This window comes from Humulus lupulus, chromosome 4, assembly GCF_963169125.1.
Source record: "Humulus lupulus chromosome 4, drHumLupu1.1, whole genome shotgun sequence".
NCBI lineage: Eukaryota > Viridiplantae > Streptophyta > Magnoliopsida > Rosales > Cannabaceae > Humulus > Humulus lupulus.
Genome location: NC_084796.1, coordinates 212,163,211 through 212,235,299, shown reverse-complemented (window position 1 = coordinate 212,235,299; position 72,089 = coordinate 212,163,211). Strand labels below are relative to the sequence as shown.

General features: G+C 39.4%; 2 protein-coding genes across 2 annotated transcripts; one reads left to right on the top strand and one right to left on the bottom strand.

The window, feature by feature from the left end:
• The first annotated feature begins 45,959 nt into the window (after positions 1–45,959).
• Positions 45,960–46,760, top strand: LOC133832862 (uncharacterized). The gene has a single exon (XM_062263144.1). The coding sequence runs from the start codon at positions 45,960–45,962 to the stop codon at positions 46,758–46,760; it is 801 nt and encodes a 266-aa protein (XP_062119128.1).
• Positions 46,761–58,251: 11,491 nt separating this feature from the next.
• Positions 58,252–60,431, bottom strand: LOC133831179 (uncharacterized). Its single transcript, XM_062261383.1, has one exon. It carries the CDS (start codon positions 60,396–60,398, stop codon positions 58,590–58,592), a length of 1,809 nt encoding a protein of 602 aa, XP_062117367.1. The 5' UTR covers positions 60,399–60,431; the 3' UTR covers positions 58,252–58,589.
• Between the last annotated feature and the right edge of the window lie 11,658 nt (positions 60,432–72,089).

Sequence of the window (72,089 nt, the reverse complement as noted above, 5' to 3'; positions counted from 1 at the left end):
CCCTCTCGAGCATATGGTTACTCCTCGAGCTGACCAACGTCCTAACCTTCCTGGTGGTGCCTTTAGTGCCTAAACCTGTTTCTATGTCATAGTTGTCGCTACTCTCCCCCTTCATAACTACTTGAGGGACATTGCTAGATACTTCGACATTGCCCCTTTTCAAATATCTCCTAATGGATATTTAATGCTTTCAACATTACAAATTTTTTATCGCGACCAAGGGTGGACTGCTCCTACCTCTCATGAAGTCCATTACCTTTTTGACTTACAGTCGAACCCATGTCATCGGGGCACTGGATTCTTCTATTTCTGCCATAGGGACACGACCAGGGTGTTCCTAACGGAACCCACATTCAGGAGCAATTTTGGTGGCTATTTCAAGATATATTTTCTGACGGCTGACCTGGTCGCATATAACTTGGCCTTCTAGCGAGGAGGTAACGATAATCCTTAATTTTTCTCTTTGCACTCTTCGTTTACACTTGTGCTTAGTTTTATTTCTTTTACTGCACTTTAGGTCCATGGGAAAGATCTCTTCCTGTGTGTGATATAGTAAGGCGAGCAGCATCCTTAAACAATCTTTCTTTCGATCAGAAAAACTACAGGCTGCTCGTGACTAGGGACAATCTGAGGAGGGTTGGTCTGCTCAATGCCCACCAAAACAACAAGGGAGGCACTACTAAGGGTGAAGCTGGTGGAACATCTATCGATCTGGCAGTTGGCGAGGTGGTGGGGCTATCCAAACAACCCTAAGTGATCTATATCCCTTAAAGGGGGAAGGAAACAAGGGTTAGTATTAAGGAGCAGGAGGATGCTCCTCTCCCAGGGGTTCCAGCACATTCTACGGACAAAGGGAAGGGCAAGCAAGTGCTGAAGGAGGATGACAGTCCTCTCAATATGTCTTCCTTTTCTTATTTCATCGAGGAATTCCTCTGATATATGGGTTGTTTGCGAACTGCTTAATATTGTTGAATGTTGAAATAGGTTCTTTGTTTTCGCTCATTTTATATCTTCAATATTTTCTTTAATGTTCATCTTTTTTCTGCATCAATGTATAAATCATACATATTTAATCTCTACTCTTATCCTCTAGCCTCGACCAAAGGAGGAATGAAAAGAAAGGTGGCTCCTTAGGCCGACTCGAGCAAAGAGCCAGCCACCAAGCACCCAAGGAGAGACCTATCTGCTCTAGCCTCTCTGGCAGCACCCTCTCAATCTTTTTACATCCATACTTCCTCTGCTGGTCGGGAGTCTTCTGCTACCCAACCTACTCCTTCTCCTACTGACCGACCATCCATGCACTCAACTACAACTCAAACCAACCGAGCAAAAGGGAAATTAAATGTTGTTGTGGATGCCATCTTCTCCCGGGCCTAGATGCTTACCCAACACCTCGTATGTATTGAATCCTTCATAAACCATGAGCATTCATTCGTTGACTCGGGACTTGGTCGCACCATGTCTGAGCTCCTTTTGGTAAGTATCTATTTCAATTTTAAATTTTTTGTACAAGTTTCCTGCTCGAATCTAACTTCTATTGTTCTTGTAGGTTATGATAACTCTCGCCAATACCTAAGCTTAAGAACTCAAAGTTGTAGGGTCATTGAAGAGATCACGTGCAGCCGTAAAGAACTTCAAGGAATCAAACACTATAAACTAGAACATCAGCAAGGAGCTTCAGGATGATCTGAAGGACTAAATCATCGTGGTCGAAAACAAGAGCAAGGTGATTAAGGGGCTCGAAGAGATGAGGACCAAGCAAAAGCACCATATTGAGGAAATTGAACAAAAGAAGGAAAAACTCGAGGAGCGCGTGAAGCAGCTGGAGGTGGAGCAGCAGAAGCTGACAGATGAGAAAATACTACTTGAGGAGGAGCTAGCCAAGGAGAAGGATTCAAATTCCTCAGACCTAACAAGGTTCAGGAGTGTGATCTGCAATTATTTTTTCATGTTCTGGAATATCAATAAGGAGGTTGTGAATATGGAAAAATCGACACTACAAGCGACACCAGCTAAATTGTAAAGTCATGGCGTCAATTGTAATCGACGGGCAGCCCTCATTATGAAAAATGTTTTATAAGCACAAGGACCTTGTGGGAAAGTGTCTCCCCATGCAAGACCCAGCCCGTTGGGCTGGATCCCCAATAAAAAGGCCTCCCACGGGTTAAGGTCAATGTGCAAAGGCTCCTCGAAGGGCCGGTCCTACTATACAAGGCCCTCACTAAGCCATCCTTGCATTGAAGTCATTAGGCCAAGGGGTTCTGCTCACTATGCAAGGCTCTCGCTAGACCTTTCTTATCTCACTAACTTGAACATGTGCATTGAAGCCTTCAAATAAAGAGGATGCCTCGCTATGTGAGGCACTCTATGGACCTTTCATGTCTCACTATGTGAGACAATAGATTAGACTTGCACTCACGTTGAAGCACCCGAACGTATGTGCCCTGAAAGGCCACCCTCGCTATGTGAGGCCCTTGCCAGGCCTCCCACGCGCGCCTAGGAACCCAAGTAAGGATACCCCGAAAGGCCACCCTAGCTATGCAAGGCCATTTCTTGGCCTCCCACACACACCTAAACACCCGAGTAAGGGTACCCTAACAGGCCACCCTTGGTATGCGAGGCCTTTTGCTTGGCCTCCTGCGCACGCCTGAGCACCCAAGTAAGAGCGCGCCTAAACGCCCGAACAATTTCATCCTTGCTATGCCAGGCCCTTGCTTGGCCTCCCGTGCTCGACTAAGCACCCCATGCCTCGCTGAAGAGGCCTTACTTCCCTTCCTGAAGTAGGTGCCACCAATGAGGCACCCCTACACCTCAGCTTCTCTCGACGTATAGAGTCTGAAATCTCCTGAATGGGCGTACGAGGAGCACTAAGTGAGACCCAACAATTATTTGGTGTCAAGCCAAGTGTGATGAAGACAACTGAGTTTATCATTCATGTTACTGACAAGATTTCCTACACTTAGCATAATATGGAAGAGCTTGGAGCAAATACATGTCTTGGAAATGTGAGAATAACCATCAGGTACAAGGTATGTGTACGTGTACGGGTATGGGATGTACGACCATGAAGAGGACAAAGGTGTGACACTAACATCTGTATCAGATAAGTAGTGGTGGTACAAATTTTTACAAAGATTGGAGGCACTACCTGCATACCTCTAACCATGTACCAAGGCTGACACCACAACCTTCTGCTCCACTACGACCTGTGCAACTACCAAGAAAATGTACCTATGTACAATCTTGTCGCCTCGGACCACAATGTATTAGGAGCCATTAGAGCTTCATTATAAATAGATCTTCACCTCTTTAGCAAAGGTGTTGCAAAATTCATTGTATACTTAGGCTATTAAGCAATATACAAGTTCTTGCTCCATAGTTGTTCTGCATTTTTCTTCTTCAAGTTCTTTCTAAGTTCCTTCTAAATTATTTTCTTACTAAGCTTTGAGTTTTCTAACCTAACATCATTGACGAGTTCTTACCGTCAATAGAGGCCAACTTTGACTACCTGCCCGCCAACCTTCTGGACAAAGAGATTGCTAAATGCTTAGCTCGGGAGGAGGAAGAGTTAGTTGTTGCTTCCCTGGAAGTCTCCTTAAATCCTAATGGAGACCAAAGGCCAGAGCAAAGAGATTCATAGGTAGTCCAGCCTTGAGGGGCAGCGTCCTTGGAAGTAATATTTTTCTTTTTCTTTTACTGAACACCTAAACCGTCAGGTTCATGGTGAAAAAACATTGTCGCTGACCGAGCATCTTTTAATCTCGGATATTTTTCTAATAATCTTCTTGCATACAATATATTGCTCGTTAATTTTGACTAGATATAACAATTTAAATGCTATATTTGATTTCAAACGTTCTTGCTCGTGTAGAACAAACCAAGTTTTTAGTTTCCATGTTCTTTATGAACAAAGCACATCACTTTGTAAATTTTGAAAAATTTCTAAGTACTACTCAGTTGTGCTTTTTCCCTCATTTGCTTATGTACGATTATGTATACCCTATATGTGCCCCAGTGATTGAGGAGGTAAGTCATTAGTCACTTTCCAAATAACCAGTCCTAGCAAAGCTAACACAACTGCTGAAATTCATTTCATAAAGTAGTGAACTTGTATGTTGTTAAAGAATCTCCCATGTTAAGCAATACTTGTTATAATAACAAAGGTTGGAAATATTGAGTGTGTCTAGCACACTCCTTTGTAAATATCCCGTAATAACATGGACAAAACGTATCTATCGAATTAAAAATTCTATGAGTAATGAATGTTTTGAATAAAAACATCAAGAATTGAATTAATCAGAGGTTAGTGGTCGTATTTAAGGGAAAAATGTGTCTGATAACCAAATAACTAAAAATTGTCTAACCAAATCACCAATATGTGCCTTACAAAAAAATATATATAATGAAAGAGTGGGCAGCAATTGTCCTCTACAAGTAAAATAAATCTAGAACTATGCTTGTCAGAGTAAGTGGGCAAATTATGACTTTCGACCTGTGTTTATTGATAATATTTTTGCAAGTGTTCACCATTCCAGTATCTTGGGACTGGTTCACCAGTGTTTATTGATAATATCCTGGCTATAAAATGTCTAGGATTTGGTATGGTCATTCCCAATTGGGTCCCAAAACTCCTACTGCAGGGTCTTTACTATTTTGGAACACTTGTCGCAATACTAGATCTCCTGGGGAAAATTTTCTATCTCTAACACGAGAATTAAAGTATCTGACCAGTTTTTGCTAGTAAGCAGCCACTCGCAATTGTGATTTCTCCCTTTGTTCATCAAATAGGTCAAGGTTTTCATCTAACAATTGGTGGTTTTGTTCTTGTTCGTACGTACTCCTTCAATGTGATGGGGGGGGGGGGGGGGGTTAACTGTTGATGTATCATAGCTTCATATCCATAACCTAAGGAGAATGGAGTATGGCAAGTTTAGGTACGATCAATAGTACCATATGACAACAACACTTCTGGTAAAATTTCTGACCAATTTCCTTTAGCCTGCTCGAGTCATTTTTTCATTGTATCCCTCAAAGTTTTGTTGATAGCTTCTACTTGTCCATTTGCTTGAGGATGTGCCACTATTGAAAAGCTTTTAGTGATACCATGCCAAACACAAAATTCTATGAACATATCAGTGTCAAACTTGGTGTCGTTATCTAAAACTATTTTCTTTGGTAGCCCATATCTGCAAATGATATTTTTCGCTACAAAATTGAGCACCTTCTTTGAAGTAATGGTTGCCAATGGTTCTACTTTAATCCATTTAGTAAAATAATCCACTGCGACCACTAAAAATTTGACTCCACCTTTTCCTTTTGGTAGTTGCTTGATTAATTCAATGCCCCACACAGCAAAGGGCCATGAACTTTGCATCTGTTTAAGTTCATTGGGAGTCACTTGAGGTATTTTGGAGAATCTTTGACACTTGTCACTTTTTCGCACACACTCCATAGAATCTTCATTCATCGTTGGCAAAAGATACCCTTGTTGCAATATCTTCTTAGTTAGACTCTGCCCCCTGCATGATTGATACAAAACCCTTCAGCCACTTCAATCATTAACAGATCAACTTTTGCTCTAGTAACACAAGAAAGTAGAGGCATCGAGTATCCTCTTCTATACATCACTCCATCAACGATTACGTATCTAGTGGCTTGCCTTGAAATTTTTTTAGCTTCATTTTTGTCTTTAGGTAAAATTCCTTACTTTAAGTATGTTGCGATAAGAGTCATCTAGGAGGGGGTGTTATCGAGCAGTAGCATTTTTTTCTAATTCGTTTATACTTGGTTGGGCAAGGTGCTCGATAGGTATTATGTTCAGAGTATCGACATCATTGACACGTGCCAATTTTGCTAAGGCATCAGCGTTGGAATTCTGGTCACGGGGCCCCTTCTGTATGGTAAACTTTTTAAACTATGGTAAAAGATCTTTAGCTTTGCTAAGGTAGGAGGCCATTTTTATGCCTCGAGCCATGTATTCGCTCAATTCTTGATTCACGGCCAATTGTGAATCACTGTATATGTATACTGTTAGAGCTTTGACGTCCCTACCTAGTCGCAATCCTGCTAGGAGAGCCTCGTACTCACTACACCAAAATACCCCATTTATGTCAATGAAAGGAGTCAGTCAACACAGTTGACTGACGGTGTTGACTGAGAATTAGCATTTGTGGCTGTTGGGCATTGCAACAAATGAAAGGGTATTTGCGTCAGTTAGAACACTGACAATGTTAGTGGGGACCATTTGAGTCAGCGGGGCACTGACACTGTTAATGTCATCGTTCGTGTCAGTGCCCCACTGACTCAAATGTCCTGTTAGCGTCAGTGGGGCAATGACACTAACGTCTAAGTAAAATGCACGTTTTACTTGGACGTTAGCGCCAGTACCCCACTGACGCAAACGTCCCTTTAGCGTCAGTGGGGCACTGACACTAACGCCCTTACACATTTTAAAACCCTTTCGTCCCCTACAGAGAGCATTTACCCTAAAATTACAGAAGAAAAAAACTGTGTTTTCTCTCTAGAACCAGCGGCTTTTCTAAACATTTTGGTAAGTTTTCTTCATTTTTTTTTTCAATTTTAAGGTTAAAATGATGATTTATATATGTTTATGAACCTTATACATAGTTCTTTTTTAATTTTTTGTGTAGATTTTTTATTTTTGAAGACTATTGTTTAAAAATCCAAAAACTTAGATTTTTGGGGTTTTCTACTTCAAGAACTCACATTACTCAATTACCACAAGTATGTGCAATTTTATTATTTTTATGAATTAAATTAAATTTTTGTGATTTTTTTTACGAAATATCTATAGTTTGACATTGATATTATGTAATTGTTTTAGGTTTTAACTTTGCATTTTAATATTTTATTTTTTTAGAAATTTTTAATTATAATTTCTTTATTTTTTGTTAACTTTTTCAATTTTTTTATTGAAATTAATTATGGGTTTTATTATGTAATTGGCTAGATAGATTAGTTTATAGATTTTCTATAAGTTCCACTTTATTAATTATTTAGTTTTAATATTTTTAGTAAAATTTTCTTTATATTTTTTTAAAATTTCTTGTTTAATAGTTTGAATATGTAAATATATTAAATTGTTTGTTTTCTTTAAGTTCTATTTTATTATTTATTTAGTTGGAATATTTTTTGTATATTTTTCTTTATGTTTTGTTAACTTTTTTAAAAAAAATATATTTAATTTCAGGTTTAAGTATTTAAATGAGTATGTATAATTAAATTATGTTTAAGTTCCACTTTATTGTTTATTTAGTTAGAATAGTTTTAGTATATTTTTCTTTATATTTGAGAATTTTTTTCATTTATTTTTTGTTTATTGGTATATTTGAATAGGTTTTTTGTTGACGAATCTGTTGGTGAGATCAAGGTTTGGTGGATTTTATATTGGAGGTAAAAATACTTTTGACCTTAATATATAATTAAGATATTGAACTTAGTGGAATGTAGGAATTATAAAGTTGTGGAGATAGGTTCAGGGACTATGTGCTATGGTGATATAAGGCTGGAATTATGCATGTTTGATTGATTAATTGGTTTGTTGTGTTTATGTGATGAATATAGGTTCATTTAAATTTGGCAAATGTGATAGAAATAGAGGAAATGCTGCCCAATTTTTTTATAGATTTAGTAATATGAGAATTATGCATATTTGATTGATATATTGAATACATTTCTGTATATATATGTTGTATACACGTATGTTTAAAAATTTGGGAAATGTGATAGAAATAGGGGAAATGCTGCCCAAATTTTTTTGGACATATTGTTTCCTTTGTTTACTTGTCAATTAGGTAATTCATGAACCTAATTGTTAATGTTTGTTGCCTGGTTTTTTTTTCTTTTTTTTGTGTGATGTTTGAAATTGGGTAGAGACTGGATGCCAGTGGATAGGTTATCAGTGAAATATAGGAATGAAGTTTAGTTTTTCTTGCAATTTTGTGCAAGTAATACTCAATCTCCTAATAGTATTCCATGTCCTTGTGTTAAGTATGGTAACATTGTCAAGATGTCAATTGTTAAAATAAAAGATCACTTATTTAGGAACGGAATAGACAAAAGTTATAAAATGTGGTTTTTGCATGGAGAAAGAATGAAAGTCACTGATGAAGGACCATCTAAGAATAATAAGTATTTTGATGTGAATTATGAAGTTGATGATATTGCAGAATTGATTGATGATATTACAAAAACGTATTTTTGGTTGTAGCTTTCATTGGATGTTAGTATTGATTCAGCCACATAGTCATTCGGTGGCATTTTTGGATCCTGTAAATTCACATTTTCGTCTGGAAATCAAGGAGATAATTATCATGTAAGTTGTACATATTACTTATTCAATTTAGGATTTCATCCGGACTCACATCTGGATAAATATTCATATTTTGTGTAGGGTATTAGATCAATATGATACACATCGAAGATAAAAAAGATTCTATTAAACTAAAAGTTTTTGTTCCTAAACTAAGTAAATTATTATTTATCTTATTAAAGTTTTGGACATATTTTTATTATAATAATAACTTGCCAAATATGATACTTACATTTGCATAACTATGTTGTAATAGTGTTGAAACCAAACTGGGCCTACCGAGTGTGGCTACTACATTATGAAGTTTGCTAGAGTTTTGATTTCACAGCCTAGACCGAATACCTACTTGAAAAATGAGGTATTATTTTACTTTTTTTATTTTATTTAAACTAGTGCTTATGATTTTATTTGAATGAATTAATTATAACTTATTATTTTAAATAGTTCTTAAATAGTTTAAGAGTACAATACAATATACGGCTAGCGAAATCAACGAGATATGGGATGAGTGGACTGAAACAATTTTGGCGTATCTCAGTTAACAAATTAGCAAGTTTGGTGAGGAAACTTTAGTTTAAGTGTTTAATGCTTAGAATTTTAGAATGCAACAGTTATAACTATATACAATGATTAACTTTGAAATCTGAATTACTTTTGTAGGTTTTAATAACAAATGTTAACTATACAAATGTTTTATTGTTTTATGGTGTTTTTTATTTATGTTTACATTGCTGTTTTTCTATTTTTGATGTTGTTTTTCAATTCATGCTTCTGTTTTTCTATTTGTGCTGCTCTTTTTTTTATCAAATAGGCCAAAGGAATTGGCATAAACATTTGCAATTTTCCTGGTTAAAACATTATGTAGCAATTCCTAATTGATGCAAAAAATCACGTTTTTTTTTAACTTTTGTGGCAGTGGAGCACTAATGCAAACAAGCCTGGCATTCGCGTTAGTGGGACACTGATGCAAACCTGACATTTGTGTCAGTGGGGCACTGACGTGAATTCCAGACATTCGCATCAGTGGAGCACTGATGCAAACCTGTCATTTGTGTCTGTGCTCCACTGACGCAAATGCCTGGCATTCGCGTCAGTGCCCCACTGACACAAATGTCAGGTTTGCATCAATGCTCCACTGACGCAAATGTCAGGCTGGTTTGTGTCATGGGATTTCGTGTCACTTTTAAAGCTGACGCAAAAAGTCAGTTGTGGCAGTTGGGAACTGACTCAAATGGTCTTTTTTGTAGTAATGACTTTGCCTCATTATTTTGAAGCGTTGAAACCAAACCTAAGTGCACAATGAATACGATGCCTTTTAGGTGTAATGAGGATAAGTCCAGCTCTAGAGTTTTGTTCGTTTGAGGACCCATGTACAAACAACTTCCATATTGGAAAAATTTCTTCATCGTTCTCTGGCTCCTTTGTTTGCTCATTTTCTTCTAGTATTCTAGTGCATTCAACAATAAAATGTAATAAGGTCTGTCCTTTGATAACAGTTCTTTGATGGTATGAGATTCCGTACTACCCTAGCTCTGCTACCAACTTAAGTAGTTGATCAGATGCCTATGACTTTTGCAACACCTACCTGAGAGGTTGGTCGGTTAGTACTGTGGTAGGGTGAGCTTGAAAGTAAGGTCTTTCTTGCTGCTAGGAGAAAGTAGTAGGCTAATTTTTTGATCAAGGGGTATCGTGTTTCTGATTCAATCAACCTTTTGCTTATATAATATATTGGATGCTGGATTCTGTATGCTTCTCTGATAAGGGCTTCACTAACGACATGTTCCTTAACTGCTAGATATAGGTAAATTGTTTCCCCATAAATCATTTTTGACAAGATTGGTTGTTGTGCCAAATGATCTTTGAGTGCTTGGAAAGTCTCTGCACATTCTTTTTTCCACTCGAACTTGCTATTTCCCTTTAGTAGGTTGAAAAATGGCACACACTTGTCATTTGATTTTGAGACGAATATACTAAGAGCTGCAATCTGTGCCGTTAGGCTTTGTACTACTTTTATCTTGATCGAGAATTTCATGTCAATTAAAGCTTTTATTTTCTCTGGATTAGCTTCTATGCCTCTTGCATTGACAATAAAGTCAAGAAACTTGCCCGAGCCTACCCCAAATGAGCAATTTAAGGGATTAAGCTTCATATTGCAATGTTTGAGAATGGTGAAGCATCCTGCTAGATCCGCTACATGCCCCCAACCTTTTTTTGACTTTACCAACATGTCATCGACGTAGACTTCCAGGCCTATCTGTTCCTTGAACCTCATATTTACCAGTCGCTGGTATGTTGCGCCAGTATTTTTTAGTCGAAAAGGCATTACTTTGTAATAGTATAATCCTATGTCGATTCTGAAGCTGGTATGCTCCTCGTCGGGAGGGTGCATGCTGATTTGATTGTACCCCGAGTGTGCATCCATAAATGTAAGGATTTCATGTCAAGCGGTGGCAACGACCACCTAATCAATTCTTGGTAAAGGAAAATAATCTTTGGGACATGCCTTGTGTTAGGATTGATGCCCTAAAAGCATGTAAAGACGTTTTATTGGTTTTAAATAAAAGTACAATTTTATTATAGTTGAATGTTATAATTATTGTTTAAATTAATTATATGATAATATCAAGAAAATTCCTTATTCATTCATGAGAATGTGATCTTGTATTAGTACGAGAGAATTAAGATCATATATAATGAATAAAATAGTCAGTAGAATATTAAAGTATGGAATCTTTAATGAATGGTTACTAGAATGGTTCGCTAAGCATATGAGATGCGAGTAATCTAGATTCAGATTACTGATGTGGATAGACATCTTAGAAAAGGTGTTGTATATAATAGAGATTATATATGTAGCGTCCAAGAACTTTACTTACCTAGTTAGATAGTCGTAGTAGTAGTGATAGCTAGTAGTAGTTATAGTAAGTTTATGACTCTGGATTTTGGTTCAAGCCGGAATTTAGTTAGACACTCGTAGCAACACTTGTAGATTTTATAAGTTTAACCTATAGTTTAAGAATATTAATTATAACCTAAGGTTTGATTAATATGACTGATTATGAAGATGATATTTATTATATTGTAAGGTTTAGATAGACCCAATGTAATGACCCACTACTCTAGACTTTTTTTGGACCATTAACGAAACTATACATAAAACTTACATTTTTGCGAAAATACCATAATTTATCAGAAACTTGTAGAAACAAAGTTTACTTTCATAAAATAAGTAGGATATGGGTACCCATTGTCTTTAAAACAAAAATAACTTAAAAACTAAAAAGAGTTACATAGAAAATGCGGAAAATACATTTAAAACCATAAAAACATAAACAAGACTACATCCTCGAATCGAATAACGCTCGGCCCCTTGACTCCATTCACCATCGATACACATCCTCTAAGCGTCACGAATCTTACCGCCTCTAAAGCTTATTTTCCTGCACATAAAACAGAAAGCAATGAGCCTAATGCCCAGCAAGGAAAATCTAACACATAGTCATACACATAAATTTCATAATGAACGTAAAGACATATCATAACACATAATACACTTATTATAATGGCCATTATTACTTGGGGTCCCATAGACTAAACAAGCATATGCCCATGGAATTAGTGGGGTCCTACTAGCTAAGTAGGTCATATGCCCATAATCCATTTGGGGTCTTGTTAGTCATATGGGTCATATGCCCAAGCCTACAAACATACATACATATCATAACACATTAATAACATAAAACATATAGATAACATAAGCACATAACATATTGATTCTAGCCTATTTTCCTTACCAAAGTTACCGGGATATAATGGACTAAGTTGGGACTTTTTGGAACACTCCTAAAACCATAAGAAAGAGTGAGTCTAAAGAAAGGAGATGAAATGAAAGAGATGGAAAGACTAAACCATTTGAGAAACATGCTTACCGAACTTATGTGCTCAAGAACTTAGATTCCCTAACCAAAATGAAGATTAAGGTTAGAGATTGAGTAGAAGACTATGAGAAAGAAAATAACATAATACAGAAAGGAACTAGAGTTTTGGTTACCTCAAAGACTTGAAAGACCAATCTACACCTCCACCGAAATACTATAGAACTCACTTCCCAAAGTGTTTGATAAGCTTATGATGTTTAAGCTTATAGTTTTTCCCTAACCAGGTGTTTACACTCTCACACTCACTTAACACTAGCAGCTTCTGAACTTAGAGCAAAAGGTGAATAATGGCTGAGTACTAGGTCCTATTTATAGAGTTTGGAGATGAAAAGATCTTGATTTTACTTGAATAAAAATAATGGCTTTTTAGGTGAAAATCATTTGAATAATCGTTCAGCAGAGGCTGAAGACTCGTTCAAAAGATGCTGGACTGTTGGAGGAGTTTGAATGGCTGAAAGGAAATGAATTCAAAAGAGTTTGAATTTATGCTGAAGGAGGCGATATATCGCCCCCTGTAGGCGATATATCGCCTGGGCCAGTATGCCCGAGGCGACTGTGCATCGTTTCGTGTTTTCCGTATCTACGTGTTGCGATATATCGCCCCCTATAGCTGCAATATATCGGCACACGCTGAATATTTAAACACGAAATTACACATTTTTAGCTAAGTTTGAATGGAGTAAACAGCCTTGACTAAGCCCTCAACGTACTCAAAGCTGCTGACTGACCCTATAACATTCAAACTTTACTCCTTATTAGATTTAATCCCCAAAAATACTTAATCCTTAATCACCATTCATAACATGTGTTTAAAATCCTATTGGTTGATGTCTAAACCTTATAATATAATAAATATAATCCTTAATATCAGTCACTTTAATCAAACCTTAGGTTATACTTAATATTTTTAAACTATAGATTAAACTTAGAAAATCTATAAGTACTACTATGAGTGTCCAAATAATTCCCGATCTGAACCAAAAATCCATAGTAACAAAGATAATGCTATAAATACTATCATACTACTATCTATCTTAGCTAAGTAAAGTTCTTGGACTCTACACCCAATAAGATAATGACATTTTTCATGTGCATGTTTAATGAGAAATTAAGTATTTTTTAGGAATAGTTTATTAAGAGTGATATTTGAAAATCCCAGAGTCTACCAGCAGCTTTGAAATCTTTATAGGACTCAGTCAAAGTTGTTTACTCAATTCAAATTAGGCTGAAAAAGTGTAATAACGTGTATAATATTTGAGCGTATGCCGATATATCGCAGCTTTAGGGGGCGATATATCGCCACACGGGGATACGAAAAACACGTAACTTCGCACGACCACTTCGATGAGCCTCGGGAATATCAGCCCAGGTGATATATCGACTCTAGGGCATGAATTTTGAATAATTTTGAAACCGAGCTCATTTTAATCCTTAACCTCTTGATAAGTCCAGAATCTTTTTGACCGAATCTTAAGCCTCTACTGAAAAAATATTCAAATGATTTTCAATTAAAAGTCATTATTTTTATTCAAGCTAAATGAAGATCTTTTCTTTCTTGAACTCTATAATTAGGACCTAGTACCCCAGCCATTTCTTTCATTCTTCAAGCTGAGTTCAGAGCCTTCAAGTTGTTAGCTTACTTTAGAGTGTTAAACACTTGGGTTGGGGTTATAAGCTTTATCATCTTAAGCCTATTAAATACTTGGGAAGTAAGGTTCATAGTGTGTATTTCGATTTCGAGGTGTAGTTCGGTCATAGTGCATTCAAGGTATTCCTATTTCTAGTTCCTTTGTGTATTGTTTCATTAGTTTTTATAATTTTTCTCCACTCAATTCCTAACTTGCTGTTTTCTTTTGTGGTTAGGCATCTAAGTTCTTTGAACTTGAGGTTCTTGTCAGTAAGTACCTTCTCGGTGGTTTAGTTCATTCCTTTTCATTTCTTTCTTTTAGAATACTCACCTTTCTATTAATGGTTTTTAGGAGTTTTCCAAAATCCCGTCCTTGTTCTCACATCCCGGTTTTTGGCAAGGAAAATAGGATAGTATTATATGCTTATGTGATTATGCTATAGTATTTTTTTATATGTTACGATTATGCTGTAGTATGTTTTTATATGTTATGTATGTTTTAGGGCTTATAGTTGCTTAAATAGCAAACCCCAATACTTTTATGTTTTGGGGCTTATAGTTGCTTAGCTAGCAAACCTCATTGTAGTATGAGGCTTATAGTTGCTTAGTTAGCAAACCCCAATAGTTACTATGTACATGGGTTAGAATTATGATATATGTTTATAGAATATGTTATATGTTTATAGCTTATGTTTATGTATATGTTTCATGCTTGTAGTAGATTTTCCTTGCTGGGCATTAGGCTCATTCCTTTGTTTTCTCTGTGCAGGAAAATAGTATGGCGGCAGGAAGATTCTTGGCAGCTTGGGATTGTGTATTGAGGGAGTATGAAATTGGTGGACTGCGCGAACGATTCGAGGATGAAGTTGTTTAAGTCTTTTAATTATGATTTCTATGTATTTCCGCACTTAATTTTGTAACTAATTTATTTAAGATTTAAGTTATGTTATGTTTTATTTTCAAAACAATGGGATCCCATATTCTACCCCGAATTTTATGTATTTTAACCTTGGTTTTATAGTTTTTTAATAAAGTTATGACTATTTTGTATGTAAATTTTTCTTAAGAATAGTGTTTATGTATAAGTAGTTTTAATGGTCCAAAGTCTAGAATAAGTTGGGTCATTACAGTTGGTATCAGTGCCATGGTTCATTCGCATGAAGTTCTCATCGATACACGCATTCAAAGCTCCGAATCCGACCGCCAAGTAAGTGTTTAAGTTATAGTTATTATGTTTATATGTATAGCTAACGATTTTAGCGTTTATGTTTCAGTTAAAAATGAATGAAGCATTAAATTATGAGGATATCCGAGCCATTAAGGCTTTAAAAAGAATTAGAGAACAACAAAACACTGTAGGAGTGCTGAAGAGAATCACTCGGAGGCTACTTTTTTTCCACAGGGAGATAGGTCACCTCCAAGAATCTAAGCAGATCATGATGAGATCAACAGAGCAATACGTTTTAGTAATTAGACTATTTAGAGATTATCCTACTGTGATTGCAGCCTTAGAAGAAATTTGGGAGACAATAGATGATGAAGATGAATTGCCGGTAGCTCTGAGATATTATTTTCTCATACTTAGGTTCACTTCAAAAATGGAATTTCAGTTTACAAATGAGCAAAAACATAGAATTTTTACGAATCTTCCTCGAGGGCATTTTGAGGCACAAGACAATGATGACTATGAAGAGATAGAAGACGATATGCTAGATGAAGGATCAGATGCAGAAGATCCCGATTTTTAGAATATACTAGTTTCAATATATATTTTCATTTATTATTTGTTTTCTTGTATGATTGTAAATAAGTGAAAAGGTTTTTCCAAATTAATATCATGGTTATTTTGTTATCATGTATGAGTTTGATTTTTTTTTTGCAATCATAACAAATAATGACTAAGTTTAGTGAGGGTGTATACAAATCAATGTACCAAGTTTCTATATTGAGAGTTAGGGGGCCATAGTAGTGGGAACGATTTTACTGATCCTAGCCCTCCCTCAATATGGTTAACTTTGGAACAAAGAAGAGTTTCGAGCCTGAGAATTAAGTCATATAGGATGATTAGAAACAAACTTAGAAAATAATAAAGATGGCTTATTTTTATAAGTATAGAAACCCACTCTAATAATAAAGAAGACTTATATAATTTTCATAAGAAGTCATAATTAATAGGTTCGAGTTATGTTTGTTTAGATTAAGTTTTTTCCTTAGAGCGTATTAGGGTAAAGTTCTGACATGTTTCTCTCAACTGTTAGAACTTTTCTGCAATGTTTCTTTGAAGGTCTGCTTGCACCAATGGAAATGCCTCCAACGCTTCTCGGGTGAACAATGAAGCCCTTCCAGTTCGCAGAAGGGGAGTGGGTGCTGCTGCCAACCGCAATGCGCCGCCGACACCGCCAGTGGACAACACTGCGGAAATCGCCAAACTGTGACAACAAGTCGAGGAACTATTGCAGCAACAATGACAACAGGCTCAGCCTCAGACTCAGACTCAGCCTCCACCTCTGCCACATCCACAGCCGCAACAAATGGCCTCAGCACCCCAAGAAGTTGGTCCATATGGGGGATGGCCAGTGGCGAACTATGGGCCATATCCAGTCCAGCACATGGAGCCAGTTTATGAGCGGTTTCGTAAGCAACACGCTCTGAACTTTGAAGGGACTATAGACCACTTTGAGGCAGAAGAGTGGCTCAGGAATGTGGAGCCAATCCTGACACACATGAATCTAGGCCACGCGGACTGAGTATCCTGCGTTTCGTCTCTCCTCAAGAAAGATGCCAGGATATGGTGGGACTTAGTCTAGCAGACGCATGATGTTGCCACCATGACTTGGACTTGATTTGTGGAGTTGTTCCACAAAAAGTACTATAATTCGGCTGTACTTGCCTCAAGAGTCGAGGAGTTCACCGGCCTGAAGCAAGGGATTTATCAGTGGCAGAATATGCTCAGCAGTTCGACCGATTAGCTAAATATGCACCGAAAATTGTTCCAAATGACTATCTGAGGGTTTCTAAGTTTGTTAGAGGACTTTGACCAAAGATCGAGCTAGGGGTTAAGCTAGAAAACCCAAGAAATACTACATATGCCGACGTTCTAGAGATAGCAATAGAAGTAGAAAGGTTGCAGGCTAATGTTAGTAAAGAAGAAGCCAGTAAGCCTGAGCCTAGACAGCAGAGTCAACCTCAGACTAGTCGGAACAACAACCATGACAACAACAGCAATCCGTCCAGCAACAATAATAACAACTCTCAAAAAAGAAGGCAACCTGAAAATAAGCAGTCCGACAACAATAAACGGGCACAGACAAACAATGGAAGCAGCAGGTCGGGTTATGTAGAGTACCCGCAGTGTACTAAGTGCCAGAAGAAACATCCTGGTGAATGTTGGGCAAACACCAAGGGATGTTACAATTGCGGTCAAGAAGGACACCGGAAGAAAGAATGTCCTCAACTCAAGCCAGAAGTGAAAAAGGAAGATAAGATGGTTCCTGCCAGGTTATTTGTCTTAACCCAAGGAGAGGCTGATGCTAGCAATAAGGTGGTCACAGGTCAGGTTTCTATCCTCAATAATATATGTTATGTATTATTTGATTCGGGAGCCACTCATTCATATATCTCGTTAGGAATGATAGAAAAACTAGACAAACCTTGTGAAAGATTTAGAACTAGGTTTGTAACCGAGTTGCCTTCGGGCAAAGTAGCTCTATCATCACGGATAGTATGAGGCATACCGATCCAGATTGAGGATGTACAATTAGAAGGAGGCCTGATAGAACTAGAGATCAAGGATTTTGACGTGATACTAGGAATGGATTGGCTAGCACGGCATGGTGCAACCATCGATTGCCAACGCAAGAAAGTGACGTTCGAGATTCCTGACGGCCAGAGACTATGCTTCATGGGACAAGTTTCAGGATTACGAACACCGCTAATATCATCTCTCAAAGCTCAAAGGATGATAGAAAAAGGATGTCAAGCGTTCTTAGCCAGCATCATAGAGGTAGTAAAGGAAACACAACTTAAAGTTAGAGACGTTCGCATTGTACGAGAATTCCCAGAAGTATGTCCCGATACTTACCAGGGTTGTCGTCGACTCGAGAAATTGACTTCATGATAGAATTAGTACCAAGCACTGAGCCTATCTCCAAGGCACCATACCGGATGGAACCTACAGAAATCAAGGAGTTAAAGACGCAGCTACAAGAACTCCTAGATTTTGGTTTCATTAGACCGAGCCATTCACCATGGGGAGCACCGGTTCTATTTGTGAAGAAAAAGAACGGAAGTATGCGGATGTGCATAGACTACCATGAGTTGAATAAGGTAACGATTAAGAATAAGTACCCACTGCCTCGGATTGACGACTTGTTTGATCAACTCCGAGGTGCGATCGTATTTTCAAAAATTGATTTACGGTCTGGGTACCATCAGCTCAAGGTCCAGGGAGAAGATATTCCTAAGACAACTTTTAGAACTCGTTATGGGCATTATGAGTTCTTAGTTATGTCTTTCGGTCTTACCAACGCTCCAGCTGCGTTTATGGACTTGATGAATAGGGTCTTCAAGGACTACTTAGATAAATTTGTCATAGTGTTCATCAACGACATCTTAGTATACTCCAAGGACGAATTCGAGCACGAGGAACATTTGAGGTTAGTCCTATTGTGACTAAATGAGCATCAACTCTACGCCAAGTTCAAGAAATGTGAGTTCTGGCTTTTGCAAGTGGCGTTCCTCAGGCACATTATATCCAAGGACGGAGTTGCAGTAGACCCATCCAAGGTAGAGGTTGTGAAGGATTAGCCAAGACCAAAGAACGCATCAGAAGTAAGGAGCTTTATGGGATTAGCAGGTTATTATAGGAGGTTTGTAGAGGGCTTTCTAAGATAGCCACTCCGCTCACCAACCTGACCCGGAAATAGCAAAGATTCCACTAGACTGATAAATGTGAAGAAAGCTTCCAGTTGCTTAAGGATAAGCTTTGCTCAGCACCAGTACTCTGTGTATCGACACCCAATGACAAGTTTGTAGTCTACTGTGATGCGTCGAAGCAAGGGTTGGGTTGCCTACTGATGCAGAATGACAAGGTTATAGCCTACGCCTTAAGGCACCTGAAGGAGTACGAGCAACGCTACCCAACTCACGATATGGAGTTAGCAGCGGTGGTCTTTGCATTGAAAATCTGGCGCCATTATCTTTACGGAGAACGGTGCTAGATTTATACGGACCACAAAAGTTTAAAGTACTTGTTCACTCAGAAGGAGCTCAACATGAAGCAGCACAGGTGGTTAGAGTTAGTAAAGGATTACGACTGCAAAATCCTATACCACCCGGGAAAGGCAAACGTAGTTGCCGATGCGCTAAGTAGGAAGAATTATGGAAGTTTAGCAGCACTAGCCAGAATAGAAAATTCGCTGCAGCAGGAGCTAATCAATGCCGGAATCGAAGTAGTTGTTGGCAAGCTGGCTAACTTGTGTATCTAGTCAAATCTACTAGAAGATATATGGATTGGCAAGGGCATGACGACACACTAGTGGTACATATGGATGCAATCAGAGAAGGCAAGGCCACAGTTTTCTCAATATCTAGTCAAGGGTTATTAAGATATAAGGATTGGGTATGCGTGCCAAATGATCAAAGGATTAAGATGACGATTCTAGAAGAAGCGCACAGTACCCCGTACTCGGTTCACCCAGGGTCGACCAAGATGACACACGACATCAAGGCAATGTATTGGTGGCCAGGGATGAAGAAGGACATAGTGGAATTTGTGTCTAAGTGTCTGGTATGCCAGCAAGTGAAAGCAGAACATCAGCGGCCTGCAGGCTTATTGCAACCGCTTAGCGTACCAAAATGGAAATGGGACGATATAGCTATGGATTTCGTGACGGGTTTGCCACGAACGAATAAGCAGCATGATTTAGCTTGGGTAGTAATAGATAGACTAACCAAGTCCACTCATTTCCTGGCTGTTAAGACTTCCTACACAGCGGAAAAATACACAGACATCTATGTCCAAGAGATAGTAAGGTTTCATGGAATCCCCAAGACAATAGTGTCAGATAGAGGATCGGTGTTTACATCCAGATTTTGGGGAAGTTTACAGCAAGCCATGGGTACTAAGTTAAGTCTTAGTACAACTTTTCATCCTCAGACAGACGGTCAGTCCAAGCGTACGATACAGATTTTAGAGGATATGTTACGCGCTTGTGTACTTGATTTCAGAGGATCATTGAATAAGTACTTACCTTTGATAGAGTTCTCCTACAACAATAGCTACTATTCAAGGATCGGGATGGCACCTTATGAGTTGCTTTATGTAAGGAGGTGTCGATCACCGCTACACTAGGATGAGGTAGGAGAAAGGCAGCTCCTTGGTCCCGAAGCTGTTAGAAAAGCTCAAGAAGCAGTAACGCTGATTAGAAAGCATATGCTCGCTGCTCAAAGTGGCCAGAAAAGCTATGCGGATGCCAAGCGACGTGATGTGGAATTCAAGGTCGGAGATCAAGTCTTCCTGAAGATATCTCCTATGAAAGCTATAAAGCAGTTTGGGAAGAAAGGCAAGCTTAGTCCCCGATTTATAGGTCCTATTGAAATATTGGACAAAGTGGGAGAAGTTGCGTATAGATTAGCCCTACCGCCAGCCCTAGCAGATAGCCACAACGTGTTCCACATCTCAATACTATGCAAGTATGTGTCAGACCCATCTCACGTCCTCAAGTACTATATGATAGAACTCCAGAAAGACTTGAGTTACAAGGAATGACCAGTTAGCATCCTAGATAGAGGGATGAAGCAGTTGTGGTCCAAGAGTATTCTGATAGTCAAAGTCCTATGGAGTAATAGTTCTGAACAGGAGGCAACGTGGGTGTTGGAGGAAGACATGCGAGGCCAGTATCCGAAATTATTTGGTAAGTAAATTTTGAGGACGAAATTCTTTTTTAGTAGGGGAGAATTGTAGAGTCCAAGAACTTTACTTAGCTAGTTAGATAGTAGTAGTAGTAGTAGTAGTGATAGCTAGTAGTAGTTATAGTATGTTTATGACTGTGGATTTTGGTTCAAGCCGAGACTTAGTTGGACACTCGTAGAAACACTTGTAGATTTTATAAGTTTAACCTATATTTTAAGAATATTAATTATAACCTAAGGTTTGATTAATATGACTGATTATGAATATGATATTTATTATACTATAAGGTTTAGATAGAACCAATAAGATAATGACATTTGTCATGTGCATGTTTAATGAGAAATTAAGTATTTTTGAGGAATAGTTTATTAAGAGTAATATTTGAAAATCCAGAGTCTCCCAGCAGCTTTGAAATCATTATAGGACTCAGTCAAAGTTGTTTACTCAATTCAAATTAGGCTGAAAAAGTGTTATTACGTGTATAATATTTCAGCGTATGCCGATATATCACCACACGGGGATACAAAAAACATGTAACTTCGCACGACCACTTCGACGAGTCTCGGGAATATCAGCCCAGGCGATATATCGGCTCTAGGAAATGAAGTTTGAAACTGAGCTCATTTTAATGCTTAACCTCTTGAAAAGTCCAGAATCTTTTTGACCGAGTCTTAAGCCTTTGTTGAACAAATATTCAAATGATTTTCAATTAAAAGTCATTATTTTTATTCAAGATAAATGAAGATCTTTTCTTTCTTGAACTCTATAAATAGGACTTAGTACCCAGCCATTTCTTTCATTCTTCAAGCTGAGTTCAGAGCCTTCAAGCTGTTAGTTTACTTTAGAGTGTTAAACACTTGGGTTGGCGTTATAAGCTTTATCATCTTAAGTTTATTAAACACTTAGGAAGTAAGGTTCATAGTGTGTATTTCGATTTCGAGGTGTAGTTCGGACATAGTGCATTCAAAGTATTCCTGTTCCTAGTTCCTTTCTGTATTGTTTCATTAGTTTTTATAGTTTTTCTTTACTCAATTCTTAACTCGCTGTTTTCATTCGTGGTTAGGCATCTAAGTTCTTTGAACTTAAGGTTCTTGTCAGTATGTACCTTCTCGGTGGTTTAGTTCATTCCTATTCATCTCTTTCTTTTAGAATACTCACCTTTCTATTAATGGTTTTTAGGAGTGTTCCAAAATCCCGTCCTTGTTCTCACATTCCGGTTTTTGGTAAGGAAAATAAGATAGTATTATATGCTTATGTGATTATGCTATAGTATGTTTTTATATGTTATGATTATGCTATAGTATGTTTTTATATGTTATGTATGTTTTGGGGCTTATAGTTGCTTAAATAGCGAACCCCAATACTTTTATGTTTTGGGGCTTATAGTTGCTTAGCTAGCAAACCTCATTGTAGTATGTTATGTTTTATTTTCAAAACAATGGGATCTCATATCCTACCCCAAATTTTATGTATTTTAACCTTGGTTTTACAGTTTTTAATAAAGTTATGACTATTTTGTATGTAAGTTTTCTTAAGAATAGTGTCTATGTATAAGTAGTTCTAATGGTCCAAATTCTAAAATAAGTTGGGTCATTACAATATATGACAGGACCGATGTGAATTTATTATCATTATAAAATTTTCATTTGACATAAAGATTTCATTCTTATCATAATAAATGATCATTTGTAGATCAATCTAAATCCTGAGTATTCATGAACTCTTGTTTGTGTTTATTTAATCTTTTGATTCACTCGTTAAGGTATCTTCTTATAATGAGGCTAATGATTTTTATTTTGGAGATTCAATATCATGGATGGCTGGGAACATGAATTACAATATTGGAATCCATGCTTTCCTAACGAATCGAATATTGGTTCCCTTAAGGGTTAATTCTGGAACTGGATAGTTATTGAGCTCAAATCTATAATTAGATTATAGATAATAATCCGCTAATGAATTAATGGTACTTAAGGATCAAGAGGTAATTAGAAGGTTAAAATAGTAATTTTGTCCAGCTCTAATTAACGAACAAATAATGGAGGACAGAACTGCATATATTGATTATATCATTCAACTATAAGAGAAAGCTCTGTAAATAATATTCTATAAATACATAGAGTACAATTCCATATATATAGTGGAGTAATCATGGAATTAATAAATACGATTATTAGATTAAAAAGTTTGATTGATAATCTGGTTTATTGGAGCTTCGTATTATAGGTCCTTGGTCCCCAAATTACCTCTGTCCTACACTGTCAAGAGTAAGGATGTCAAAAGAAAGATTTGTAGAGTGAAGGACTAATTTGCAAACAAACTAATTTTTTAGGGAAAGGAAATAATTATGTGACAATTATGGGTAATTGATTAATTATGAATTAATTAATTATTTAACTATATCGTTTTTATTTTGAAAAACTATAGGTTAAAATAAATATTAATCTTATTTGGATTAATATAAAGAGAGAAAATAATAAATATCTTATTTAGAATATGATATTTATTTATTTATTTTATAACTAATATTTTAAGATAAAATTAATTTTGAATTAACTAATATTTATGTTGGGATAAATATATTGTCTTAAAAGTTGATTAAATAAACAAATGAGAAAATTAGGGAAACCCTAATAGGGCTGGGCGACACACACTGTACAGTACAGTATGTGGTGCCTAACTCATGGATTTTTTATCCCTGGGATTTGAATTTTGAATTTCAAATAAGTTTGTTTAATCAGTTATTTAATTATTCCTTTCTAAATATGATTTAAATAAATAATTAAATATAAATATTAGATCAGTTTTAATTTGATTTTTTTTTATAAAGTAAAGATTACTTAATTAGATTAAATAGTTTTATATAAGTCTAATAGTATGTGACTTTCAAAACAAGCTTTAATTTATTTTTTACGAGATTAAAAAATACAGACTCTCTCTCAAAAGCGATAGTTTTCTCTAAACATGAAAACTATTCTAAACATCTTCTCTCAATAAAACCTCTCTAGATCTCATGTGTTGAGTACATCTAGAGAGTCACATAAATCAACCTTTTGAATCCTACGTGCCCACACACGTCCTTGTGTGTTTGAGGACTGGTCTGGAAGATCAAGGTGAGCTTTCAGATTACTAGATAGAAAGATCGTTGATTTTATACAAAAAGACTCAAGCATACTTGATAGGCTACAAGAGGTAATCCCTGATCTTTTTTGTATGAGATTTAATGTTTATATATGTATATGGTCCTGGCTCGTATTAATATTTATTAAAATGGGTCCATATAATCTGTTGTGCACCTTTGATTTGATCATTTAATACCAACAATGGGTACTAGAGTAGTCTATACACACACATATATATTTATATATCAAATACTGTGTGAGTTTCTTGCATTTTTTATATGTATGTTGATATGTATATTGAATGGATGTATATATTTTTTTAATGTATGGTTGAATAATGGATCGTTAATTATTTGGTGCTACTGGGTTAGGAATTTGAGAATCTAGATCTTGAGTAAGCCATAAAGGGATAATTTTTTTTGTAAATTTTACTTTTTATATATGTAATTTTAAAAACAAATCTACACACAAGACAAGAGGAGGACCTGAGCCACTAGCCAAGCCAGTGGCCCACGCCCCTGCGCCAGCGCACTAGCTTGCACACCTGCGCCCCCACACCAGCTCGCACCCCTGTGCCTATGCACCTGCGCGCGATCCTGCGAGCCCAGGCTACCACCAGCTGTGTTCGCTCCTACCTGCCCGAGCCCTGGCTTGTGCACCCGCACTAGCCCTATGGCCCCTGCCGGAGCCCCTGATCAGTACGCCCCTGTTGCATGCTCCAGCCACCATCCCGAGCCCTTGAGGCTCCATGTGCCGCCGACCCTAGTGGTCTAGGGCACCAATCATGGTGCCCAAAACCCTAGATCCTAATTTTGTGCAATATCTTTTATTTAATTAATTTTAAATTATTTGAATTTAAAAGTTTAATTATCTTATTTTTTTTTATTAAAAAAATAAAATATCTTTTAGTTAGTTAAGATTTTATCTTAAGTTTAAATAATTATTTGAATTTGATTATTTAATTATTGAAATTCAACTAAATTAAAAACATGACAAAAATAGTTATTCAATTAAATATTTGTTTCTAATTAAATAGATGGGCATAACGAAGTTTCTAAAAAAATTATCAAGAAAGCCTAAAGGAGAGGAGAAGCATTCTTGAAGAGTCTTAAAAGCTACATAGGCTTAGATTGCAATTTTATTTCTAATTTTTCCAAGGGTTGTAAATTTTAGAAATACCCAATAATACTTGATTCATCACTTATTGTTTACTTATTTATTTATTGTATTTATTTAAATAAATGTTCATTGATGTTTGATTGATAACATGATCATGCATTAGTCAATTACATGCCATTCATGAAACCCCACACAGTTTCTCATTAATCATGCATCTTTTAGAAACATGATTATTTAGGAATGTCCTATTTGTTTATATGAATTGTTTTGGAGAAATTAATTTCATGTAAACTACTAAATATTAAATTAGTTAAAACTTGGTAACTCACACCATAATAAAGGAAATAGATTTTATAAGCCTTTAAGATAACCAAATTTATGTAAAAAGCATTTTTAGTAAAGTTAGATGAATATAATTAGTAATTATCTAGATCACATTAATTATAGAAACAGACTCTTTTATAATTATAAATGTATATTGTAATTAATTACATTCATAGGTTTATTAATAAACTAGTAATTCATTTGGAATTAATTGATTAGTTTAATAAAACACATTTAATCCAAAATAGTAAGTGGGAGAAGGTGAACATCTCAATATGACCAATGGTCTCCATTATTAGTACAACACTGTGAGATATGAATAGGGCCTCGAGGCGGCTTTGTTTCCGTCCCCCTAAAGAAGGTTTCTAGACATATTAATACCAAGGCTGGCTTCTTACAAAGATAGGAATGAGTGATGTATTTTAGGGTTGACCAATCCTAAGGCGATACTCTCTAAGTTAAGTCATGAATTCTGAAATAATGGGTTACACTTACAAAGATGCAATTAAGGTTTTGCAGTGGATAATTGCATCTTGACCAAACCTGCGGTACTTTGTATTAAAAAGAGAAAATAAAGAGTTATTTTAAGTTATAATTTATAAAGATAAGATTGTCTTAAATCTATCTGAATTTAACTTGACCAACCGTAAGACGACACTTTATTTGTTGGGTAGTTTTATCATGGAATAGTAAATATTTATTTATGTGTTTTAATTGTTGCATTCATGCTTCATGTCTACTTTCCAAAACATTGATATTTTTCAAATGTTAATTTTTTTGTTTTTATATATTTTAAGTTAAAATGTCTGAAAAACAACAACAATGTAGTAGTTGAACTTAATGATGAAAATATAGTATTTTTGAGACATGATATTGATATATTATTGTTAAGAGAGAATTTGATGGATGTTGTTAAAACACCACCAATCTATGAACCAGCAATAGATGCTTCAGTGAATGATCAATTTGAGTATGCCAAGTGGTTAAGAATAAATCATATGGCTAGGTATAATTTGCTCCAATCAGTAAATATAGTGACCAAAAATAATCTATAGAATGGTTGCCACCGGGACCAGTATTTTTGGTTGTAGCAGCACCAGTGCCTGCTTGGTTAGCCTGATCTACTCTTTGAATAACTTCTTCCAACTTAATGAACTCCTCTGCTCGATATAAAAACTCTCTAGTTTAGTAGACTATCTTTCTTTTGAGATCAATCCATAAATGACATTTTACTTGGATCCCAGTCATGATGGCCTTCAGCTTTCCATCATCACTGACTGTTTTTGACCTAGCAGCTTCTTGCATGAACAGCTGCACATAGTCCTTCAGGGGTTTGTTAGGCCCCTTGCTTTATGTCAACAAGGTCGTTGAGCTTGGATGGTGGGATACAAGCAGAAAAGAATTATGAGTAGAAGAGCCTCACAGATGTATCCCAGGATGTAATGGTTCCTAGTTCTAGCATGAAGAACCATTGTTGAGCAGAATCAACTAGGGTAGCAGGGAAAATCCTACAAGGAACATCATCTCTTACTCCTTTGAGATTCATTTATATTTCAAAGTCGTTGACATGTGAAATGGGATCTTCTCTTCCAGTATACATTTTCCACGTTTGCATCTTGAACTTAGGAGGGATTGTAAGAGCATTGATCCATTCAGAGAAATGAGAACCTTTCCTTCTCTCTATATCAATATCATTGAGTTTTGGAGCAGTTAACTCCCAAACCATCTGAGTGAGGGCATCTAGTTGCACTTGGATTGTTAGAGAAACTAATGGCACAACTACCGTATTAGCGACTGAGATTGTAGCAGCTTCTACTTGTAGTGTAGGTGAGATTATGGGTGCAATGGGTCCTTGAACATTAGAACCATTGTCTTCCCGGAGCTGGTCGAGGACATTTCACAAGTCGGGCCCTCTATTCCTAAGTCTATTAAAGACGCTTCCTCCTTTGGGTCGCCCCCCAGCATTCTGGCTACCTGCTCGAGGAGGGCCAAGAGGTGGTCTCTCTAGGAAGTTTGTTGGTTCTTGTTGTCTTTGTGGGAAAAACGATCCTTCAGGCTGTACAGTTTTCCTAGGTGGGATATCTTGAGGCTCAAGTGGCCTTGGCAGAATAAACTATCCTCTTGGATGTTCATCATTGTGACGGTCGTCAAAATATTAATAGTCATAGGGTTGGAAGTATCAACTTTCCCCTTATCTTCATCATAACCATCTTTGTATGTTGTTTGATAACTACTGCTAGCTTTTTAATCATTCCTCCTTCTATTTCTTCAGTGAGGATGACCATAATTTTATCCAGCATGTCGAGGTGGTTGGCCTCGGTTCTGGCTAGCTAGTTTTTCATTCCTTGGTTGTAGGAATTGCTAACCAGCTTCAGGAATAGGAGGTTAGCCTCCTCGTGAGGTTGCACGCCTCGATTATTCATTAGCAAGCCTTCTAGTTTCAGACACTTTTTTGGTGCAACCTTGCTCTCTGTTGGGCAACACTTGCTCATCTTGATGAAGCAGTCACTGCACTCTTTGATGAGCCCCCCTGGAGTGTTGACTTTGAGTTTGCCTAGGGGGAACTACATGGTCTCGAGATTTTGATGGTTAAGTAGGTCCTAGGGCCCGACCAGCTGGTCGTTGGGCTTTAGGATTTGCCCGACTAATGATTTTAGGTTGAGATTTCACTGGTCGGGGTCTTGTTGCTTGATTCTGTGACAAGTCAGCCTCTAGCAACCTCTTGACGGGCCTTAAAGGCTTGTTGCTTTGATCCATCCAGGCATGGAAATCTTGTCTTTGTTTATTGAGGGCTTCTGCTATAACCTTCTGAGCTACTACCTGACTCTCGCCATGGTAACAAATTTTTCCTGCATTTGTCCCAAGACTCCTTTCAACTGTTCAAGGTCGGGGTGTAGATCTTCCCCTATGTCCACATGGGGCTCATCATGCCCAAATATGGATGGTGGAGGTAGCTTTCCAAGAGGAGGAACCTGATGAGTGGGACGTAAAGGAGGGATTTGACTGCTCGAGGGGCGATTAGGATGTCCAGTGTTAGGGTTCCCCCTTGTGGTTCTTGACTCTGGCTTGTAGTAGTGATAGCCATTAATTTAGATTGATCTAGTAAAGTGGGATCTTGGACTTCAACTTTCAATGAAAGCACCAAAATGTTGATCAACATTTTGGTCAACGACACTGAGTCATTTTATACGAAAACAATTAATAAAACGAACTAAAATCAAGTAAACGACACACAAAATTTTATAGTGGTTCGGCCCCAAGAGTTGGTAATCACCTACATCCACTTGCACTTTTATTAATCAAAGAAGTCTCAGACTCAAGATCATGAAGAAATGGGGTTCAACTGAGTTTCTCAAGCCTGAGAGAAAAATAATACAACTCAGTAGGGTTTTGTATGTAAAATGCATACAAATTCAGCTTAGAAATAATGACTGAGAGAGATCTCTATTTATAGAGTCTCTTAATGGGCTATGGTCCCTTACTAATTAATCTCGGTCCTACACGTGTAGTGTGAGATTATTATAACTGACTAAGAATTAAAATAATATGGAGATAATACAATTCAAATATCGATTACATAAATATCTTGGGATAATTTGCAGTGTCTCATGAAATCCAGATCTTCGGGTAAAAAATGTGTCGTACATCAAGCAGGTCCATCTTCGAGCAGCGTCATATAACAACACTAGTCTTCTCCTCTCGAGTAGATTCTGATGTAGTTCTTTCGAGCAGCTACTCCTTTTTCGACCAGCCATATGCATTCATTGTTGCTTATCGCCACGTGCCCCTTTCCCAAATGTCACGTCACCGAGTCAAAAATTGGGTTAAAAAACCACATTTTAAAATCCATATTTACCAAACACTCAGTAGTTTTTTCTCACAACACAATTGCATCAAATTTTCTCCAAAGCACATGTAATGCCCTGGATAGCCAAGACCATTACACTGTGTATTTTAAATAGTGCAAGACTTGTTAATCAAGTCATTTGAACATAAACGTGTTTCTAAAGTCAACTGATATGTTAGGGTTAAAATATTTTGATCATAAAATAATTGACTTTCCATAAAATAAGAGTTTGGTACATGGGATCCCAAAAATAATGTTTACAAGGCGGTTACAACCCACAAAAGTAAATACAACTGAAGCTAGCCTAAATGGAAAAATACAGTTTTGGCTCTAGCCCCTGTCAATCCCTCGGTCGTAGCGGTTGAGCAGCTGCCGATGTACACATCGCCGCCAAAGCTCTCTAACTCATGGCTGGTCCAGCTTTCCCTTGCCCTTACCTGCACCACGTAGCACCCGTGAGCCAAGACTCAACAAAAAAAATTAACTCGACAAGCATAAATAAACAACAATATGTGCATAGTTGTTATCCAGATTTCCGGATAGCCTTTAGATTGATAACCTCGGGGAAGCAGAATTATCGAAGTCTTTCACGGAGGGTGACCAGAGCTCGCGGATGGACAGAAAGGCTTCGCCTCTCCTGTCTAGTATCCGGATTACTCTTCCAAACAAGCACAACACGGAAGCTCGTCAACTCTCCCGGACTCCCGAAGGATACCCCTCGGGGAGGCCCCTTCCAGGAGAGGCTCTTCGAGTGGTCTCTGCGGAAACTGTTCCGTGCCCCGCACAGAACAAAACCGAACGGTCGAGTCCGGGAGGAGGCATATTTGGAATGATATCCGTCTGACACAGGATCCCGCCTGACACGCCCATCAGGTCAAAGCCGCACACATCCCAGCACGCCTAAGGGTACCTTTTCGCCTACTGTTCCGCTGACAACTTGGAAAAGACGGCTGACTTTGTGTGTTCCCCATACTTTCACGTAAATATACCCACATAGAGTCTGGTAGCCATGCTACTACAGTAATTGTATCCCCTATTTATGGCTGGTGTAATTAAGACTCATGGAGGTAGAGAAAAACCCTAATCCGAAACCCTAGCTATAAAGACTCCTTCCTTTTACAAGAAAGGAGGGAGAGATCAGATAGCAAAAAACTCTACAAAAATCTCTCTAGCTTCATCTTCTTCAAGAGAACCCGAGAGAAACATTGTGAGTGTGTGAAGTTCTTATGCACCAGCCATCTTACTGTAATCTTTTCCAAGTATAATAACATCGACTCGTGGACTAGGGCTTGTTAACGCCTGAACCACGTAAAAACACTGTTTGTTTAGTTACATTCCAGTATTTCTACAGTTCTTATCTTTTTATTATTCTGTTAGTTATTCGTTTCCGAAAAACTCGGTAAACATTTTGGTGCTTTCATTGAGAGCTGTAGGAAGTTGTTAGTCAGCTCTTTTTCTGTGTACGTTTTTTGTATTCACTTCGTACTAAAGAGATGGTGACTACGCGAAAATCCGCTGTTGACAAAAATGCTACGGTCAACCCCGATACCGTGATGGAAGATGTGGTGCAGAGCGAACCCTTAGACTACCGAGGTGAAGACCCGACATCCCGCCAGGATCAGGTCAGTACCGAAGATACAACATACTTAGAAGACGAAGAAGAGTATGTCCAAGACGGTTATTACAAGGACGGATGCTACTATGAGAAGGACCCAGAACTGGTCCAAGTAGCCGAAGAACTGGTGGCCACTAAGGCCAAGCTTGCTGAGCAGGAGCGCGTCTCCGAAAGAATGCAACGCATGATGGAACGCCTCCAGAGTAAGTTCGGAGATCTAGGCGACTCGGACGAGGATACCTCTGTTCAAGGTGGTGCTGATGCCCCCATGCCGGATCCAGCCGCTGCTGGACCATCCAAAGCCGCCCCTAACAAGGGCAAAGAAAAAGTTGGAGAGCCTGTGCGCGCTAACGCCCCTACACCTCCTAAAGGCGTGAATCACCAGGCCGACTGCCCCCCCCGCGCGCAGAAGGTCTCTGGCGCTCCTAAGCCCAGACGACCTTCAGCCCCAAGGGGGCACTCTGTGCCTAAAGGGCCCGGTGCTAAGGCACCCGGGCCTAGGGGAAGGAACAACCGCCCCAGTGATTCCGTCAATCAGGACGGTCGGGCTGCGAACTCGCACTCCGAAGATAGCTGGTCCACGGTGGACCTAAGAAGAAGGTTGGAGGCCAAGTATGAGAAGGCCAAAGGGGAAAAAGCCCGGCCTCGCGGAGATGACCTCCGAAATCATATTAATGACAAGCTCCGGGGACGTGACCTCCCGGAAAGTGATACGAAGAGGCTCGAGGAACAGATTGCTGCCTTGACCAAGCTGGTCCGGAAGCAAAGTGGGGCCCTGTCAGATTCTGAGGAGGAAGACCCGGAACCATGTATTAGGAGGATCACGGAAACGTCTCTCCCGGATAACTTCAAAATGCCTCACATAGAATTATATGATGGGAGGACAGACCCGCGTACCCACCTAGCTAAATACAATAAAATGATGCAAGTGGCGCGCGTCAGTGAGGACGCCAAATGCATGTGCTTCTCACTCTCCCTTACCAAGTCTGCGGAGGACTGGTGGAAAAGATTACCTCCCGGATCAATCCACAGATGGAAGGAGCTACAGTCCGCGTTTAGGAGGCAGTTTATTGCTGCCCGCGACCACGACATGGAGGTTGGTTCCTTAACCAACATCAAACAGCAACCCACTGAGAACCTCAAAGCTTTCATTCAGAGAATGATGGAAGCTGCTGCAAAAACCAAGGTCAGCGATGACATGAAGCTGATCGCCCTTCAATCGGGCCTTACTGTCGGCTCCCTGCTATGGGGGGAAATGCAAAGGAGACGGGCAGAAACCCTGTCCGAATTCATGTCAAAAGCTCAGGGAATCATCAACCTTGAGGATGCCTACCAGCAAGCCTTTGGAGTTCCCCCGGCTCCAACCCCTTCCGTGACTGCGCCGAGCTTTGCTTCGCAAGCTCCCGCACCAGTCCTCACGCTTCCAGGAGCCCGATTCACTCCGAGTGTGTATGGGCCTTCCGCGTCTGCTCAGACGCCGGGTCAAACCCATTTCTCTGGGTATGGAGCGGTACAAACCGGATGTAGTATCGCTCCTAGCATGCCGCAGCCGCAAGCGGAAGCCCCGGAATGAAGTTTGAGCCAATCGCGGAGCAAACGAAGCGGAAAAAACTCCAACCGGGGAGACCATTCAAAGAAACCCCGAAAGGATTATGAGCCCAAGTTCACGGAATATACCAGTTTGATAGACTCGCGAGAGAATGTCTATCGGGCGACCTGTAATATGGTCAACTACAGGAAGCCCCCGAAAGTGTCTCACGGAGGAAGGCGTCCGCGAGACTCCAATAAGAGGTGTGAGTTCCACGGAGACGTGGGGCACACCACGAATGAGTGCCTTCAGCTGAAGGATGAGATCGAGTCCCTGGCAAGAGCGGGACACCTCGGTCAGTGGGTGAGAATACCCATAATCTATCCCGGACAGGGGGTAGTTCACGGAGCTGCATATTCACCGGGACAGAGGGGGGCCGCTAGCGCTCCTGGAGCCGGTCACCCCCAAGCTCCCGGGTCTCAGTTCCCAGCACTTCCTCCTCCACCTGCTCCGGCGCCCATTGCCTTGTTGGCTCCAGGGCCAGGCAACCCATATCCGCCCGGCCTTGCTCCGCCACCCGTTGACGGACACGTCGCCACCATTTCCGGAGGACCACACCTTGCCGGAAGCACCCGCAATTCCCAGAAGAGGTACTTGAGGGAGTTAGAGCACGCCGAGGAGATGTGCGCCTTGGTCCAATCACCTGCTCAACGTCCCCGAATGATGGATCTTCCCATCACCTTCACGGAGGACGATGCTCGACATGTGCACTTCCCCCACAACGATCCCCTCGTGGTGGAAGCCCAAATTGCCAATAAGAAGGTCTCACGGATCTTGGTCGACAACGGAAGCTCCGTAAACATCCTCTTCAAAGCGGCCTTCCATGCGATTGGATTAACCGAGACAGACCTGACCCCATGCCCCATCCAGCTTCAAGGGTTCAATGGGGATGCACTCATGCCATTAGGCAAAATTCAACTTCCAGTCACCCTCAGGGGAGAAAGCGACGCTTGTGCCTTCAAGCATAGCACATTCGTGGTGGTCGACTGCCCCACGGCGTATAATGCCATCTTAGGCCGACCGGTCCTGATCGATTGTGGGGCCATAACCTCGATACGTCACTTATGCTTGAAGTTTCCCTGCGACGATGGGCGTATTGGCACCCTCCGGGGAGACCAGAGAAGTGCACGGAGCTGTTATAACGTCTCCGTCCGAGCCGTCTACACGGTCCGAGAGACGTTTGCTGCCATTCCTTTGGCGGAAGTGTTGCCAGAAACTAGGGATGCTCAGGAGGCATACTTTGACGAACTCGACCCAAGAGTGGGAATCGAGAAAGCAATAGAGCCGATGGAGGAAGTCGAAGAGGTGATCCTCAATCCGGGAGAACCCACCAAGGTCATTCAGGTGGGGAAACACCTGCCGTCGGCCGTTCGAGATAAGATCGTGGCCACTGTGAAGGATAATCAGGATATCCTGGCATGGTGCCACGCTGATATGACGGGGATTAATCCCAATGTTGCGTGCCACGCACTCAACATAGACCCAGCTGCAACTCCAATTCGCCAAAAGAGGAGGCCGCTGGACCCAGTGAGAGCCGAAGCCGTCAAAGCTGAAGTGGACAAATTGATGTCCATAGGCTTTCTCCAGGAGTCGCACTATCCCGTGTGGTTGGCCAACCCAGTTCTGGTCCCGAAACCCGATGGGTCCTGGAGAATGTGCATTGACTTCACGGACCTAAACAGGGCCTGCCCGAAAGATTGTTTCCCTCTCCCGCGAATCGATCAGATGGTGGACGCTACTTCCGGGTACGAACTCTTATCCTTCATGGATGCGTACTCCGGATACAACCAGATCAAGATGCATGTCGCGGACCAGGAACACACCAGCTTCCTCACGGATAAGGGTGTCTACTGTTACGTGGTCATGCCTTTCGGTTTAAAGAATGCTGGGGCGACTTACCAACGTCTGGTAAACAGAATGTTCAAGGACCAACTGGGGAGGAACATGGAGGTGTACGTGGATGACATGTTGGTAAAGTCCAAGACCTCCGGGGACCACAGTAACGACCTTGAGGAAGTTTTCGCCGTGATCCGAAAGTACGGGATGAAACTAAATCCAAAGAAATGTACTTTCGGGGTCTCGTCTGGGAAGTTCCTCGGTTTTATTGTTAGCTCCCGCGGCGTGGAAGCCAACCCTGAGAAAATAAAGGCGTTCATAGATATGCCTTCCCCCCGGAAGCATAAGGATGTCCAGAGCGTTACCGGAAGGATAGCTGCTCTCAGTCGCTTCGTATCCAAGGCCACCGACAAGTGTATCCCCTTCTTCAATGTTCTGCGAGGGAACAAGAAGTTCGAGTGGACCCCCGAATGCGAAGCGGCCTTCCAACACCTCAAAGAACATTTAACCCGAGCCCCCATTCTGTCCAAGCCGGTCGAAGGAGAGGCGTTGTTCTTATACCTAGCTGTGACTGAGCACGCAGTAAGTGCCGCTCTCGTCCGGGAAGATGGCCGTATCCAGCTCCCTGTGTATTACGTAAGCAAGAGGTTATTGGACGCCGAGTCCAGATATTCGATGATCGAGAAACTCTCCCTCTGCTTGCTGATCGCTTCACGGAAGCTGAGGCCATATTTCCAGGCGCACACCATCAAAGTACTCACCAACCACCCTCTCCGACAAGTCCTGCAGAAGCCCGAGTCTTCTGGCAGATTGCTTAAGTGGGCCATGGAACTAAGCCAGTTCGACGTCCACTACCAACCGCGTGTTTCCATAAAAGGTCAAGCTCTCGCGGACTTTATTGTGGAGTGCTCGGGAATGAATGACCTCCCAGAAGATCCTGTCCCGGAACTTCCCACCTGGAAGGTCTACGTAGACGGAGCCTCAAATGAAAAAGGAGCTGGAGCGGGGGTTATCCTAATATCTCCCCAAGGGCATCAGCTCCAGAGCGCCATCCGTTTCGCATTCCCAGCATCCAACAACGAGGCAGAACACGAAGCCATGTTAGCTGGGTTACGACTGGCCAGAGAAGTCGGAGCCCAAAAAATCGAAGTGTACAGCGACTCCCTACTTGTGGTAAACCAAATATCCGGGGAATACCAGACGAAAGGCGAAAGGATGGCTGCCTACGTGTCTCTCTCCCGCGACCTACTGCAGCATTTCAAAGGCTACAAAATCCGCCAGGTCCCCCGGGACCAGAACTCACTTGCGGACACGCTGTCCAAGCTTGCAACGGACCCGGAGATTGAACAGTATGGCTTAGTCCCCATCGGGCACTTAGAAGCCCCCAGTACTGAGACGCGAAGGATAAACGCCATCATCGACCATTCCCACTCCTGGACAGGACCCATCCTCAGATTTCTCACCACCGGAGAACTCCCCACCGATAAAGCTGACGCAAGGAAGCTCCAGTATCAAGCTCCCCGATATGTGGTTATGGATGGAAAGCTTTACCGCAGGGGGTTGTCCATACCCTTCCTTAGGTGTGTTGCCGGAACCGAAGTCAGCACCATCATCCATGAGATTCACGGAGGCTTCTGTGGCGATCATACCTCCGGGCTGAGCCTCTCCAAAAAAATCCTTCGACAAGGATACTTCTGGCCCACCATGAAGAAGGATTGTGTGGATTATGTCAGGAAGTGTGAGCAGTGCCAGAGGTACGCCAAGGTTCCGCGAGCGCCGCCTACGGAAATTACCCTAATGACCAGCCCCTGGCCGTTCGCCGTTTGGGGCATTGACCTAGTAGGTTCCCTCCCCACTGGAAAGGGTGGAGTGAAGTACGCCATAGTCGCGGTAGACTACTTCACCAAATGGGCTGAAGCTGAACCTATGAACACGGTCACATCTAAAAAAGCACTGGATTTTGTCATCAGGAATATAGTGTGTCGTTTTGGGCTTCCACGGAAAATTGTGTCCGACAACGGAAAGCAGTTTGACAGTGAACACTTCACGAACTTCTGTGCTTCGCATGGAATTATCAAAAGCTTTTCCGCAGTCGCCAGACCCCAGGCTAATGGACAAGTGGAAGCTGTAAACAAAATATTAAAGACCACGTTGAAGAAAAAACTCCAAGCCTGCAAGGCTCACTGGCCGGAAGAACTTCCGCGAGTACTTTGGGCCTATCGCACAACAGAGAGAACTTCGACGGGGCACACGCCTTATTCCATGACCTACCTAACAAGAACTGGCCTACATGCATATTTAATGCTCATAAACATGCATATACATTCATATTATCATATAAACTGCCACATAGTCACATATTTAATCAATTAATATCATACATATATCCAATTATGCTCCAGACACACCAATCAAGGCACTACAATTGCTTTTCAATTATCCAATTAGCGTTTTTGGGACGTTACAGGACAACTACAATTGATTTTCCCCACAACTACAATAGATGTAAATGGGGCGAGGCGAGGTCGGGGCCCCATCGGATTCCCGTTTGATAAACGTGTTTATTTTTTTCTAAATTTGATCAAATAAATTTAAATAATTAATACTTTTTTATATAAAATGTATTTAAAAAAATAATAAATTATACCATTAGGAAGTATATATTTTTATATAAATTATTATATTATATATTTTGAATAATATTTATATTAAAAAAATAAACTAGAATAAAATAACAATGTAAACGGGGTGGATTAATACTTTTTTATATAAAATATTTTTAAAAAAATAATAAATTATACCATTAGGAAGTATATATTCTTATATAAATTATTATATTATATATTTTGAATAATATTTATATTAAAAAAATAATCTAGAATAAAATAACAATGTAAATGGGGTGGGTGAGACGGGGCTTATGTCCCCCGCCCCTGCCCCATTAGGGGTGGGTCCCCACAGGGACCCTACCCTGCGAGTTAAATTGACATCCCTCAACACAGCTATACCAAACTAGCCCATAATACTTTGAATATATAAATTTTTTCTAAGTTATTAATTTAATTACTTAATTTTTTTGTAGTGTCCACATCAACCATCACTACAAGAAAAAAAGATTTTTAGGGGCAACACTATTAAGGGCAACAACTTGTTGCCCCTAATATACCTATTATTAGGAGCGACTGGTGGCTAGTTGCCATTGATATTAAGAGAACAATATTAGGGGCAAAAAAAATATAATCTGTCACCCCTAATAATATTAAATTTTGACAAGAAAAAATGTGGCAAAATTTTCCTGTTTCATTTTGGTGAAAAGGATGCGTAATAATATTAGGGGCAACACGCCACCCCTAATATTAATAAGTATCACCCCTAATCCGTATATATACCCTAACCCCTTTGTTTTCTTTGCCATATTTTTTTGGAAACCAAAATCGGAGCCACACGCCCCTTTCTCTCTCTCCCTCATTAGTTACACCACCATGACAATTTTTCTCTCTCCCTCACTCATTCTCCCATTTTTATTTCTGCCTCACAACTGCCACCACCACCACCGATCTTCCATTTATTTTTTTCTCCCTTTTATTTTTTCTCCACCGCCTACCTCTGGAATCACCGCCAAACTCCGAAGTCGTGGAGGTCATGCAGCCTTCTTCCACATCACAGGTATATGTGTGTGTGTGTGTGTGTATTTGTATAACTATCTATATATATATATATGTTCTCCATAGTTTCCACCTATGACATGTGGCAGGGCAAAACAGGTCCATGGGCCATCATAAGAGGTCGGGGTCCAACCGGGTCTAGTGAACAATGAATATGGAAACCCTGGCAGCGCAGACCATACTAGGCCCGATGACGGGCAAGTAGCGTAAGCATAGTGAGGGCGCCGGAACTAAGGTGCAGGCCCGCATCATCTCCCTGATCACCCTCAATCTACATCCTCCGGGATGTAAATTGTGATGGCAGAGAATTCACTCCAGAAGATGAATCCCATTATGTGGGATCCAGGAGAAGATGTTGTTAACCATATATCCGCCTTGATAAATGAACTTGGGTCATGGTAAACAAACTAGAACTTAGGTAAACATTACCGAATATTTGTAAATGAATCCGGACCCTACGTCCGGATAGTACAAGCCTAGTCTTCCCTGATGCTGACGTGTCCTCGAGAAATCTGGAGGTTGGTCTCCCTAACTAACCTACAGAATGGGGTACAGACAGAGCGTACATTGTTCCTAGGAAACAGTACTGCCACTACTCTGACAGATCCTGTCCCCAAGATCCCCTTAATAACCCACGCGGATCAGCCCATAGTAATGAACACAGGATAATTGTAAGGCTTAACCACCCATAAGCAGACCCAATGGGCCCAGATTAACAACATCTAATTATGTTACATTCTTTGTATTATGGCTCCATTAGCGAGAAAATTGTAATTACATCCTTATTGGTCGGGATTAGTCCCACCCAAGCTACTTGACTGCCTATAAATAAGGTCAGTTGTGCATTGTAGTGAGGATTCCATAATTTTCTCTTGTAAGCAAAACACTGCTGAACTTGTTGAAAAACTCCATTGTCAAAACTCTCTAAAGCCTAATACAAGTGACTCGTGGACTAAGGCCTATTCACGCCCCAACCACGTAAAAATTGTGATAGTTCATCTCTTATCCTTTCTTTCTAGCTCTAATTTTATAATATATTTCTAGATTTCGAAAAACTCGGTAATAATTTGGTGCTTTCATTAAGAGCCGAAGAAAGCTTGAATCAACTTTGATCATCTGCAAAAATGGTGAACATCATCCATACCGTGTTTGATCCTACTCACTAGCAACAAGAAGACAATGGAGAACCATTTCCCAATAAAACACTTCCTCAAGACCAACCTGAGGACATGCCTTATCAGGGGCCTCTGCCTGACGACTCCTAAAACTTCGGGGAAGGGGGTGACTACGACGAAGGCAATTACGAGGAAGATGAAGGGGAGTATGAAGATCATGAGGCCGAGAGCCCCGTTGATCCTGATGAGAAGAATGTAGATCCTGATCAGGAGGATCTAGAGTTGGTCTGTTTGAGACAACAGGTCCTGGAACAAGAAGCCAGGATGGCTGAACAACAGGAGGCCACCCACCAAATGCAAGAGTCCCTCCTGGCTCTTCAGGCTTTTATTGCTGCCCAAGGATGATTGGCAACAAATCCTTCAAGTGTTTCTCCCCGAGGAACACAGCCGCCTATCCCACCTATAAGGACTGGCAGGCCCAAAAACGCTGCCCCTATTCCTTCTTCGGGACAATCCCCGTATCTTAGAGTCGGTCCATCAAACCATGATAAGAACAAAGGGAAAGTCAAGATGGTCGATCCCATCAAAAAAGCAAACCAACAAAAGAAAGCTCCTCCCGCTCCAAAATCTAGGGCTAACCAAAGCAAATCCCTAGGAAAGAACTGATGAACCCTGTCCCAAGACAGAATCATCCGAACAATCTGTAAGGGAAGCGTCCGCAGGGTACAAAGCCCTAGAATGTCCCCAGACAGGACGAGCAGGGAAGACTCTACTATCCCAGCGCTTCCATGAACAAAGATCACAGAGGGTGCAAACGCGGAGACGAGCCAAAAATGTAAGTTCGAGAGACTATACATCCCGAGTCAATTTGCGAGATGGCCTCAACACCCGAAAGGAGCGGGCCCAAAAAAAAAATATGCCCTTGAGGAGGCGACTTGAGGAATAACCTCAACAACAAGAGGAACAAAAGAGTCCCCCTAGATGACAGAATGGTTAGGCAGTTCATGGAACAGCTGGCCGCTCTCAAAAAGGTCACGAACCGCTTGGTCCGGAAACAAGAAAGTGGAGGTTCTGGTTTTGAAGATGAGGAAAATGAGCCATGCACCAAGCACATCCTGAATCTCGTGTTACCTAAAGGGTTCAAGATGTCAGAAATTCATGCCTATACTGGGAACACCAACCCCAGAGATCAATTGTCTCACTATAATCGCCTGATGATTGTAGCTCACGTATGTGACAATGACAAATGCCTATGTTTCTCAATCACTCTAGCTGGACCCGTAGAAGAGTGGTGGAAAAGACTTAAGATGGGATCGATCTAGTCTTGGTATGGATTGCAGTCAGCTTTCCGTAAACAATTCGTGGTCGCCATAAAGTTGGACATGGAACTCAATGCGTTAGCCAACATCAAACAACACCCCTCGGAGACCCTTAAGGCTTACATCCAATGCTTCACAGAAGAAGCCTCAAAGACTAAGTGGATGATGGACAATGCCTAGTATCTCTCCAGTCCGGAATCAAAGCTGGATCCCCTATCTAGGACAACATGTAACAAAGAAAGGCGGCCACCCTTGAAGAATTTATAAGGAGGTCATAAGGTTTCATCAACTGGTAGGAAGCTTGAATCCAAGCCTTTGGGTGGCAGCCAGCACTCCAGTCGACAATGCAACCCTTTCCATAATACGGAGCACAGTATTTGGAAAATCTCTACTCGGCACCTCTAGCGGCGTCCGGATCCGTTGGGACCCTTGGGATGCAATTCATGACCCCAATTGTCTATGGGCCCAGTTCGTCGGGATATGCTCCGGCTCTGTCTGTACCATTCTCCGGGTATGGAGTGGTACCCACCAGGTATAGTGTCGCTCCCGGCGGTGCCCAACTGCCCTAGGCCGAAGTAGCTGAGGCGAGCATAAACCCCTCCCAGGGAAAGAGATCGGGCAAAAGTTAGAACCGACCCGAGTCCACGAAGAAGAGGGAAAAGGGGTACGAGCCTCAATACACTAAGTATACTAGCTTGGTGGAGACCTAGGAAAACATCTACCTTGCAACAGGCAATGTAGTCCATTACCGGAAACCAAGCCCCATGTTCAAAGGGGGAATGAATTCGAGAGACACCAGCAAAATGTGTGCCTACCACAAGGACGTGGGCCACATATCCAAAGAATGTCATTAACTGAAGGACGAGATTGAGAACTTGATCAAACTAGGACACCTCCACCAATGGGTCAGGATGCCAATGGGAGTTTCGGGACTGCCCGCACCTTTGGGACAACCTATGGCCCCGGGTGCACAGGTGTCGTACTGAACTCCTCAAGGAGGGTACGCTCCTGGATCATGAGCAAAAGCCCCTCAGGGGGTCCCAATAGTGCAATCACATGGAGGCCCTATGGCTCTTGGGGCCAGAATGTCATATCCTCCTGGAACCGCGCCTCCTTGGGTAAATGCCCACGTGGTCATCATATCAGGAGGCCCGCACCTACGAGGACCATCCCGAAATTAAAAAAAAAGATACCTCAACGAGCTCGATCACGACCATGAGGTGTGCACATGGGTACAAACTCTGGCCCAGCATCCAAAGTTGATGAACCTCCACATAACATTCATGGAGAAAGACGCCTGGAATTTTCACTTCCCGCATCACGACCCTTTGGTCATTGATGCCCAAATTGCCAACAAACAAGTGTCCCGAGTTTGGACGGATGATAGGAGATCCATCAATGTCCTATTCAATCCAACCTTCATGGAAATCGGGATAACAGAGGCGGACCTAGCCTCCTGCCCTATGCAGATCTATGGATTCAATGGGGATTCTTTGCTCCCGATGGGCAAGATTCAACTCCCCGTAACGTTGGGGAACGAGGTTCAGGGCTTGTTCAACTACTGCATCTTTGTGGTGGTGGATTGCCCCACTGCGTACAACGTGATGTTTAGGTGCCGCGCTCTAGTTGACTTTGACGCCATAACCTCCATCCGCCATCTATGCATGAAGTTCTCGTGTGATAACGGCGGAGTGGGAACTGTACGGGGAGATCAGAAGTGCGCCCAGAAATGTTATCACGTCTCCACCCGACCAATCTTCATCGTCCGTGAAGAGCCTCTCGAAGAGGAAAACACTAATCCAACCCCACCACCACAATCAGCACGGAGGGTGATCCGGGAGGACGACAAATTGGATCCACAAATAGAGGCAGATAAAGCAATAGAACCCATGGAGGAAGTTGAGGAGGTGTGTATCAATGACACCGACCCAACCAAAGTGATCCGGGTAGGAAGGAACTTGAGGTCGAGGTTTCCATAATTGCCAGGGTGAAAGAGAACCAGGACGTCTTGGCTTTGTCTCATTCAGATATGACAGGGATCGACCACAACATCATATGCCACATCCTGAACATTGACGAAAACACCACTCCCATCCGGCAGAAGCGAAGGCCCCTTGGCACAGAAAAGGCGGAGGCCTTCAAGCTAGAAATCAAGAAATTGTCCTCAATAAACTTCATCCGGGAGGCCTTATATCCCGTTTGGCTGGCCAATCCAGTGTTGGTGCCAAAGCTAAATGGAACGTGTAGGACTTGCATTGACTTCACGGATCTTAACAAGGCATGACCCAAGGATTGCTTCCCTCTGCCTCAGATTGACAAGATGGTGGATGCTACATCTGGGTATGAGTTGTTAAGCTTCATAGATGCTTACTCTGGATACAACTAGATCTTGATGCATGTAGCAGACCAAGAACAAACCAACTTCCGAACGGACAAGGGTTTATACTCCTACATCGTTATGTCCTTCGTGCTCAAGAATGCTGGGGCCACCTATCAAAGACTGGTGAACAGAATGTTCTGGAACCAACTGGGGAAGAACATGGAGGTCTATATAGACGACATGTTGGTCAAGTCTAAGACATCGATCCAACACGTGGATGACCTGGTAGAAACATTTGCTATTATCCGGAAGTATGGGAAGAAGCTAAATCCTAAGAAGTGCACTTTTGATGTGGCATCTGGGAAGTTTCTAGGCTTCATAGTAAGCTCAAGAGGGATAGAAGCTAACCTAGACAAGATCAGAGCCTTGATCGACATGCCGCCACCATGAAAACACAAAGATGTTCAAATCCTGACTAAAAGAATAGAAGCTTTGAGCCGTTTTGTGTCAAAGTCAACAGATAAGTGCATCCCATTCCTCAACATACTTCATGGAAACCAGAGGTTTGAGTGGACAGTCGAATGTGAAGAGGCCTTCCAAACGTTGAAGGAACATCTGGCCTAAGCGCCAATCTTTTCAAAACTAGTGAATGGGGAACCAATGTACCTATATTTGGTAGTGTCAGAACACACCATCAGCGCCGCATTAGTTGGAGAAGAGGGAAAGTTCAAATTCTCGGTATATTACGTAAGCAAAAAGTTGTTGGGTGTGGAGTCTAGATACCCTTTGATCGAAAAATTGACATTTCGCTTACTGATCACTTCCAGGATGTTAAGACCTTACTTTAAGGTCCATGCCATCAAGGTACTGATGAACCATCCCCTACGGCGAATATTACAAAAACCCGAGTCATCGGGAAGACTTTTGAAGTGGGCCATGGAACTGAGCCAGTTCGACATCACTTATGTCCCCAAAATCCCCATCAAGGGACAGGCCCTAGCCAACTTCATTCTGGAATGCACCGGGATAACCGAGGCCATGTACTGCCCATTTGGAAGATCTTTATAGACAGTGCATCTGATGAGAATGGGGACGAGGCTGGGATCTTCCTAATATCCCCTCAAGGTCACCAAATACAAATTTCCCTACGCTTCCAGTTCACAGTGTCGAACAACAAGGCTGAACACGAGGCCATGCTAGTAGAATTACACTTGGCCCGAGAGGTAGGAGCAGAGAACATTGAAGTCCACAGTGACTCCTAGTTGGTGGTCAGGTAGACTTTGGGAGAATACCAAACGAAGGGGTGGAAATATGGCCGCCTACATGGCGCAAACCTGGGAGTTACTCCAATCTTTCAAAAGACACTTCATCTGTCAGATCCCTACAGAACATAACATGTTTGTAGACACGCTAGCAAAGTTGGCCACGGATGTTGAAGCAGAACTCTCTGAGGTAGTACCGATCGACCATCTACCAATGCCCAGTATTCGAAATCCTACAATCATCAATGTCATTGATTACACGACATCCTGGATGGGCCCTCTCACCCAACATCTAACCACTAGGAATTTCCCGCGGACAGGGCCGCCACTAGAAAAATTCAGTACCAGGCTCCCAGATATGTCATGATGGATGGAAAACTCTATCAGAGGGGGTTATCAATGCCCTATCTCAGATGCGTATCCAGGACCAAAATGAGCGCAATCACGCATGAAGTTCACAAAGGCTTTTGCGGAGATCGCACGGCCAGACTCAACTTTTCCAAGAAAATCCTCAGGCAAGGATATTTCTGGTGAACAATGAAGAAAGATTGTGTAGGTTCTGCCTGCAAGTGTGGACAATTCCAAAGGTACGCGAAGATCCCACGAGCTCCTCCAACAAAGATAACCCTGATGACTAGTCCCTGGCCTTTTGAAGTTTGGGGAATTGATTTGGTAGGATCCCTCCCAACCTAGAAGGGCGGGGTAAAATACGCCATCGTAGCCATCGACTACTACAACAAATGGGTCGAGATGGAACCAATGAGCACCATCACTTCCAAAAAGGCCCTAGATTTCATCATTAATAACATCGTATCCTGATACGGCCTCCCTCACAAAATCGTGTCCAATAACGGGAAGCAATTTGATAGCGCCTACTTCACTAACTTCTGTGAAAGACATGGCATCATCAAAAGCTTCTCTGCAGTCGTAAGGGCTCAAACAAATGGGTAAACAGAGGTCGTGAACAAGATTTTGAAGGTGACATCAAAGAAAAAACTACAAGCCTGCAAAAGCAAGTGGACAGAAGAGTTTCCCCATGTCCTATGGGCGTACCGGACAACAGAAAGAACATCTACTAGATATACTCCCTATTCAATGGTGTTTGGATGCGAAGCAGTCATCCCAGTAGAAACGGTGGTCTCATCTCACAAACGAGATATGTATGATCCCTCCCAGAACCACGCCTTACTCCAAGAATCCATGGATCTCATCGAAGAGATCTGGGAAGAATCACAAGTGCAACTGAAGATGTATCAGGGAAAGATCGCAAGGCACTTCCACTCAAAAGTTAAGAGCTAGAGGTTCAAAACCAGAGATCTAGTCCTTTGAAGAGTCTTCCTGCATCTCAAGTTCCTGGAGTGGGGGTTCTAGGATCTAATTGGGAAGGACCCTATGAAATCCAAAACTAAATATGTCCGGAAACATATCAATTAATGCGGCTAGACGGAACAGAGGTCCCACGGGCCTGGAACGCAGAACACCTCCACCCGTACTATCAGTAGATGGGAGGATCTAATTCTGCTCTTTCAAACATTTTTTATTTCAAGTAATGTACGTCCCAGGGCCACTTAGTTAATGAAAATTGTGTGGACAAAACTCCATAAAAAATGTTGTAAGAAAAGAAAAAGCTCCTGTAACAGGTCTGTACATAAATGAGAACAAATCTCAGATTTTCTTTGGAGGAATTTCTGATGCTGAAAAATTGCACCTGTCTGCTGAATTGAAGTTGACAGAGGGTTTATTTCCTCTAAAATAACTTGGTGTCCCTATGAGACCCACCAAATGGAAGCATGAGGATTGTGATGTTATTATTCAGAAAATCAAAATGAGGTTACACACTTGGGCTAGTAGACACCTGTCTTATGTTGGCAGAATGCAATTGATTCACTCGGTTTTATTTGGGCTTAGGAACTATTGGATGAGCATTTTTGTTCTCCCTCAAAGCATAATAAAAGAAATTGAGAGACTCTGTCGTGGTTTTCTTTGGGGAGTTAATGGGAATAGATGTAAGATTCATATGGCTTCTTGGGAAAAAGTTTGTCTGCCTAAGGTGTTTGGGGGGCTTGGCTTCAGAAATGATCAGAGGTGGAATCATGCTATTTTGGCAAAGTACATCTGGGCGATATCAGAAAAGATGGACTTGCTGTGGGTGAAATGGATAAATTCCATTTATTTGAAAGGCTCTGATTTCTGGACCTATAAACTTCCTCCGGATACCAGCTGGTACTGGAGAAAATTATGCAATCTGAGAGACAAATTTAGTAGGGAAGATGTTAAGGCTGCTGGTTTAACTGGGAAGTTTTACTCTTCCATTTTATATAACAACTCTCTATGCCATCAGCAGGTTGGATACCACAAAGCAGTTTGGAGTAGATTATCTCTGCTTAAGCATAGATTTTTGTTATGGCAGGTTGTCAATGCCCAGCTTCTTACATTTGATAACTTGCTTCGGTTTAGAGTGCCTTTAGACTCCTTACTGTGCCCAGTTTGTGGTGACTTTGAGGAGAGTCATGCCCACTTGTTCTTTGAATGTGCATTGTCTAAACAGGTTTTGGATCTCATTTTTGGTTGGTTGGATTGCATTACTTGGCCTTATGAGTATAGATTTTTGTTATGGCAGGTTGTCAATGCCCAGCTTCTTACATTTGATAACTTGCTTCGGTTTAGAGTGCCTTTAGACTCCTTACTGTGCCCAGTTTGTGGTGACTTTGAGGAGAGTCATGCCCACTTGTTCTTTGAATGTGCATTGTCTAAACAGGTTTTGGATCTCATTTTTGGTTGGTTGGATTGCATTACTTGGCCTTATGAGTATGACTGATGGAGAACATGGATTTCGAACAGAAACAGTGGTTTCATTGTTCATCTGCCTATCATGATATTAGCGGCTACTGTTTATAGTCTCTAAAGGAATCGTAACAACTGTATTATTGATCATTTCTCTAAGTCTGCTTCGAGCATAGCTTTGGAAGTTAAGTCTGTTATTCATCATAGGTTGATAAGTATTCATAAGCAGAAGCTTTCAGCTCAGGATCACAGAGTTTTATCTCATTTTGTAATGTTTTCTTGAGCTGAGTTTTGGTGTTCAGTGGAGTTTGTTGTAGTTGTTTTGTTTTTGGTGAGGCTTTTTGTACTTAGCCTCTGTTAGTTGTTAATTTGGTTTAGTGTTTGTTCTGTTCTTGTTTGATTATTGAAGTTTTCCTTCTTCTTTATAAAAAAAAAAAAAAAAAAAGCTCACGTCTACACTTTTTTGTCACTTAGGGGATAAGAGCATCTATACAAGTCCAGGAATAAAAACAAAAAAAGGATGCAAAGCTCAGAGCTTAGTCCTGATCCAAGCTCACATAGACTGGGGGTTCAAAACCCAACTCCCAACAAAAAAGGATGCAAGGCTCAAAGCCCAGTCCTAGTCCGGATCCATGTGATTCGGGGAGTTCAACCAAAAAAGGATGCAAAGCTCAAAGCTTAATCCTGATCCAGAGTCGCATAGACTGGGGGTTCAAAACCTAACTCCCAAAAGATTGGTCCAAACCTAACATGGTCCAGGATAATTCAATCCCTCTTCATGTTTTTCTTATCACAGTCCAGAATCGTTGAAACTTAAATCTTAGGCTTAGATTGATTAAATTTTGTCTTGTAAATGGTCCAGGCCATTGGAACCTAACCCTCAGCTTCAAAATAAGTTAATCAGCTAAATTCTAACTAAGTCATATTATTAATGGTCCAAAGCATTGAAACATGAACATCAGAGTCGGGACAGATTAATCAGATGATAGTTAATAACTCCTTAATGGTCCAGGGCGTTGGACTCTGAACCTCGGATCAAGAATAAGTTAATTAACTAAGTCATATCTAAGAATTCCATAATGGTCCAGGCCGTTGGAACCTGAACCACAGAGTCAGGATAAATCAATTAAGATATATTTGGTAAAGTCAAAGACGATCGAGGCTGTCGAGACCTAAACTTTGGTCTCAGGACAAAGTAGTTACCTTCTACAATCTTTTTCCTAATGGTCCTTTCCATTGGGACCAGAACTCCACATTTAACTCTAATTCATTCAAAGTGGTAAAACACTTGGTGAATTTTTGAGGAAAAATAAATAAATTTAAAGCGAGAATCATTGCATAATGACAAAAACCAATATAATAACCAAAAATAGAGATAAGAATTTGTCTTAGACACATCCGCACCATTTAAAAAATAAATGAGTTTACAAAAACAATGGAAAGAAGAGAGGGAGTCCTAATATAAAATACAAAGGCTCAGGCCTGGACTTCATTTTGATAAAGGAAGTCCGGAGCATTCTCACCTTATTGATCCCCAGCAAGAAGCATCGCGTCCTCCCTTTCCTACGCTTCAAATTCAGCCTTTTTCAGAGCCGGATCCAGATAGAGGAGGAAGTTCATATTTTTATCTTGGAGCCAGGTCATGTAAACGACCTTGTCAAAAATGGCCTCCAGTATTTCATTAGCCTGGTCCTTCTCCTTGTGAGCCTCCTCGCTGTGCTTCAATTCCAATTAGGCCATGGCCTCTAGCGCCTGGTTCTGCGTCTCGAGAGGTGCAACCTTTTCCTACTCCTGGCAAAGTTGGACCTTGACCGCCTCCAAGAGCGCCTTGGTAGAAGCCTCCAAATTATGAGCATGAGATAGCTCCGCCTACAGGCCTCCACCAATTTCTTGTGCTTGGGATCCCTCTTGGACAGAGCCTCCTCATGCTCAACCTCCTTGGCGAGGGCCTCCCTGGCAATCTCCTGCTGATTGATAGCCCCCTCCAGTACCATTTGGGCCGTCTCCAGCTTCATCGCCATCTCGGCCACCAACTTTGCATTCCTTTGAGCCAACAACGCATCCTGGAACAAAACAGAGTTAGAAGTAACACAAAAATAATGGTGATAAAAAAACCAAGACGGTTGTAGGACTTGCCACAATGGCCTGATGATGGATGGCCTTTGAGAGAAAGTGTGTGTCCCCGTTAGCCAATGTGGCATAACACTTGAGTTGAAAGGTGGACATGGTATTCCCCACCTGGAAAGTCCGCAGCAAGCGGGGCCGTGTCCTGGCCCAACGTTGGCCGGAACCCAATCTCAACTGCCAGCCGATCCACAATCTGCTGGGGGGCACTAAAGGCCTCTGGACGGTCGACGAACTCTACCTTCCGACAACTGACCAGGGCCCAGGCCACCTCATCCCATTTGTCATGCTCTTCGTCCCAAGCTTGGGACACCATCTTCATCCTCTCCTCTCGAAGGATCAAGTCCTCGGCCAGGGAGAAATCCTTGGTCTTGGCCTTCTTGACCTGCTTTGAGGACTCTGCGTCGATAGGGTTCGTTCTCCTTTTACTCCATCCACCTCCTTTGAAGGCTCCTGGTCTAAACTAATGACCTGGAGAGGAGTAGGTTGGGTTTGACACGGCTCAGACGGTACTGCCGGGACCAATGCTGCAGCTTGAACTCCCTCGGAAGCTCCCAGGTCCAATTGTGAGTCCCCGAGTACCATCTCAATTATATTCTTCTTGGTCAGGCCCTTGGCAACCTTCTTTGCTGAAGCCTTGGCCGCAACAATCCTGGCCTCGATCATCTCTTTCATTTTGGCTACTAGGATAGACATGTCTGAGTCACCTAAAATGGGAATAAAAAAGAAAAATGATTAGTAACATAAAGGAATGGGGGTGACAGAAAAAAAAAAAAGAAGGAAATATTTAAGTCTAAAGTCCTCCGGGACAAACCCTGATCCATGGAATAGGATGGACTCAACTCTCCTAGTGCAAAAGAATGAATTTGGTCCCCCATGTAATCCGGGTCCAAAAAGCCACCATATTGAAGGAACCAGGATGAGTACATGAGGGTCAATGTGTCTACATCAATGGGGCAAGGAAGCCCCACGTTGCTAACATTCCCAGCCAAATATTCCCAGTATTGTTGCATGTTCCTAACTAAGCCCTCAATATGAGGGGCATAAGTTAAAACCAAAGCTGTTTTACCTTGCTCCGAAATTCTAGCCCCGGGAGCCTTCACAACCTTGATGTGAATAAGGGTCGACTCCTCGTTCGCCTTGACCGCAGCCTCCTCAGCCTGGATGTGAATAAGGGCTGGCTCCGCTCTTAAGCCAGGATCCTTCTCGCATTACTGCCCCTGGAAGCTAGGGGCATCTATTGATTGGTGGGCGACAATCAGCTTAACCAGCCAAAGGTTCTCCGTGGTCACGAAGCCTCCCACATCCAGCTCCTCGACACTAAGGGTGGCAAATAATTTTTTCGATCCAGGATCTACTTAGAGAGCCGAGTTTGAGCGTACGGACCTGTTCACAGGAACATGAGTTTCAACTAAACTAAACAAAGGGCTAGATGAAAAATGAAGAAGGACGACTTCCCACGCACTGAAAGTCAAACACTAGGGTGGGGTTCTTCTCTAGGGTGAACCCAAATGTCATGAACCTGTAGTGCCTGACATTTGGGGGATGTTTCCATGTGTTGAACGAAGCTGGACTAATGCCACGGGCCTTCAACTTATAAGACTCGTCCCATGTCTTGTCCTTAGCATTAAGTTGCAGCTCCAGTTTGTAAAAGTACAGCACCTCCGCAAGGGTAGGTGCCAGGATTTCCTTCGAAGTGAAGAATATGCTCCATCCCACAAGCAACTTATATGCTTAGGGAAGAAGCTGGAAAGGCGCGATCCCCATGAACTTGAGGCACCGTGCGAAATAGTCATGGAGCAGGAGAGTATCTCTCGTACTTATGTGGCCTATGCTCCAGGCCCCGAACTTGCCCGCTCAGGTATGAGCTTTCTCTTCTTTCCGAGCCAATCTGTTGTAAAAGAGCCCTGGAGTCGACTCTACTCCAAGGGCCTTCTCCAACTTATTCAGCATCCGGTAGTTCCCGAACTGGTTCTTTTCCCCGTCCATTTCCCACATGTTTCCAGTGGGAAGCTTGTGCCCTTCCAGGAAGACAAGGGCTGCTTAGACAATATCTTCTGCGTACAAAGTAACGCCACGAACCATGATCAAAGACCTAGAAGTGACAAGAAAAGCGAGAACCAAACAGTTAGCACCGAAACCGAAGAAAACTAGTTAGGTGAGGGATTCTCCTAAAACTGTTTGGAGAGGTCCCCTTCAGACCCAGATCCAGGACCAATAGAGATCCTAGGATCATAAGTCAGGAACTAAAGGCCAAGGGTATTTGCTAAAATACTAATTCACCTGAAACCCTACTATTTAACTCTACCACTACCACTACCACTACTACTACTCAGAACCACCCTACACAGTGGTCACAACCCTAACGACTCTACGGTTGCGGAAACAACATGACAATAAAAATTACCAAAAGGAGTAGGAAAGTGACCAGAAAACTTACTGTGGGGTATTGGAGTTGGGATTCGTTGAGTTTCAGGCGACGACTTTGCCAAGATTTTGATGTTGAACTGGAGGAGACGATGTAGCAGCTCGTCGACACTCCTAGACGGAAGGACCGAGACAGAATCTTCTGCTTGTTGAGTGGAAAAAGGCTCCATTGAAAACAAATGAACACGAAGATATGTTAATCGCCGGAGAATTTCATCGGCAATTTCAGACATACAAAGATCTGGCTCTCTGCTCTCTAGATTGAGAATTTAGGATGTGTAAAATGTAGAAATGAGCCTGTCAAGGTATTTATAGGATAAAATCCACTATTCGATCTAACGGTCCACAATGAAGATCCCAAGATTATCCCCATCTGACGGTCCTGGACGATGCAGGAGCATTATTTGGCCCAATCAAGTAATAAATTGTGCATTCGTCAATCCAGGCTCCGCGCCTACCTCATCAAACAGTCCACATTGAAAATCCCAAAACTATCCCCATCCAACGACTCTGGATAATGCAGAAGCATTAAACAGCCCACTCGAGTACCCAAAGCACCTTTTTCGTACAGACAAGACGCTTTGAGATGTGCGCTGACACCCATCAGTCACCTTGGTAATCAAAAGATTCTCTCTAGATTTCTAAGGCGTGAGTGGTATAGACGCACCATCAACCTGGAAACATGTGTCTATGACGTTGGGAATCTGAAAGGACAGGGATCAACCAAATGGCCACCAAGTAAATGAACCCGGGTCCTAGTAAACATACCGAGACTTAAGTAATCAAACTAGGGTACTTGTGATTGATCCGGGAGAAGGAATTCAAGTCTCCACCATGCAAACATGGATGAAGACTTGGGGAGTAAATGTTATCCATATTTTCCACCTATGGCACATGGCAGGCCAAACAGGTCCATTGGCTCTCGCAAGAGGTCCGAGCCCAACCAAGCCTAGTGAACAATGTATAATGAAACCCTGGTAGCCCAGAACATACTATGCCCTATGACGAGCAAGTAGCGTAAGCATAGTGAGGGGGTCGGAACTAAGGTGTAGGCCCGCATCATCTCCCTGACCACCCTCAATCTACATCCTCCGGGATGTAAATCATGATGGCAGACAATTCACTCCAGGAGATGGATCCCATCAAGTGGGATCCAGTGGAAGATGCCGTCAACCAGATATCCGCCTTGGTAAATGAACCTGGGTCCTGGTAAACGAACTAGGACTTAGGTAAACGTTACCGAATATTTGTAAATTAACCTGGACCCTACAACTGGATAGTACAAGCCTAGTCTTCCCTGATGCTGACGTGTCCCTGAGAAATCCGGAGGTTGGTCTCCCTAACTAACCTGTAGAATGGGGTGCACACGGAGCGTACATTGTTCCTAGGAAACAGTATTGCCACTACTCTGACAGATCCTGTCCCCAGGATCCCCATAGTAGCCCATGCGGATCAGTCTATACTAACGAACATAGGGCAGTTGTAAGGCTTAACTACGCCTAAGCTGGCCAAATGGGCCCATATTAACAACATCTAATTATGTTACATTCTTTTTATTATGGAATTACATCCTTATTGGGCCCAGATTATTCCGGCCCAAGATACTTGACTGTCTATAAATAGGGTCAGTTGTGCACTGTAGCGAGGATCCCATAATTTTCTGTAAGCAAAACGCTGCTGAACTTGTAGAAAAACTCCATTGTCAAAACTCTCTAAAGCCTAATACTAGTGCCTCGTGGACTAAGGCTTATTGACGCCCCAACCACGGAAAAATTGTGATTGTTCATCTCTTATTCTTTCTTTCCAGCTCTTATTTTATAATATATTTCTAGTTTCCAAAAACTCGCTAAACAATATATTTATTTAAATTTTCAAATCTGTATATATATATATATATGTAAGTTATTTATACATATTTATAAATTAGGTTTTGAATTTTACATTTTTTATGTGTATGAAAGTTTGATTCCATTACACTATCTCGGACTATCTCTCTTAGCAATCCTCTCTGTCTCAGCCTAACTTAGGTAATTTTTTGTTTTTGTTTAATTATTGTTTTAATTTTCCTACATTAATGTTATGGAAAAATTTACAGAAAAATAGATTTATTAATTAAAATTTTAATAAGTAGTTAAATAAAAAAATATTTGAATTTAGTAAAAAAAAGTATAAGTGGGTTATGAATGAAAAAGTATATTCATATTTTGATTCAAGTTACAAGGGAAATGTTAAGTTGTATTTGAATAAATTTTAATTTATTGATTATTTATAAATATTATTTTCTATTGTTTAGATGTTTTGGGAATTGTTTTATGTTGTAAACAAGGTTTCAAATTTTTGGATATGCTAAAATGCAGTCGCTATGCTGCCGAAATTTCATCTAAAGTAGAAACAATTTGTAACGACCCAAAATCACTAATTCGACTTAAGGGCCTTGATTAGTGTCCTGGGATGGCATAATTGGTTTGTGCGTGAATTTATTAGTTTAAATGCATGATTTTATGATAAGCATGCTTGTATGATTATATGTTATATTTGTGAGAACCACATTATTATGCGGGTAAATCTGCAGCATGCGAGTTGAGGTGATCCTAGGGAGCTAGTTAGCAGGAAAGTCACAACGGAGCCTAATATTTGACTTGGGGCAAGTCAAGGGGGTATTTGGGTTATCGGGTAATGGAAATAAATAATTGGAGATATATTTGAGGTTAGGAAGTTTAGGCAGGAATATTGGGGAAATTTTATCATTTTTCCCTCGGGGACGTTTCCGGTACCCCGAGCCTCGGTATTGGTTTAATTGCTTGAGGATAGATAGATAAAACTTAGGAAAACAGTGGAAACTTAATGAACCGACCCTCTTCCTTTCTCTCTCCTTCTTTCTTCTTCTCTCCCAAGGAAATCACGGAAACTAAGGGGATTTGGCTAGGAATTCAGGGATTTGAGATGAGGAATTGGAGGATTAACTCAGTGGAAGCTAGGGAATCAAACTAGAAACTAAGGTAAGCACTGAATTTCATTTTTGATCAGTTGATTATGAGGTTTTTGGGCTAAAATTTAAGGGTTTTTGGTTCTTAACTTCAAGGCTGAATTAAGGCAAAAATCTTGGGAGTTAACTCAAAATTTTCTTAGAGAAGTGGTTCTACAGTGGAAGTAAGCTTGAATTTATCATCTAATGGTTGAATTATGGTGTTTCATAGCTGGATTTTATGTTCTTGAGCTTCTGGATTTCAGAAATTAAAATGGGATTTTAATGAGTTTCTAAGTTAGGTTTTTGCTAGATTGTGTTGCTAGAATCATGTTAGAAGTTTTGTGATCAATGGGTTTTGGAATTATGATGGTTTGGGGTGGTTTTGAGCAAGGTTGGGATGTTAACAATGGTGGATTTTCTGGGCATGAGGGGCTGGGCCGCGGCTCTGTTCTAGAGTGTGCGGCCCTGCAGAGCAAAGAAGAGCCAAGGAGGCTCTGTGGCCATAGAGGCCTAGCCTCTGTTTTAGGGGGCGGGCCGCAGCCCTTAAGGGAATTTTTGGTTGTTTGAAGGTTTTAAGTGCGAGAACCTAACCTTGGGTGCTCAGGATCGATTCCACCACCGTGCTTGGTGGAATTCGATGTCCCAGAAGCTAGAACTTCACCTAGAAACCTTTATTCGAATATTAATGGAATCCCTTGTCTTGGTTGTGACTAGGTAAAGGCTACGGCTCGGGAGACGGATCGTGCTCAAGGGGCTTTCTCGTAATCAAAGCATTTGGAAATTAAAGGTAAGAAAGCTGCACCCAGTTGTGGATTCATAAAGGGACTAAGGGTTCCCTGTTTTGTATGATTTATGGAGGATGGTATTATGCCATGCAAATAGTATACAAACAACCTAAGAGTGTCAAAGTTTACATTAGCGCACAGGGTGCGGCTCGGCCATTGGTAGCTGAGGACAGCTTATTATGCACTGAGCTCGGTTTAAGTGGGCCGGAGTCAGTGGGCTAAACAGAGGGTGCAACCTAAGGGTGTCGACCCTATTTATTGTGTAATCTGGTTGTTGTGGTTGGTTTTCGAATATGAAATGTTGAATGGCTAATTCTTAGCTTGTGAATTCATATTTGTGTCAATGAGTTGTATGTTTATTAGAGATTGCTAAATGTTTAGACATGCTTAAAGAGTTTATGATTATTATCAGTACTTGTGTTATGATGTTACGCTTTCTTACTTGGCCTTGGCTCACGGGTGCTTCGTGGTGCGGGCAAAGGCAAGGGCAAGCTTGACCAGCCCTGATTTGGAGAGCTCTGGGAGTTGAATGTACATGAACAGCTGCTCAGCCGCCATGGTTGAGGGGAGACAGGGACAGGAGAACCATAAACACATGTTTTGCCTCTAGAATGGCTAGTAGTTGTTTATGCTCTAGAAATTTTGTGAACCGACTTTTAAACGTTGTTCCTTTTTGGGATCCCATGTGTGTAAAAATATTTATTTATATGAAAAGTATCTTTTGAAACCAAAACCTTTTAACCCTAGCGCATTAATGATTTTAGCAAACACGTTTTTAACTAAATGACTTGATTAACAAGTCTTGCACTTTTATAAGTACACAGTGTAGCAGTCTTGGCTATCTAGGACGTTACACAATTATACATTTACTAATAAAATTAGAAATTATAATAGTCACTTAATTGGATTATTAAGAAAATTATAATATTTAATCATTTATAAAATAATTAATTTAGTAATTTAGTAATTTTTAAAATGAACAGTAAGAAGTGAAACAATTAGTTAATATGAACCATTCATATAAATAACATCTTACGAAAAATATACTTACACTTAAACAAATTAAATAAATACAAAAATTTATGACTAATAAAGATTTGTACAAAATAAATAAAATATTACTCAAAATGAATTGAACTTTAAAAAATAAACAAACACATTAGTGACTTTTGGAATTATTAGTAAAATCATTATATTTAATTATAAATAAAAAAATTAATGTATTGATTTTGAGTTTATCATTATTGATAAGTTAAATTAATAAATATATTAAGAATTAAGTTAAGTTTTAAAAAAAAATATAAAATGATGGTTAAATTTGATATATAATTGAAAATAAATTCAGTTAAATTAAGTTTTCATAAATTTAAAATTAATTTGAAGAAAGAAAAAGTAATTAAAAAAAAGTAATTATGAAAAATCTTGACAAATATAAACTAAGTATATGGAATAAATTAATTTAATATTAATTTTAATAATAATTAATTAAATTATGAATTAATATTAATTTTAACTAGAATAAAATGCTTAATAAATATAAATGTAATTATTATAGAAATATTTAATTTTAAACATTTTAAAATAAGACCTTATAAAATATCATAATGTATTGGTGATATCATAAGACTTTATAAGACATCATAAAATAGCTAGCATAACTAAATATTTTATTTTTATTGTTTTTTTCCCGTGACAAAATTTGATTATCATAGATAAAATGGAAGTTTTATATATTATCACATAGTCATGATTATTTATTAATTATTTTTAATCATTAAAAATCTTAGACTCATTCGGAGAGGCTGAGTCAGTAAGGACTCTTAAATACTCTTCTCCGAAATTATGAGAACCATAGGTTAAATTATTGTTGTGTTAGCAGATGACAGCGAATGTGGCTAGAGCTCACGGTGGAGACACTGGCGAAGATCCTCCACCGAATCCCACTACAATCCCGACTTCATGCGAGTCTGGTAGTTTATTTTTCGTTTTGTTATCCCACAAAATATGTTTATCGTAAATATTCTAATGTTCTCTGTATTGGCATCGTTTATGACACCGTCATTGCAACCACCGTATACCTACATGTACAAAGCAGGATCGTCCACACTACCTCTGCAATATTCGTGGTCGATGCCGCCACAGCCACAAGAACCACCACAACCGTAACATGATGACGATATGGAGGATGGTGCAACTGATTTATGAGACTAGATTTATATTATTGTTAGTTAATTGCTACATTATATTAACAATATGGATATTTGAATATTTAATATAATATTTTTATTTTCAAATATATTTATTAATAATAATTTAAATTTAAATTATTTATTTTCTAGTTATTATAAAAATTTTATTATTTTTTAAAAAATAAAGTGTATTAGGGGCGACATCTCACACATCGCAACTAATAATAGACTTTTAGGTATGATAGTATACAGTATTATGTGCACTTTATTAGGGGCGACTAATCAGGAGCGAGTCGCCCCTTATAAGTATTACAGACGACTTTAAGGGTCATCAATCGCCCCTAAACATAATTTTTGTTGTATAAACGTGGAATATGGACGTTACTGAAGATTTTGAATGACATCCGAAACTAAAAAGATACTTGAAAAAGAAAATATATATATATATGTATATATATTTATACAATAATGAGTGCGAAGATGCTACCAACCATTTCAAGATCATCAACCAAGATATTAAGCTTATTATTATTACTTTATGTTTCTTAGATTTAAATTACTATCCAAACATTATATATACAATATTTGTTAATTTTATTTATATCTTGTAATATATATTTTTATCAATCAATATTCTTAATTTAGAAATATAATTATTTAATTAAATATATAATATAATAATTATAAAACCTAAAAAATAAAAATAACACATAGCGTCTCCTCAATAAGACTTCTATAATATGTCTCCCACCAAATATATCATGTCTTACATAAGACATAATGTATTTATCAAAATAGCAATGATATGTGCACTCAATGTAATTGAATATATGTTAAATGTGATTGATTATATGTTAAACTGTCATATCATTGTGTATAATATTTGAGTATATATTTTGAATATACATATCATTGCACTTCCAAAAAGACATCATAGACAAGACATAGAAAGATGTCATAGTCTTCTAATGTCTTCCTTAGGAAAATATTATATACACCTTTAATGATACTTGGAGCAAAAAGTCTCCCCCACCAGTGAGCGTTTATGTAACCTAGAAGAGCCTAAATGTTTCTTAATGAAATTTCATAATTTTCTTTCGATATGCATTCATAATACTAAACATTCATTTCAATTTTAGATTTAGATTTAACAATTTAATATAATACAATACCGTATCATAAGGTGCATCAAATGCATTCATGTAATATTTTGACAAAGGGATATATTTGGTTATAATAAAATTATTAGTCGGAAGATTTCATAATTTCGAAAAACTCAAGGTAAACGTTTTAATTTGGCTAAAACAGACCGGAGTTATTTTTTGTTTTGCTAAAATACCTCTGTAGCAAACTCGAGGGCATGAACATCATCATTTTGCAGGCTTGCCCATATTAGAATGATCATCATGATCATCATCATCATCATTATTATTATTATTATTATTATCTGCAGATGTGCTCTTCTGGACCTCTTGCCTAAACTTCTTATAGATATCACCTTGATAAAATTTTCTTGTTCTGATGACCAAAATGGTAGAAACCAAGCTTCCAAACAAAGTAGCTGCAGCTATTAGAATAAACGCCATTCTATAACAAAGAACACCATTACAAGACAAATCTTGTCCTGGTTTTCTCACAAGTCCCCGAGCTTCAAGCTGTTTTTGACCCTCTTTATCATATAAACGACCAGCGACTTGAACGTTAAGAATATACGAGCCAACTGGGCTAGCCAAGCTACCAAAATTGTATAAAGTAGCATAATATTTAAGCCCAAATAGCTCTGATATGATGGCGTATATCAATGGCCATTGAGCACCAAAACAGAACCCTATAATCACAGAAGCGAAGTATAGAGAGTTTGGGATACCAAAGGCTATTAAGAGATGGCCAGCACAAGCGAAAAGGAGAACGATAGTGAGCATTAAGGGACGAGGGCACTTGTACTTTGTCAAGAATATTTCTGAAGCAAAACCAGCCGTAACTCGTCCTAGATAGTTCCATATGCTTAGGAGTGAGATAAAAGTGGTGATGCTTTGCCTTTGATATCCCAACGAGTTTCCAATCTGTCCAAGATTGTCGATCACCGTCAACGTCCCGCCCAGACCACAGAGTGTCACCACGAACAAGATGATCATGTCAACGCTGAAAAGTGCTTGCAAAATGGTGTAGTCTTCACCTCTCTCTGGCGGGTTGAACACGTTTCTAAAGCAACTAGAAACCACCTTATCATCTTTTATTTCAGGTTTCTTCTGAGGTGTTTGATCAGTGGTAAGTACTGGATTTTGTGTTATAACTACATCTTGTAGAGGTTGTAGTGTTTTGGTCTTCCAAAGATTGAACTCTTCTTTAATGACAATTCCCAAAGGAAGAAATAGTAAGAAAAGAACAACAGAAGAGCTAACACCGTATTCGGTACTCGAAAACAGTACTCTGTTCTGTATTATAATCAAAACCATGAGAAACCCAGCAAAGCCAAGAGATATATAAAGAAGATTGTAGATGATTTTGAGCTCATTTGGCCGTGGAAGGATTTTTATGAGCCGAATAATTCGAAGAAAAACGAAGGAAACCGCAGCAGGTAGCCAAGCAATGAGCAAGATAAGAGACTTAGAATCGTCACCATAGAAAGCATGGTAAAGTTGTGTTATGATAGCTCCACTGAGCCCAGCATAGCCCTTTAACAACCCCAAAACACTGCCTCTACCCTCCGGGAAGTTCCTAAGACACGGCACCAGAGCTCCGGTGTTCGAAAAGCTCTGCGAGTTTGCTCCGAGACTAATGTAGAGACACATCTGCCACACGTCTGGCTTCGAGATACGGCTCGTGACGGCGAGCCATATCATGAAGTAGCCAAAGAAGTTTGTGACTACTCCAAGGAAGAGCACCACCCATGGAGGCATGACCTCGTTGATGAGACCTGATAAGATGCCCACGTTGCCACCCAAGTCTTTGAAGAAGCTTAGGAGATTGAGTGTCGTTTGGCTGTATCCCAGTGTCGTTTTGATGTCTGTGGAGTAAAGTCCGAAGACGTGGGCTCCCCCGGCGACTGACATAATCAATAACGAAGCGAAGAACATGAACCATCGGCCGAGGAGTACTTGTAAGCCGAAGCTTCGAAGGTTTGTCCAGCTATGGCTGATCCCGCCATGACCAGAAACAAAAGCAGTACCTTCCACCATCTCTTAATATATATCTATATGTAGAAGAGCTTAGCATAGATTGAGTTTGAGTGAAATGAACTAGTCGTTTATGTGGTATATATAGAAAGATTTTGTGATGAGCAATATTATCAAATATTGATTTATTAGTAGCCTTTGTTTATTTATTTATTTTTATCACTTCTCAATATTGGACATAGACAGGTAGCACATCCGGATAGTGGGTTTTTTTATTGGTCAATAAAATATTAATAATATACCTACACCAAAATTATTCCAATGATATTAGCAACAAAATTATGCCCTGCACAATACACCAACTAACATCACATTCTTTTTTTTAAATAAATATTATTGTTTAAATAAAACTATCATGATTTATTGTAATGTTTTTTAACATAATTTTAGCATATCATTATACCCAAAATATAACTAATTTTGCATATATAGTATAAAGTTCAATTATTACTATTTTTGTTATCTATAATATATTAAAGTAATGATTGAAACACACCTAATTATTTATTGTTATTTGATATTTAAGGTATCAAAAATTAAATGAGGTGGCACCATATATTTAATTAGTTATACTCTATAATACTTATTAAATTAAAACTCGATGTTATATATGACCAATAAAAATATATCAATGGTTGTTACTAGTCCCTCGTAACAAAACTCTTAAATTATACAACTTTTTTTGCACATAATGACATGTGTAATTAATCTCAAGCAAATAATTAAAACTCATGTACTCTTACTTAAAAATATCTATCTATGACTAAAATTAAATAGATATTGTACATTATTTATAATAAGTGTGAAATTTAAATGGGTGTATAGTATTACACACTCAAACTGAGTCAAAATGAGTTAAAACTGTTAGTTGGAATAATGTTAAAAGTTCTCTCTCTCCTTTTTCTTTTTCATTGACCACCACCAATATCAATATGTACTACCTACTCTCTCTCTCATCAAAACAAAGAGATATTTTCACAGTTGAACTCAATTCTTCAAGGAGAACAAAGCTCACCCACCTAAGTTCTCTCTCTTTATCTCTTTCCTTTGCCAAATTCTTGGTAGTTTATTTTAAAATAGTGTTCTTTTAACATTTGGTTACAAATCTAGTTGCTTTTGTAATTTATCTATTTTTAAGATATTATTTACAAGATTGTATAATTAGTTTAACCAATTAATTTTATAAATGCTACTTATAGAAATGTTATATTTTAGGCAAAAAAATTAATTCCGTAAATCTTTGTTACAAAAATGCATTTTTTAGTTACGAATTAATTTTTAAAATTTACAGTTTTTTCAGTTTGTATTTTTGTATACATAAAAATCAGCATTTTTGTGATGTAATTCCGTATTTTTGTAAGGTGAAATATATATGGATTTGAAAAAGATAATTTAATGTATATTTAGTAAATTTTCTTTATTTTAAATCGATTGGGATTATAATGTTAGGCTACATGTAGATGAAAGTTTCACCGGATACCTAAAAAGTAAAAAAAAATAATATATATACATTTTTTTTTTACAAAAAGTGTGAATAATGGAAATTTTTTGTTTTAACGGTTTCTTTTGTTAATTTTGATGGAATATTCTAAATATTTAATAAAATATAATTTTAAAACTAATTAAAAAATAGATATTTATTAATATTAATTTAAATTCAAATATTATAAAATATCATTTTATAACAATATTTAATATAATACTATATATTTAATAATTGTATTAATATAAATTTAAATATTATATCAATAATATATAATACTTAGACTTAATTTTTATTAAAAATATATTATTTATATTTAAAAAATAAAACATGTTATTTTTTTTTATTTATTGTAGCTTATTTAAATATATATTGATATTTAATAACAATAAATATTATAAATATATTATATATATGTACCATGTATATATAAATAGTAGTATGAATATGTAAATACATAAGAATTAGAATAACATTTATGTTCTATCAAGAATAAGCAAGATTATTCTCCAATTGTTAAAGTATAATTTGAATAAGATCATAAATATTTTGTACCTTAAATATGATAGTTTGTGATTAAAAGATGAGAATTTACTCATTTGGTACCCTATGTTTTTGCAAAGTATCATTTTGGTACTCTCTGTTTTCAATAATGCTCATACCATGTATTTTAAAATTATATATATTTGATACCCTAGACTCAAATTTGATAGATAAAATTTTGTCAATGTGATCAAACTGTCATCATTTATATGTAATTAAGTAATTAAATTTAAATTTGGAACTTACATAACTGACAGCAGTTTGATTAAATTGGTAAATTTTTATTAATTAAATTTGAGTTTATGGTACCAAATATGTACGATTTTAAAATACAGGGTATCATATGAGCATTATTGAAAACAGATGGTACTAAAATGATACTTTGCAAAAATACTGGGTACCAAATGGTTACCCACCCTTAAAACACCCTTAAAAGATTATTATATTATATATATACTTTTAAAACTATAAACAATGGTTTAATCTTTTTTTAATATGTTTATGTAGTCATTTTATATATAATATTATTTATTTATTTAAAATTTATATTATTTTTATACAAATTTAATAAAAATAATTAATAAATTTTATAAATAAAAAATATATACCATGCAAATTCATAAGATTTAGGGACCATATCAAATTTTAGCGCTTGCCATGCGCCGCCCGCATCTCTTCAACCATTGAATATCATGATTTAACTATTGAGAAATTAAATATTTATTTATATAATAGGGATATAATTGAGGTTGTGCTCGTAGTCCTACGGTTTATTCTTTAAATGATATCAATCCTAAAATATAGTTGTTTATTCTCACTGCTACAAAAGTAGACAACGCGTTAAACTTAAGCTCATAAGTTCGAAACACGTGTTCCATTTTAAAATACATAAATAACACAACAATATACTATTTTAGCCTATTTATTTTACCTTTTAAAAACATGCCGTACAAATAAATAATATTTTAAAATATTTGCAGGAATAATACTAATTTTTTTAACTGATAATTACACTTAAATATCAATTTTTGTTTTATTTTATTTTAACAGCAATAATATTAATTTTTTGTTAATAATATCAATTATAATTTATAACAAAAAAATTATTATGAAAATATTGATACTTAAGTGTAACTGTTAACAAAAATTTATTATTTTTGTCACAAATAAAAAATGATTAGGTATTTGCATCATAAATACACAATATTTTTGTATTTATACACTTATATACTCAAATAATTTTTGTGGTAAAACTACTCGATGTTACACTTTTGTTGGAGCTGTTACTACCACCTCCGTTAATTAACTAATGTAGCTTATTAAGATGTCACGTGTCACTTTACTTTTAGTCCACATCATTATTTTTTTAAAATTCTTATTAAATCATTTTTAAAATAAGAAATATAATTAAGAATACATTTTAAAAAATAAAAATATATAATTAATAAAAATAATAAGTTTTTCTTTTAAAAAAAAACGAAATATTAATCATTTTTTTTTGCAGTAAACAAAAATTAAAATTTAAACCCTTCATCTTCCTCATCTTTTTCTTCGACCTCTTATTTGTCATCTTCTTCTTTCTGTAGGTGGAGCTCAGGCGATAGTTGGCATGGAGCTTAAGTGACAGTTGGCGTAGAGCTCAAGCGACGGTCCCATGGTCAACATGGAGATGGCTTGGCAACAGTCGCGAAACACTCTGACGACGATCTCAACGTGGAGACAGCTGGGCAACAGTCAACGTGGAGCTGAGCTTTGCTTTTTCCAACACCTAACCCAGTAGTGCCATTTCTTCCACCCAATTCAGCAGCATGGGCATTTATCATAATTCTAGCACCGTTCATTTTGCTCATCTGTCATTTGGGTATACATATGAGGTTTGGGTATGTGTATGTTATGGGGAAGAAATAGGTTGAGGGTATGACTAGGAGGAAGAGATTCAAATCCATATTTGAATTTGTGATTTGTAATTGTTTTGAGATATATTTTAATTATTCTCCTATGTCATGAATATTAAATTTGTGATTTAGATCCAAATTTGGAATGTTTGTTGTTTTTTGTGCTTTTGGAGTAAATACCCAGATTTTGAGGTCGAGAAGTGAATGAGTGATTAACAGGAAGAGGAGAAGGTAAAGAAAAGAAGAACGGGAAGAAGAAATTAAAGGTGAATGAGAGTTTCTTGTTTTTTTTTTTATTAAATATATGTTTCCTAAAATATTTGCATGATGATGTGGCAAGTTGAAGAGGCACATGAGCGGTACGTGGTTATTATTAAAGAAGGCCTGGCCAACCGACGACTAAAGTATCAAAAGAAATTGAGTGCTCGAATAGACACAAGGAATATGTTGAGCAGCAGGAAAAGAAGGAGGATAGAGGCATACGACAAGAGTTGCTCGTGGGACCGAAACAAATGCTCAGAAACATTTATAAGTTAGATATTTCAAAGATGTTTATTAGTTTAAATGTAAATATCATTATTATTTTGTTATGCTTGCAACGTCAGTTGAACATGGCCCATAAGCCGATATGTACATCCATGAGCCTATAAATAGGACTCATAGGATTCATTTATTTTGTAGACAATATTTGGTATTCAGAGAGAAATAGTGATTTGATACTGTTGTACCCTAAAAATTAGCACAAGTTTAATCACTCAACTAGGGGTACAGTTGGCAGATAAACATGTAGAAAAAGCAAGCGAGTATAACATCTAGCTAATGATGATGTGAGCAGCTTGAGTTAAGACTTGGCACTGCGACATTCTGATAATTATCAGGTTGCCTCTTAGGATGATGATCTAGTTTGAGACATGTAGTGGCCAGATCCCTTTTAGGGTGATCTGAACTTAATCCAAACTAAGGTTCGAATACTCTTCAATCACCAGGTTGTTGAAGATGTTCAACTCGTGGAAACCCAGTCATGACGCATAGTGAAGGATCCCGAGAGACTCGAAGGCTCTTTATACGCTCGTTAATGCCCATGCTATATTGCACATTTATTGTCCGAGATAACATGAGTAATTTCTGTTAGACAATCGTATCCCTATGTAAATGAGAATTATCTTTATTGAATGTTTACCATATTTATGCACACGGTTACCCAAACCTGTCTAGGAAATTCCACTATAAATATCAGGGATAATGGACGGGAAAGGGGATTGCTTTTTGTAATACAAAAACTCTGCAAAAATTGTGAGAAAGTAATAATACTATCTCGTGGACTAGTTGGATTTTAACCACTGAACCACGTAAAATTGTGTGTGTGAGAAATTGTTCATATAAGGTCATTACGGTTTACCAATAAACACTAATATCATTCTTATTAGATTTCTAAATCTACTGTTGGCGAAAAACCACGTCAATAGTTTGGTGCTTTTGGTGAGAGGAAATTAGTGCTTAATCCTTTACAAGTTTCATTCAACATTCATCATGGTGGTTACTCGATCAATGCGCGACAACGAAATGGAACAACCTAGTGGGTAAGAGGCACATCATACTACCGTTCCCATTGAAAAAGGCCTAGACGTTCAGCAACGCCTGGGAAGCAATAGGTGGGCCAAGACGACACTAGGAGTTCAGCGCCAAACCCACCAAATACTAATCAATGATATTTAACAACCATTGAGATGGAGAATGCCCAATTAAGGACCCATCTCGTTAGGTCTAACAGACAGATCGAGGAGGTCCTGTCTCGGTTACCCCCTCTTGCAACTGATGCTAACGTCGAAAAAAGGCAAAGTGGGTCCTATAGGTCCCACAGGAATAATCGACCCAATCCCAATCGTTCTGTCAGGACCGCCACTCCAAGCTTTGTACCTTCAGAGCGAAATCACCGAAGTTCTCAACACGCTAATCATCACAGGAACCATCATCCACATGACAGTCGATCGGTCAGAACTGCGACTGCAATGCCTTACTTTCCCAGAGTCATTACCATGTGATTGAAAAATGTGCCACTAACTCGCTAATCGAGGTTTTAGACCAAAAATGTGAGTAGATCGTAATAAAGACACATTTAATGAAAATTAAGTATAAAAAGGTTTGGACATTAATTAAAATTATAAAATTCTTACAATTGGATCCCAAAACATTGTTTTAAAATATATTTACAACTCAAAAGTTAGTGTACAGTCGACCTAAGCGACAAAACTAAATATTTATAACATATTCCTCAAAACAACCCCAATTGTGGCGACCAGGTAGGCCAAACATGTACGTGCTGCTTCATGCCTTCCAACTCATGCTTGGTCAGTCTTTCCTTTGCCCTTACTTGCACCACAGAGCACCCGTGAGCCGAAGCTAAGTAAGAAAACTTCACAGCACACCACACAATAATTTATTTCAACAAATGCACATTTAATCAAACATGACAAATAATTTACAAGTTCCTATTAGAATTCACAATAGCCGCCTACGCCGATCTGGGTGCGTTACAGGGCACCAAGTTCACGGTCTTAACCAAGCGGGTGTGTACAACACACTTAGAGGGTCTCGCCTTGGCGGCCTGCATTCAGCATGCTTAATGTCGATCCCAGCCTTTGTCGTTCCCGACCTTCGTCGTTCCCGACCTCTACCGATTCCAGCCTTTGTTGTTCCCCGCCTTTGCCGCTTCCAGCATTTGCTGTTCTCGGCCTTTGCCGCTTCCGGCCTTTGTCGTTCTCGGCTTTTGCTGCTTCCAGCCTTTGCCGTTTCGGGCCTTTGCCGATCCCGACCTCTGTCGCTTCGTCACGAACACAAGTAAGACATAATAGTTACAAACAATACACATAACACAAAGCACAATATAGCTCTACGGGCACAGACAGTTTTCTTACCTGAGTCCTGAGCTGACCGTATAGTGCGATCCCAAGCACGATCCCATAAACCCGAGCCTTTGCGGTAAAATCTAGTCACAACGTAAAATCTTTTAGAATAACATACTATCCTCTAGGACCTCAAATTCTACTAAAAGGTTTCTATGTTACTTTAATCAAGTGTAGAATCCTTCATGAGCCCTTACGTTTGAGCTCCCGAGTTTAAAACCCTATTTTGGCCATTTCCCTTAATTAGAGCTGCGACCCAGCCCCCTAGGGCTGCGGCACACTACAATTCAGAGAGCCCGAAGGCTCTTTTCTGGGGGACATGGGCTGCAGCGCGCCCTAGCTTGTGTTGCGGTGCTTGGGTGGTTCAACCACCCTCCTAGGCCTTCTAGGCTCATGCAGGCCGCAACGCTCAAGAACTGCACCGCAGCGTGACCCCACGATCCCAGAAATTCTGGGTTTCTTCCTACATTTTTCCCAAGCCAAAATCACCAGTTCACACACCAAACTTACGCCAAACTCATGATTACATCTCAATCTTATAACAATGCAGTATAACCAACATATTACCATTAAAAACTAAGCTAAACCCTTAGCACAACTTAGCATCCCAACCCTTAAGTTCAATGCTTAAGAACACCTAAAACCAACCAAAGCCGGGTATTAGACTCCGTTGTGACTATTCTGCTAATTCGCTCACTAGGATCGCCTCGGACCACACATCTCAAATATATCCCCATAACAATGGGGTCTCACTCATAACATACATAATTACATTTATGCCCTTAACGGGCCAAAATTACAAACATGCCCCAATTTACAGAAATGGGCCCATAAACATATTTAATACACATAAACATGCATTTCTAGTCACATTACCACAAAAATAATTTATATAACATAATCACACATATAGTCCACTAATCACACATATCATTCCAATTAGGCCCTCCAGGCATAATAATCAAGGCACTCAGCCTTAATAACAAATTCGACACGTTACATCTATCCACTCCTCGAAATTTATTCAAATATCGTCCTCGAAATTTATTCAAATATCTCGGGATACTAATTCTGCAAACCTAATTATAACTCAAGAGTCGGGTCCTTTACCTACCAATTTCTTTGTAACACCTTCACAAGAAGGATAGTCTTAATTTGTATGACTTTATCTCTTTATCCATAATTTCCACTGGCTTTTCCTTACACAATAAGTTTCACTGAATTTCTAAGGTCTCCTCACCTAATCAAGGGTTGTACTCGACACCCCTTTCCTTAACATTGGCACCAGTAACCCCTTATGAGCCTCTACTCATGTTGGGGTAAGGCTAATCTATAGGCCCCTAGCCTAATCCCTAGCTGGATCTCACAAATATATCAAATCTAGAGTCAAACCCCTCTTTCCTTTCCGAACCATCTTATCCTTGTTAGTTCATAATGCTTTTAGAAATAGAAAGTCCTCAATTCTTGATCTCTGCATTCCCATATTTAGATTTTCAAACTCTCATGTCCTTTTAATAACACAGACACATCTGCCTTAAAAATCCTTAATAATTTCACTTGTCCCCTAAGCCAATTCTGAACCAGGATACTTCCTGTCCTTGGGTTCATTTTTCGAAATGAGCACTTATCATTTCCTATCTCACAATAACCTACTCAAAGCCACTCTATGACATTTTTCCATAACCTGGGAACCTAAGGGTCTCAATTTGAAACTACCGACTTCGATGTCCAGTGGAGACGTACAGTCTCCTTTCGTACAAACTCCCTCGGTTGATATCTAACTCACACAACCATAGTGTGCTAACCTAATAGGTCAAGTCAAACGTTTTGCATCCACTCTCCTCATCTGCAATCTGAGGTGATCCACCCTTACGGCCTATAATCATATTCCTCCATACCATCTCCAGGATACCCTAGAGTCATAATAGCCCTTCAAACTTTCATTTATGATTTCTCATTTACTAAAATATTAAGTAGTGGGCCTCCAAATATGAAAATGTTAGGCCTTAACACCCATTCAATCTTTCTGGATACAACAATTATAAGGGATAACCTAAGACTCGTCCCGCATCTTCCCCTCAACGCCATCATCCATCGAATCACTCATCCGATCCACATATCTCAACCTATCTATGCCAAAGTGGTAGGATTCTTAACCATTCCTACAAGATCTTATTTCGATGTTTCACCGTTTATTCATATAAGCATATATGCTAATTATCAATCACATGTTCCAAACTAATCTCGGTCATTAATCCACCCTAACCGTGGCTAATGGTATTACTATCAACTCGACATCCCATGTAGAACATCTATGTCCTTATCCCTTCATCCACTGTGAGGTACAAACAATCACTCTTTCAGTGTATATACGGGCACACCCTAATCCTTGATGCACCACACTGATACTCCATGTTCTTATCAATGATAGTGTCCATTGCACCGTCCTCCTGTACCAGTCCATCACGTGCATATCCTAATATCACAACATGTGAATCAATCATATTTCAATCTTTGAGAATCTGGCACACAGTTATCCATTCAGACAAACTTTAGGTTTTTATGTTACTTTAATCAAGGGTATAACAATCCCCAAAGATGCTTCAAGTAAAAACTGAGGTGTCTTACCACTCTCACTGTACTTCTCACCCCTAAGAGGTTCCTTTAGCAATTTCCTTACAATTTCTATCTTATTTACATTATACATGATCCCATCACTTCTCATAACGTGACCTTGAATATCCCTAGGAAAAATAAAAAACTTTATCCCTTCTGGAATTTTACCGGTAATCCTCGCTTCCTCAGCCTCACTAGTATCAACATAGGTATTACTTGTATTTTTTTTTAACCGGAAGTAGTCCAAAACATTCTCGATCAAGCTAGATATGACTTGTCCAAATCATCCTTGTATTCTCTACTTGTTGAGTTTATGTGGGGCACTAGAGTATTGATTTGTTCAAGAGCCTTCACTAATAACCCATCACATCGAAGTTGGTACGAGCGGCAATTCTTAAAATGCCTCTTTCCTTGATCCTCATCTGGGTAAACACTAGATTGAGGGTCAATTCCTAAAAGCACTATCCTACTTTGCAACCAGACAAATAATCCTTCATTCATGGCTATTTGTATGCAATACACATCATTGCAAACTTGGCCTTCTTCTTGACAAACGGTGTTGACGTGTCCCTTGATGAGATGCTCTGTCTAATCAACACTCAAGTCAAATAACCTCCTCAACTGAACCTTTAATTCTTGCTACTCAGCTAGTGTCATTCTTCATGATGTCCCCGATATTGGTTCTATCCCTTCCTTAATCCCGTAGCGTACTCAATTCCTTGACGCGACAACGATCCCAAAATATCCTTATGAACCCAATATAGAATGAGAAATTTCACTATTTATGCATAATAGTGTGTATAATTACTAAATAATACCAGCACTAATTAGTTTTTCAAATTGGAGCGAAACTATCACCAAGTACCAAAGAATACCCTCTCATTTTTTCCCACTTAAAATTTTTCCCCCACAAACTCTCTCACTCTCTATTTCTCTGCTGCTCTCAATCCCTGAAAACCCAAACCGAAGCCAAACCCTATAAAGAAAAACCCAAAATCGATCTCACCGTCTCTCTCTCTTTCTCTTCTCCGACGTCGGCCACCCAGAACTCGTCAAACTTGTTGAACCAACGGTGACAACGAAGCTCGAAATCCACAGCATCGAACCCGTCAAACCCATCAATCGAACCCATATTCCCATTAAGGTAAATTCTTGAACCCTCGTGATGATTATTTTTGTTTTGATCCCTTTAAATCTGGTGGTGTGGAATGGGTATGACAGTTCTTAGGTCTGGGATTTTCTATGGTTTTTTTTGGGGTTTGAACCAGTAGCTCGATAGGTTCGATGAGGGTTTTATAGCTCGATTGATCTATGGTAATTTATGAAACTAGCTCAATAGGCTCAATTATGGTTTGATAGTAGGGTTGATAGGGTAGTTTGAATGGTTCGATGGTGGATCGATAGGAGCTCGATAGGATGAGTGTAAATTGCTCGATGGATCTCTGGTATTATATGAAAAGGGCATGATATGTTCGATAATGGTTCGATAGTAGGCTCGATGGATTTTTGGTATTAGATTAAAAGGGCTCGATAGGTTCGATAATGGTTCAATATTATATTCGATTGTAGCTTGATGGTTATTTATGTAGACAGATTTTGCTTAGCTTGATAGGCTCAACACTGGCTCGATAGTCTCTATAGTTTTAGGTTGTTGATATTGCTCGATAGTTTCTCGATAGGGTTTGTTGTACCTCGATTATAGTTCGATAGAGCTCGATGACAGCTTATTTCAATTTTTTGATGATTTTTTTTTGAAATTTTTCCCGATTCTGTTTTCTTACAAATTTTTTTCATGTTGCAGATGCCTAAGTTGCTTGTTCCGTTTAGTGATCACTTTCCTGGTCGAGTGACATATCGAGGTAGTAGCACTTTAAATCATATTAATACTAGGTTTGTGGACCTTGGGCTGATAGAAAGGGATAAAGAATCCCCTTTCATGTAGTTCTTTTTTGCTTCGGAGTTTAATTTCTCCAGAGTTTTGGTGCATCAATTGTTGTTGAGGAAAATTGCCAGCAACAATGAAGATGTGGAGCATTTCTTCTTAGGGTCGAAATCTTGTAGATTCGGCATGGGAGAGTTTTCCCTGGTGACGGGGTTGAATTTTAGTACCTTCCCGTCACCAGAAGAGTTGGAAGAGCGTAATCTGAGCGACCAGTTGATAAAAGAATATTTCAATGATGTTGAGAAAGTAAAGCTCTCACAAGTGGAAGATGTGTACAAGCTTGGTCTATATTTGTTGGTTGAGAGGGTTCTG

Excerpts from the sequence above, each read along its gene's own strand:
- LOC133831179 (XM_062261383.1), bottom strand. The coding sequence starts at position 60,398 with ATGGTGGAAGGTACTGCTTTTGTTTCTGGTCATGGCGGGATCAGCCAT.
- LOC133832862 (XM_062263144.1), top strand. The coding sequence starts at position 45,960 with ATGGCTTCTTGGGAAAAAGTTTGTCTGCCTAAGGTGTTTGGGGGGCTT.